The 72,089-nt window shown below is 34.5% G+C and overlaps 4 protein-coding genes, 1 long non-coding RNA gene and 4 other non-coding genes across 11 annotated transcripts; 8 read left to right on the forward strand and 1 right to left on the reverse strand.

The window, feature by feature from the left end:
* The first annotated feature begins 6,976 nt into the window (after positions 1 to 6,976).
* Positions 6,977 to 7,387, forward strand: LOC147390653 (glutaredoxin-C1-like). The gene has a single exon (XM_086457962.1). It carries the CDS (start codon positions 6,977 to 6,979, stop codon positions 7,385 to 7,387), a length of 411 nt encoding a protein of 136 aa, XP_086314088.1.
* An 8,952-nt stretch (positions 7,388 to 16,339) lies between these two features.
* Positions 16,340 to 29,644, reverse strand: LOC147390654 (uncharacterized). Its single transcript, XM_086458682.1, has 4 exons — positions 29,367 to 29,644; positions 23,108 to 23,220; positions 17,532 to 17,626; positions 16,340 to 16,656 (listed from the first exon to the last, which is right to left on the reverse strand). Exons 1-3 carry the CDS (start codon positions 29,473 to 29,475, stop codon positions 17,546 to 17,548), a joined length of 303 nt encoding a protein of 100 aa, XP_086314808.1. The 5' UTR covers positions 29,476 to 29,644; the 3' UTR covers positions 16,340 to 16,656; positions 17,532 to 17,545.
* Positions 29,645 to 32,037: 2,393 nt separating this feature from the next.
* Positions 32,038 to 38,694, forward strand: LOC147390655 (uncharacterized). Of its 3 annotated transcripts, none has more exons than XR_015182842.1 (3): positions 32,038 to 35,061; positions 36,134 to 36,277; positions 38,376 to 38,694. It is a non-coding gene; the product is annotated as an uncharacterized LOC147390655 (long non-coding RNA). The 3 variants fall into 3 exon arrangements; XR_015182843.1 differs by having other exon boundaries at positions 36,141 to 36,277; XR_015182844.1 differs by lacking the exon at positions 36,134 to 36,277.
* Positions 35,482 to 35,584, forward strand: LOC147390656 (small nucleolar RNA Z152/R70/R12). The gene has a single exon (XR_015170366.1). It is a non-coding gene; the product is annotated as a small nucleolar RNA Z152/R70/R12 (small nucleolar RNA).
* LOC147390657 (small nucleolar RNA R11/Z151) lies at positions 36,994 to 37,076 on the forward strand. The gene has a single exon (XR_015170371.1). It is a non-coding gene; the product is annotated as a small nucleolar RNA R11/Z151 (small nucleolar RNA).
* Positions 37,313 to 37,413, forward strand: LOC147390658 (small nucleolar RNA Z152/R70/R12). Its single transcript, XR_015170365.1, has one exon. It is a non-coding gene; the product is annotated as a small nucleolar RNA Z152/R70/R12 (small nucleolar RNA).
* On the forward strand, positions 38,077 to 38,180 carry LOC147390659 (small nucleolar RNA Z152/R70/R12). Its single transcript, XR_015170367.1, has one exon. It is a non-coding gene; the product is annotated as a small nucleolar RNA Z152/R70/R12 (small nucleolar RNA).
* Positions 38,695 to 43,257: 4,563 nt separating the features above from the next.
* Positions 43,258 to 46,306, forward strand: LOC147390660 (large ribosomal subunit protein uL14). Its single transcript, XM_086460300.1, has 4 exons — positions 43,258 to 43,407; positions 44,485 to 44,769; positions 45,052 to 45,093; positions 46,034 to 46,306. The coding sequence occupies exons 1-4, from the start codon at positions 43,395 to 43,397 to the stop codon at positions 46,114 to 46,116; spliced, it is 423 nt and encodes a 140-aa protein (XP_086316426.1). The 5' UTR covers positions 43,258 to 43,394; the 3' UTR covers positions 46,117 to 46,306.
* A 2,172-nt stretch (positions 46,307 to 48,478) lies between these two features.
* LOC147390661 (Tetratricopeptide repeat (TPR)-like superfamily protein) lies at positions 48,479 to 59,467 on the forward strand. The gene is made up of 7 exons (XM_086458238.1): positions 48,479 to 48,647; positions 50,373 to 50,685; positions 51,502 to 51,792; positions 53,847 to 54,095; positions 56,204 to 56,328; positions 56,867 to 56,965; positions 58,733 to 59,467. The coding sequence occupies exons 1-7, from the start codon at positions 48,598 to 48,600 to the stop codon at positions 59,367 to 59,369; spliced, it is 1,764 nt and encodes a 587-aa protein (XP_086314364.1). The 5' UTR covers positions 48,479 to 48,597; the 3' UTR covers positions 59,370 to 59,467.
* Positions 59,468 to 72,089: the final 12,622 nt, after the last annotated feature.

The following is a 72,089-nucleotide window of genomic DNA, read 5'->3' on the forward strand; positions in this document are numbered from 1 at the left end:
AATGGGGATTTAAGTGGAGACTAATAGCTCCAATAGAAAAGACTTTAAAAAACACCTTTTTTTCTCCTTCTCTCTCTTTTGTTGAAGTTCAGTAATGTGACCTTCCAACCATGACAAGAGAGACTCGGGTGGCTTCTTTCTTTCTTTTTTTTTTTTATCTTTAATACTTGTAAAAGAGGGAGAAAAAAAAACATGTTTTGGTAAAAAAAAATTGTCATTAGAGCTTCAAAGAACATAATAATGAGAAATATAGAAACCAACCTAAGAATACATCTTCATGTGGCATACATGACCCACCATTAGGTTAGGATAAGAGTTATCGTGTCTAGTTCTCATTGGATGAAATTAACAGAGGAAACCACAAAAAACGAGAGGCTAGAAAGTTTAACTTTTATTGTCACATCAGAGAATTACCAAGTGACCAATTAATTTGGGGAGCTGTTATTCTCTCACAAATTTTTCCTACCGCCACACCAATTTCTATGTAAATCATTAAAATATTGCACACAATTGGTGTGGTGTTAGTAAAAGTTAGTGTGGCAATAATAACCCTCTTAATTTAATGACTTGTAATATTTATTGTTGATAGTTGATTGATCTCTCTTTTACTCTTTCGTGGACATAAGTAATTTTTTGAACCACATAAATCACGAGTTCTTTATGTGATTGTACTTTTAATTATTTTTTTGAGACGTCTAATCTGACAAATCCCGTATGACATACTCTATCGATTACCTGACATGACAAGTTTGAGAATCGTAGATCTGTGCTCCTCAAGATACACAATTATTTCGAGATACATTTTTTATGAGAAAGTACAGTCATGTATCCCGAAGAGTACAGATATACAACTCCTAAACTTGTCACATCAAGGTGATCGATTGAATTACGACTTGGGGTAGTCAGAATATCACGATTCTATTTTTCTTACTCTTGTGCATCATCATGAAGAGAAATAAAACCATCATTTCACAGTCTTCTCGCTAATTAAAAATAATATTTAAAACCTTCCTATGAAAGTCAATTTTTCCTACTCACACAAAGTAGATGCAATGTTCCACTTTTCTACCATAAAGAGTTTATCTTGAAATTTGCTAACTCAAGTAACTGATCTTTATCTTCTCTTTTCTCCCAAAAAATAAATTTCTTCTCTTAATCCCAACTACTAGCACTACTTTGAAGTCTTTTGATCTTTCTTCTTTGACTCTTCTTTCTTCTTTTATAAAGGAGATTTAGAACTTAGAACTTTCAAGTTATAGGAGTTTCATATTGAAATGATCTCTACAGTATCTTTTTTATTTTTATTATTATAAATGGTCATTTAATATGTCTGTGTCGATCTCATTACTTTGCCCTTTCATACTTTTACACTAGTGGCTCTTTTTAAAAAGATAAAGATAAAAATCTCTGTCCATCATTTCTGACAAAATGGTCATTGCCATGGGACCTACCTCTCTCACTCTTCTCCATATAATAAGTCGAAAGGTCAAAGTTCAGGATAATACATGTAAGTCAAAGTTAATAATGCTAATGGATGTCAAGGATTGACATTGACCATTGGATTTTATATTTTAACAGTTGGGATTGTGAGTGTTTTTATAAGTCATTGTCTTATGATTCTAAGGAATCACATCGACATATATTATATATAGGGTTGGGGGATAATTTTTTTTTTTTTTTACAACAGCTGGATGTCGTCCATTTTTTTTAGATCCAAGACATCTGACACCATTGTAAAAATGGACGGTATCAGGGTAGTGTTATAAAAGATGGTGTTGTAAATTTTTTTTTAACAAATATCTATATAATAAAATATAATGGAAGATCATGCTCTCTTTCTCTCAAGATTTATATTCTATAAACAATATATCTCGAAGATGGTTTTCCTTCCTCTTTTTTCTTCTCTTTTCTTTCCCTTCTCAAGAGTGCTTCTTATTTTAGTGTCTTTTCTCTTATATTCTTTTTCAAAAATACCTCTATACTTTTTATATTATTTTTTTCTTTTTTCCAATGATATCTTTCTAAATTTATTATTACTATACCCAAGAGAGAATGCCATAGAGCTTAAAAGTTTTGGATTCTGATGATTTTTTGTGGGATGATCTCTGTGATGATGATGAGGAAATCATCATCACAAAAAATCAGCTCAATCTGAAACTTCTAACCCTCATCCAAAGTGGTTTGCAAATTGATAGTAAAAAATCGACGATCCACAATTCTAAACTACTTTTAATGGGATTAGACGTTTCAAATTAGATTGATTTTTTGTGAGGATGATCTCCTCACCGTGGAGATCATTCTCACAAAAATCAGCCTAATCCAAGAACTTTAAGCTATATAGGACAAAGGTGTTTGCTCGGTGTTGAAAAGCACTTTGTTGTTGATGTGAAGGTACGCACAGAACCATAAATGCTTTTTACTCGTATCTTAATGAAAATCATCTATAGTTCATATACCTTTGTCCTATTTGGTAAGAGGAACTTGACTTTTATTCATACCAAGGAAGGGAAACGTGTTAGTACATTATGTCACTTCTCAAGAGAAATTTAAAAAATAAAATACTAATTGATTTTATATTGTTCTACATAAGTCGCATTATGTAAATGAGTTTTATTGATTTGATAATAATGGTAATATAAATCTCAGTATTATCATTTGATTAACAATCAAGTACAACAAAAATAGTGTATGTAGCTTTATTCTCTCTGGACTTCAGGCTTGAACGACTGAGAATATTGTTTTGATGGTGGTTTTGTTGTACTTGATTTTATTTACAGTCTATGTGTGGATGTCTTCTCTACGAACTTTGCGTTTAATCAACCGAGAAAGATATTTTGACTTATGAATAAGGATTTTAGACTTGATCTTCTTTTTAATCGAAGCCCAAGACTCTTTTAAAGAACCTTATTCCATCTCTAGTGGAGGGCTTGAGAACTTCTTCTTTTCTAAAAGGAGAGCTTTTATTTTATGAGAGAAAGAAATTTAATTCTTCTTAGGGTAATTTAATTTTTCAATTATACCCCAACTTAAATAATTTTGATTGGTTCGTCCAAATTCAATTTTAAGGATTCTATGAATTATAGGTGAGTCAAACTTATTTATTTGGATGTAAGGCACAATATTAAATATGTGAAACACTTGACTTCATTTAGATTGTGGGTTTTATTTGCGAAAATTCAAACCCAAACCATACTAGGCCTGCCCCAATCAATTGTCCAAATTTATGTAAGCCTAACTTTGATTTTTATGGATTTTTTTTATAATTTAAAAAGTTATAGGCCCCTTTAAAATTTTGATGTCTACAGAAACTTCAAATAAATACTTTTAATTTTATTATTTTAAAAATAATTATTGTGAAGATACGATAGATGATTTAGTTTCTAATCCCAAATAGATTAGTGATAAACTATAAACAAATTGGGAAGGCCCTTATATAATTAAGAGATTGGATGTGAAACATAATTTTTGAAAGAACACAAAACCCTAGATTGAATGCTTCAAAATTTTCTCCCCTTGTAGATTTTTAGGAGAAAAATTAAGGGTTTTTGGCTGGAGTTAAAGATAAGGGCATTTAGGCTATTTTCTATTAATCTTCCAATGTAGAACAGTGGTCAAGGGGTGTATGTTATCAGTTTTGATTATATGGGTATCTAAATTATTCACCAAAACATGGAGGAGTACTGTATTTAATTAAATCACCCTAAATATTGATAATTATCTAATAAACATCCCTTCTCTAATAACATGAAATTGAGAGCTTCTATTAATACATCAACTTTTACATATACACACCAATCTCTATGTGCATAACAGTTTAATTTCTTAAGGAATGGTGTGTTTGTAAGGAAAAGTTTATGTGCCAATAGAATCTCTCAGCATGATAATAGCTCCCAAACCATAGTGATTGAAGTTAATTTATAACAGCCCTAACTTGGTCTAGGCTTACATTGATTTTGTTAGGATTTAAAACTTCAAATCAACTGGAACACAATCTAATCAACTTGACTCAATTGGATCGACTTGGCTCGGTGTCGTAAATGGATCCTTAATAACCGGGCCTCAAAATCCAAGTCCAGATCTAGCCCACTAAACAAAAATTACCCTGGTACACAAGAAATTGATTCTATTTAGGCCCATCAATGGATAGTCGATCTGCATTCAATAATCGAACGTTATTTTTATTCGAAATTTCCAAACATCAGATTCGAATTCGGATAAAATTTTATATTCGAAATTTCTGAAATTGCATGAGATATTTGTGAACAATGGATTTTATCATGGGGATGATTGTAAATAATGCATTTTTTCGAGCTATGTTTCAGACATTTATTTGGAACATATATATTATTTGTTATTAAAAGCAACATGTGTAAAAAATATGTACCTAGATGCATATGTTGAACACGTATTATATTCATATTTAATCACATTATGATTATAGAGCATAAAATTTTAAGAACTTTGGAAAAAATTATTATTGTTATTATTATTATTATTATTTTAAAGAGGATTTGTTTTCACCATCCATTCTCGAAGTCTTAGATCTTACTGAACAAAAAAGTTTTTTTTTTTCTAAACCAGATCTAAACTATTAATTGTAGAGGGCTGAGATATCATTAGGACAAACCAGGCAGTCCACGTGGGCCAAATATGGATGTCGGTCCAGGCTCTATACCATAAAATAACCTTCAAAGTTTCAAATTCTACTTGATTAATTAGTCAACCTAAAATCATCATAATCAAGTTTCATTTTAGTTTAAAGCAAATATGGATTAATTAAACCCTGAGGGGTTGGTTCAATGGAAATTTTGGACCAATAAATGGTTAATGCCTTTAGGTTATGAGTTCGATACCCAGTATGAGCATTAATTCCTCAAGGGCCACCCACAAGGGTGAACCCTCACCTGCCTGGTGAGTGTGATGTGAAGGCATTGCCTATTCCTTGGGACTAGTCCTTGGACAAGACCATGGTCTATGGACTGGGAAAAGCCCAGATATGGGTCCAGTCCGTTGTCTATGGGGATACCTGGTTATCAAAAAATGTATATATATTAATAAAAATATTTAATTTAACTGTTTAAAGCATCAAAAGAAAACTATTTTATAAGTTATTGAGATGACTTTTCAAATTAAATAAGTCCCATCCAATACAAATAGGCCCACATTTTGAGCAGGAAGGCTAATGGGCTGGGCTTCAATGAGTCCCAATCCAGCACTAAAGAGGTGGATCGTAGCTTCTAAGAACGTAACTCAGTATAATTTTGTTCGATGCTTGCTTACCCAGCTTTGTTTCCTAATTTTTTGTAATATTGCAACCACCACAAATCCCCTTAGTAAATGTAAATGAAATTTTACAATCCAAAAACATAAATTTAAAAAATAAAAATAAAAAACAAGTAAAACTATTGGGGGATAACTTGTTGACTAGGGGTATCAATTGGGCCTATGACCCATTAATTTGAACCCACAAAAGTAAATAAATTCTCAAAATTTCCAACTAGTTAAACTTCGACTGGGCTACTGCTTCATAGTAAGAGTCCAAATAATCGTCATTAAATAATAAATTTACTCTATCTGAAGCTGACCCGGACGGGTATGGTCTTACACAGCATGGGCCCAATAGGGATAGAGGGCTGGTCTAAGGTGCAGCCCAAATCTTTCAAACCTGCAAAAACTTTACAAATATTTGCAATACAAAGCACAAAACTCTAGGATTTTGAAAAAAGTAAACAAAATAAAAGGGCAGGTTTGTAAAAAAAAAGAGTTTTCAGGGTTAATCCCTGTTGTAAAATGACGGACGTAACTCTCTCAAGGAGTGGGGTACTTTCGTAAATGAAACAAAACTATTATGGCAACGGTCCACATCCCAGGTAATGTTAACAGAGATTTGACGGCGTTACTGTCACTCTGACCATCAAACGACGGCTCTAGAACGTTACCTGTCGGTCTGTCGGTTTTGCCCTCCCCTTCTATGTTGAAATCTTTGACGAAAATATTCCATTTCTGTTAAAAAAACGTTACGTTGCGCCGTTAAAGTCCGTACAAAAGCCCATATAGGACCCCCTCACATGCAGAAAAATCTCTCTAAAACCCTCTCAACCAGAGAGAGAGAGAGAGAGAGAAGGCACGCGTTAAAGATAGGATGATGAAGGGGCAGCAGTCCTAGGGGTGGTAGGAGAGCTGAAGGAGTCAGACATTGCCGGGTCCAGAAACCCTAAAGGTCTGAAATCTCTTCCTCGATCTTTGTCTCTTCTCTTCTCTCTTTCTACAGGGTTTTTCTTTTTGAACTGTTAAACCCTGAAATTTTTTGTCTCTTCTCTTCTCTCTCTCTCTTTTTCTTTTTGAAACTTTTAAACCCTGGAAATCTCTGTCTCTTCTCTTCTCTCTCTCTCTCTCTCTATAGGGTTTTTCCTTTTGAAACTTTTAAACTCTGGAAAGTAGAAAACGATTCATCCATGTTTCTCCCAAACATTTGGGGTTCTCTCTTCATGAAGAAAAAGTACCAAAAAAACTCTCAGTTTTCTAGTTTTGTTTCTTCTCTTTTAATTAAAACCCAATCTCATATTATATATCTCACCACAACTATTAGTTCATCTCTGCATTTTGACGAACCTCTGATCCAGAAAACAAAACCCTAATTAACTTTAAACCATAAGTTCTCTTCTTCTTCTTCTTCTTCTTCTTTAACTGATCCAATTTCTCCATAACAACCACTAGTTCATCTAAACCTCATAAAACCCTAGATACTATAAGTTCTTTTACTATTCCCTTCTACTACTACTACTACTACTACTACTACTCTCTCTCTCTCTCTCTCTCTCTCTCTCTCTCTCTCTCTCTCTCTCTCTCTCTCTCTCTCAGTTTTTATTTGAATAATTGCATCAAAGTTGCTGCACTTGTCTTCTGTTTTTGCAGTCCAGATATATTGGATAACATTCTTCTAGAAGTTTAAGAAAGTGAAAAAGAGACAAACAGCATGGAAATCATGAAGGAAACAGGAAACTGGGTGGTTAATGAGACTGGTGACCGGGAACTACCGGTGGAGTTAATGAGGACATACGAGAGAGTGAGAAGTCTGGCATCAGGTAACGCTGTAGTAGTGTTCAGCTTAAGTGAGTGCTGCATGTGCCACGTGGTGAAACGTTTGTTGTTTAGTCTTGGAGTGGGACCCGCCATCATAGAACTTGATCAAGAAAAAGGTGGAAGAGAAATGCAAGCTGTTCTCTACCGTCTGATTGGTGATCATGATGATGGAGGTCATCAACAGTTGGTCCCAGCAGTGTTCGTTGGAGGCAAGTTTTTAGGTGGAGTTCAGACACTTATGTCTTGCCATATCAATGGTACATTGGTCCCACTACTTAAGGACGCTGGTGCTCTTTGGCTCTGAAGTCTGACCCACATTTTCCAAATACTCTGACCCACATTTTCCAAATACTCTTCGTTGATATCTTATTTTTCTTTAATGTTAGTGGTGATTGTACAGAGAGATCACAGAAAACCGGCAGATAAGAATGTTTTTGTTGTTTTCCGGCATTTTCGTGCAACTTTCTTCTTCTTCTATATCTGTATTTTCTTTACTATATGAAATGTTATTACGAAATTACTAAAATACCCCATGTTTCACTTTCATGTATACGAAAGAGTCAGGGAGAAATTTAGAAATTCTGTAGGGATGACTATGGAGTGTCAAGTTTTCTCTACACTTGAGAGATGACGTGGCCTACTGTTTTGCCATGTGGCATATTTCGGACCAATACTGCTATAATAGCACTCTATCGCCTCTTATTGTTTTTAATTGATGAATTTTAATAGCTGTAAATCTCTAATACTCCACGTGGAAAATTCAATATTGTATCATCTAGTCTGTCTAAATTGGCAAGAAATGCCACGTGGAATCGTTATACTTCAAGTCTTAAACTATACCAAGTTTACAGGTTATCTATCTTCTCTACGAGGTAAAATTGCTATAAGAAATTTGCAGAAACTTATTTCACATGAAGAGATGCTGAGGTGGCGAAATGCACGAGTCCAGCACTGCTGAGAAGAAGTCTATACGGTTCTGCAGAAAAACTGGGTCCTTTATTGTTGTCTGCACATACGTATACGTATACGTACTGAAAATGAAACACTCCATATTATTGGGTTGATCATGTACTCCCCGGAGTTGAGTAGCTACCCTACTACGAATTATCTTTACTATTTGTTTTGGTACACAAATTTCAATTGCTGCCAAAGTAAGCCCAGATGAAGATAAAAAAAGATCCAACAAACTTTATCAGAATATGGTGTGCCACATGTCGCATAAAAATAAGACAGGGAGTAGGGTAGATAGCCAACTCATGGTAGTACAAAAAAAATAGTAGTTCTTTTTAAAGAGTCGTGCTGGAGTAACATGGCTGACGTGGATGCATGTTAGAATTACAGATACTTTTCATCGAGATACGAGTGATATTTCAATGAAAGCATCTATGGTTACGTGCACACAATGCCCCCTCACAAATCACAATGTTACTTCAGCATTATTCCTTTTAAAATTGAAGTGTATCGTCTTAAAGCTTGGACCAATACAAAAAATAAACACGTGGAAGATGAGACAAAAGTGCATTAATGTTGTGTCGTGCCATCTGCCGTACTAGTGTCGAGTGCTGCGAGTTGTTTAACGGTCTCTATGAGAGGACTGTTCATAACCGCAGTAGATAAGACGAAAGTGGGAGAGTATAATGTCGAGTCGGAATAATCTTACTAACTTAGTAAAGATTTTACCTTTACTAAGGGTTGTACGGATAAAATTCCATGAAATTTATTTTTTACGTTAAATTTTGATTTTAAGTTCGTTCGTTCGTTCGTCGACTATTTTCTCAAAAAGAATTGTTTTTAAAAATAATTTTATTTGAGTTTTTCAATTAAATTTAGAGGACGGTGGAGTTGTATTTTTTATGGGATAATCTAATTGAGCAAATCGACTTTTAACAAGGCTTAAAATCTTATTACTTAGTAAGGAAAGTTATTTTTGTAGAAAAAAAAAAAGGTTTGTAGGTGTATTTAATGCACCTTAATGTGTACCTTTGGGACATTGCTAACACCTGCCTTAAGGGCACATGTTAAAGTGCAATGATTGAAAATTGGATTTTGTGCTTAAAATGCCCTTAAAAATTATTTATTCCTTAAGATGTATTTAGTGCACTTTTGCCCCTCTGGTACATGTTAATGATACCCTATTAATAAAACTCATAAGAAAAAAAAAAATGATGAATGCAAATGGTTTTAATACATGGCTGATGTCGCAAGGGTACAAAATCGTCCATTTTTTTGTGTGTATCCCGATGAAAAAGATCCATGGTTCCAGGGGCGGATTTAGTGTGGGGGCAATGGGGCCACTTGCCCCCATAAGAATTTTCAAACCTTCCCTCATAATTTGTTTTAAACTCTTAGTTGCCCCTACAAAAAAATTCCATTGTTATATTGCCCCCACACAAAACAATTACAATTTTTGTTGCCCTCCAAAAAAATTTCTACTTCTACGTTGCCCCCACATGAGTAAAGTCCTGGCTCCGCCCCTGTATGGTTCTATGTCAAAATTGTGTGCATTCATCATGACTCTTAAAAAAATGAAAAATGTTGAAATGACAAAAAACATTTACTACAATTCTCACAAGTTTGACGTGGGATATGCACATAACCATAGATGTGTTTCCTTGCGATACGAGTAAAAATCATCTATGATTATGTATGCATACCCACGTCAAAATTGTGAGAATCATAGTAAATATTGTCACTCCAGCACGACTCTAAAAAAATACATTTTTGACACATGATGTAGGGAACTTGTTAAGTGCATTAAATACACATCAGAAATAAGCATTTGTGGGTATTTTTGGTTGGAAAGTTTTCTTTGAAGGGTATTTTAGATTGTAAAATATATTTTTTGGAGATTTATTTAATATTAGCTTCTTAACATGTTAAGAGAACCCAAAAATAAATAGTGTTTAAGCTGCTAAACTAAAATCTAACATTCCACATGAGCAACCATTTTTATTCTCATGTCCTTCCCTTTCTACTTAACAAACAGATATGCGTTTTAGTAAATACGTGGCAATTTGATGTTCATTTAAAAGCTGAAACCGATGTTTTAAAAATTAAATCGATGGTTGACCCTTATTGATCGGGTAGGCCTAATCGGACAGACCCAAAAGTGAAATATTTAAATAATTATTTTTTACTTTTTTCAAAAATAAAATATCTTCAACTTCAAAATAGGATCGAAAGCCACACAAATGTTGAACCAAAAATTTTAAGAAATTATAAAGAATGAAAAGATAATTTTTCACCATTGCATTTGAATTTGATATTTAAGAGTTTAGTGGTCATCAATTTTCAAACCCATGGATCAAGTCAAAAATATTATTTTATTTTATTTTAAATCTCGCCTAGGCAACATCAGAACTTGTCCGAGATCGAGATGTATCATCTGAGTCGTCTCAATATCAGGCATGAATGAGACGGATGAACAAGTCAATTTTTTGAACCAAATTTAATACCCCACATTCATTTTTCAATTTTTTGGACGAGACGTCTTAAACGTATCGAAAAATTCATCCAAGACAATTCGATATCTGACATGAACGATACGAGACGCGAAACCAAATTTTAAAACCATGTTAGGCAATGAACCCAGATAGTCAAGTGTTATTTTGCCAATTTGGCAATCCATGTGGGCCCAACAAGTAAGTCAATTGAAATTTTCAATTTTCACGTAGTGATGTACTTGATTGGTTATACCATTGAATCCTCGACTTTCCTATAAGGTTCTTTGGTGTAATGTACTAGGGCTTGACATATACCTTGAAAGATTGTTTGCTCAAGGTTACTCCTCACTCAAAATTTATTTTTTATTTAATAATAAAATTACCATATGAGATTATAGGATAACCTAATTTATTGAATCCCCTAAATGGAGAACTTTGTTGCAACCAAGACTCTTTGAAAATTTTAAGTAAAATGAACAAAAAAAATGCTACATATCTACTAAAATGAAAAAAATCCAAGACACTAAGGGAGCGTTGGATCAGATTGTAGAACCTGATTTTTGCTCATAAACGAATTTTAAAATCCAACATGTCGTTTCGTTCAAATTATTTAGATGATTATTTCATAATCAAACAAAAAAACAACCATAATTAGAAATGTTATTCAACTCGTTTCTTGTGCTTCTCACTGATAAGCTGCTCTCATAAGTTTTTTCTCGTCTTAGCAAATAAATCTTTGTAATATCTCCAACACACACACACACACACGTGTGTGTGTGAGAGAGAGAGAGTTTCTATTAAAACACCAAGTTTTACTTATAGCACACCAAGTGACCAATCAATACATGAGTTCAGAACAGTGGTGTGTTGTAAGTAAAGGATGGGGTGTCAATAGAATCTTAAAAAAAAAAAATTCTCCTTCTAATATAGAGATGGCAGGCTTTCATTAATATCATTTTTAAAAAAAATTAGGTGATTTAGACATACCCTTACATTTTGTTGAATATTAGAGATGCGTCCTATGTTTTGAAATTAATTATATACATCCCTCGACCTTAGTCCTCTGAATAGACTGAGGGAAAAAGACTCAAATGCCCTTATCTTCAACCTCTGGCCAAAAACTTAGATTTTTCTTCTTAAAACCAATCATCTTCAATTCCTCCAACCTCCATTATATATCTACTCAAACTTAATCTTCAATTCATCATTTTCGACCTAGAACTAATCATATACATAAAACTCTAGATTTTTCTATACAAAATCTCATCATTTTTAATTTTTTTCAAAAATATTATTTACTTTTTCTTTCCAAATCATGTCATCTTCAAGTTCTTCAACTTCTATGATAACTTTAATCTATTTAACCTTATTTTAATCCATTATTTTCTTCTTTGCATTCTTTATAGAAAATCTTAGATTTTTCAATCGAAAGTTTCATCATTTTATATTTCTTAAAAAGTTATATCTTGTCTTAAGATTTGAAGGTTGAAGACTTGAAATAGATAAAATCTCAAGATGATTTATGAGAGTTAAAAAATTTATTCAATGAGATTTAAAATGATTAGTTTTTAGAAGAAAAATCCAAATTTTTTATTAGAGGTTTAATATCAGAATGTTCAAGTCTTTTCCCCTTAGTCTATGTAGAAAAACTGAAGTCAAGGAATGCATGTCATCATTTTTTAAACATAAGGGGTATCTCTAATATTTAGCAAAACATAGGGGGGGGGGGGCATGCCTAAAGCATCATAATTTTATTTCGTAACATCAAATCGCACTCTTAAGAGTGGCGTGTGATTCTTACGGCGCAAATTAGTGGAGCGAGCGCTCGTTAAGACGCTGGTCCAATTGTACAATTGTGATTTTGTAGAGAGAGAGAGAGAGGGTGTTGGGTTATTTTTAAATTTATTTAATTATTTTTATGAAGTCATAAATAAGATACGGTTTGATAACTTTGACCATAACTTCACGTTCCCAAAATGAGAAAGACGCGACCATTAATTTTGTCGCCCTATTATTTACTGTTGTATGACTAAAATACCCTTTGTAATCATATTTTCTGCTATGGGTGACAATTGAGGCCCTCGGCCCACTAGCCCGGCCAGGCCAGGCCGACAAAATAAGGGTTAGGGCCTTCGTATCTAGCTCACCAAGGTAGGGCCAGGCTTAATAATTCTCAACCCTTTAAATCCGGGTTGGACTAGGGCCTTATAGAACCTAGTCCATTCCTTAATCTTATAGAAATATTTATAATATATTTAATAAGAAAATATTTTTCTAATAAAAGTAAAATATGTTCTTTGATTACTATTTAACTCTCAGATATAACCTTTATAGGTTAATAAAACATTAATTTCAACTTCGATTGGATAGTCTTCAAACATGCACAACAATAAATTATTTTCGTTAAAAATAATTAATTTTAGTCATTTTATTTGTCCCGAGCCTGTTAGGGATGGGCTAGGGATTAATCTATGAAGAACACACCTCTTTAAGGCCTGATTAGGGCTCAACCAAGTCCGGCCCAAACCCGACTGTTGACACCACTATTTCTACGAGAAACGAATGCACGACAATGGAATCAAGATAGTACCCTTACTCCCAAATGCCCTATCATAGTCACAAAATTCTCCGAGTTAATTCAAAACTTTGTAAAAATACCAAAATTTTGCTCAAATGGTCAGACCAGGTTCAACCAAGGTCCAATCTTGTTAAAATGATTTGCATTTATTAAATAAATTTTAAATATATAAAAAAAAAAATCAAATAAGAAAATTATAAGTATAGACTCTTTCACGAATCATTGGATAAAACACAAGATGATCATTGTTTTTCTCAAGTCTACAAGTTACTTTATTTGGGGGGGGGGGGGGGGGGGGGGGGGGGGGAGGCATAATAAAACTTAATTTTAATAGGATTTTTTTTATTTCAAGAACCGATTCATGATAATCGATGGTTGGTACAATTGAACCATCGGTTTTGAAAAATCGGATTTTTTTGTTGTTGTAAAGTAATAGTTCAAAGTGATTCGGATCAACTTCTTTTTTTAAAATCCAATCTCTTCGCCTGAACTTTTTAAAACACTGAAAGTCTCCGAATAAAGGATGATCTTAGATGGACAAATAAATGAATTAATAGCATATTTCTACTTGTCACCCTTAAATATCCTTGTGGTAAGGTAGACATAACTTCAACAAGGAGCTTCGCAATCGCAACAAGTACGTCGTGTTACAATTAACTATGTTAAGTATTTAGAGTTTTTCTTACTTTTCATAATGAGTCTCTATTGTGAAAGAAGCTTATTTTCATTAAAATGTTACTCACAATTAATTTTAGGTTGAAAAAGTTCTTATGCTTTCTCTTGCTTATAAATAAATTAAGAGTCGTATTGGAGTGACCTCAGGCTAGAATCTCATATCGCACTTCTTGATGTGAAAATGGATAGGAGTTATAGATGCTTTTTCACTCGTGTAAGAAACTTACACGAGTGAAAAAGTATCTATGGTTCCTATCAATTTTCACGTGTCCTTATTTCCTTTCCTCTTTTAGCTATCATTTCACTCATTTGGCTTAGCTTACTATCTCGTAAAGCATTATCTTTGTCTATTATGACTACATACCTACATATAATATCGAGCTAGTACGATATCACATTAGATCAATTACTCTGAATACTCATAATGATTATTTAAGTTTGACAACATTTTTTATTAGATTCGATTGTAGCCTTAATTCCCCAAATCCATTGAAACCTTTGATTGGACAAGTATAATCCATCAAAAGATTCGTTGGAAAGTCGGAATTTGTTGTTTATAAAACAAACGATGCTAGGTCGTTAAATCAACAGAGAGTGAGACATGTTTGCTAATAAAATAATACTCAGGGCTGTAGTTTTAAAACTCGAATACTAGACTTGAATGTCCCTCGAATCAACTCAAATGTCCATTGAGTCAAGTCAAACACCTGCTAGTCGACTCGAATATGATTCGAGTAAAAAAAAAAACTCATGAGTCAAATAAAATATTAATTTACTTGAGTTTCTCTTATCATCAATCTTTTGCCTTATAGCCTAAAAATGACACTTCAACCCACCCCTTCTTTTATTTCTCTCATCAACTGTCATATTTCAAGAATAAGAAAGGGTTTTTGGGTAAGTAGAAGACGATGAATTTCCATATGCAAAAGGATTTTTTTCAAGAGCTGAAATCAATGGAAGACAAACAATGTTCAATTGGCTTATAAGCTTAAAGATGATAAAATTTTCAATAGAAAAATCAAGAAATATTTTTTAAATTTGAAGTCCATGGGACTCGAGAGTAAGTTGAAGAAACCTTTTCTTCAAGATGTTGAAGTATTGGATTGAGTAGGTTAAAGAACTTTGAAGATGATGGATCTCCTGGAGGTAAGTTTGGAAGAAAAATCAAGATTTTGGGAATATGTTTTCAAATCTTACTTGTTTCATTTTTTACTCAGCCAAATTCTTGAATTTATTCATCCAAGTTTTTGAGTTGATTCGACAAAGTTTCATGAGTTGAATCAAATTGTCTCGACTGAGTTTCGAGTTGACCCGATGAGTTTTAATACTATTTCTTTGTGTTTGACCCACCAACTTCACTTTCACTGGACACGTGGTAGTTTTTTCATTAATTTAACAGCTTAACGACTTTATTTGTTAAGACAGTAAGCGGTACGTTGGGATTCCGAGTGAGAGAGAGAGAGAGAGAGAGAAGAGGCAGTTAGGCTGTTGGTACGGTACTGTGATTCTTCTCTTCTTCCACACCTCTGTATTTCTCATCATTTCTTTCTTGCCCAAGATTCCCAATTATATTTTCTATTTGTTTTCATTTAATTATTTTAAGAAATCATTAATAAGATATGGTTTGACCATAATTGTCACCTTTCCATGCCATTTTGTATTGACTGTTATATGACTAAAATACCCTTTCCATACCCTTCATCATTTGGAGTCTCTAGTCTGAGTTTTCAAGTTTTAAAACTATGATTAAAATCAATTGTTAATATGTTAAAGGGTATTTTACCTGAAAATTGAAAAATTATCAAAATGATGTATTATTCATTTTATTTTCGAAAACAATAACTTATCAGTTTTGAAAATAACTTATTTTACAAAAACAATAAAATTTAACATAAACAGTATTTTAATATCAAAAATGGTATAAAAACATTTTAACATTAAATATTGTTCATTTCAAATTTTATATATATGATAAAATAATTTATTTTTGTAAAAACTTACGAGACTCTCTCTTACACTCCCCCTCATGTGTAACGTGTCTCCTACATCCTTATGATTACGCGCTATGATACCATGAGAAATTTGGGACTCCAGCTCAAAACCAATTAGAAATAAGTGGAGAGACTTGGGATCTTATAAGGAGTGAGACAAGAACGGGTCTTTCTTTCCTCCATATCACCCAATTCATATCTTCACGTGCTTTGGCCCAATCCAGCCCACATGTGCAAGGACATGTTGAGTTTAATCCCGCATCGGAGACAAATTTCCTTATCTCACTCATAAGATCTCGGGCCTCTCCACTCATTGCCAATTGGTTTTGAGATAATATTTTTCCTTTTTACTATGAAAATCAATCCATAGAATTCAAGTCAAATTATGTTATCTGAAACACTTACTTAATTAAGCACTGTAAATCGACATAAACAAATTAATTTATATTGTTCAAAAACATTATTGCAGAAGCTATTATCCCCAAAGTAATTTTGCAAAACTTACTCAAAAAAAAAAAATGTATACAAACAGAACCTAAGAATCTCTGGAACTTTCAACTGTTATGGTATTTCAAGGTAAGAATCAAGAGAGATTAAATTGATAGTTGTGCCCACCATAAAGAGCTTTAAAGGCCAAAGCATGAATCCACAGCAATAATAATATGAAAATAACAATTAAACCTATACAGATACATCCCTCCGGTCTCCATTGTTGATGATGGCACAGAACAGAGAGGATACTCATGCTTGCAAATGTAGCTCAGATCACACCTGCACTGGTATATATACCTCAAGTTGCAATACGCCTAAATGACCACACAGCCATGATCAAAGCAACTGTATGCGTACACAAAGAAAGACCTTGACGAGGGCTTGGACAACATAACTGTAACAAAACCAGATGAAGGGTGGGTCTCAAATAATGTGTAAGAAAATTGCCACAAAAAAATGGATTGGTCACTAAACCAGAAAACCAAAATCTCAGAAGTAGATGAAATGAATTAATATCTATTTAAAGATTAAATTCTTGAATAAATATTAATATATAACACTAGCTACCATTATATCACTTCTACATAAAAGGTTCGATCATAATTAACTGGGTGGGAATTTCATTTATTTTTTCTTTTCTTTTTTAAACAGCAATTATGGACCGTAGTAATCAAGTTCGGATTCGGTGGGTGGGTGAGGGGTTATAAAAAAGAAATTTATGAGCAATAAAATAGATTTAGAAGAAACATAAATATATTTTTCCCCAATTCAACGATCTACCAATTAATTGAGAGAATTGCCAAGAAATTCCATGAATCACCAATTCATTTGGTGAACTAATTGGGTAACCCCTTGTTCGCCAAAATTTACCTAATTTTCAGTGGGGAGAAACGGAGAATTTTGTGGATCAGCCCAAACCCCAAGGGGATCAGCCCCCTATTTTGCACCGCGTGGAGGACTTGATGACCATTCTGGCAGGAGTCATTGGGAGTACCCAGGGTTTCCTTATCATGTAACTCCACCCATCACGTTGATTCATCTATTTAGCTTTATATATATAGTATTATGGTTTCCCTTGAAAAAACAAACAAAAATCAATGTTTTCATTAACTAAATGGGCCTCCAGTTTCATGTCAAACCAGACACCTCACCTGCACATACATTCCAGCCCAACCAGGGCGACCTTCTGGTCTGGACCACTTTCCAAAACAAGGTTTTAACACATTAAAATACTCAATTATGCAGAGAATACAAAGTAGAAAGTCTTACATTAAGTGCAGTCATTAGCGGGTCTTCTTCATGCGTTTTGGTTGCCTTATCGTTTTTTTTCTTATATCCTCGGGAGTTTTGCTGTCCATGCATGGCTGCCAAACATTTGAGGGCTGATTAGAACCAGTTAAAACAAATAATCACTTCGTGATTTTACGAAGGCCAAAACAGCCTTGAAGTTAAAACAAATTATTATCACCTACAATGCGCAATGGGATACGAAAATTAGATGGCAATGCATTACCTAGCCCAACATTCCCCCAACCATCTTTTTTCCCTTATTGAATAAAAATATGAAATCAAGTGATAAAAGTTTGAGATGGTGATGAAAAAGATGATATGGTCAGGGCATGTTCAAGAAAAGTGATAACAGTATCAATGTGAAGGACCTTGCAATTCAAAGAATCTTAAAGGGCGATAGGAAGACTAAAATTGCAGTGGATGAATCTATCCAAAAAAAAAAAAAAACCACAGACGGTGGTTAAAAGAACAAAAAAAAGAAAAAAATGCAAGACGCATCATATGGCAAAAGATATGGCCCAAGACGAAGTGGAATGGCGGAAAAGGATTTCGCCTTCCCAAAATTAAAGAGAATAATTTAAATAAAATTGGGATTAGCGTTTTAGTTACTGGCAAAAAGGCCAGTATTTTTTTTTTTTGATAGAGAAAAAAGGGTTGGTAATAATATATGATAGAATATTATTGAATAGGGTCTTATGTTCTCTTTTCCCACTTGTTTTCCTAATTACCTGGACCTAGCTCTGGAAGAGAGATAATAATCATCGATGGTGTTGGATTACTGAATTGTTCCTCCATTCAATTTTGCCCAAAGCCATGCCTTCCATCATTGAAAGTGTCTTAGTATCCACTTCCACTACCTCAATCCACATTCTTTTCGGCCTGCCTCTTGCTCTTTTAGAATTTTCAACTTGCATATTTCTTATAATTGAGGTTGTAATTAACCTTATTTGAATGACCCAAATCATCTCAATCTATTCTCTTGGTTTATTGCCTATTGGAGCTACTGCTAAATTTTCTTGAACACATTCATTTATAATTTTATCTTTTTAGTCTTTCCACCCATCCATCTCTGCTATGCTCAATCATGGTTGGTCTTATTGTTATATTATAAAATTTTCTTTTTAATTTAATTGGTATACATTGGTTACATAGCACCTGCTTTTACTTTAACCATCTAACTCTGATTCTACAGGCAATAACTTCCTTAATCTCTCCATCTTTATCCATAGTTATAGATTTACAATAGAAATGATTGCTTCAAGGTATTTCCAGAACATGAATTTTATTGTAGCATTCATCTTCATGGGTGTGTTAGTACTAAAGTTACACTCCACATATTCGGTATTGGTTCTACGTATTCTAAATCCCTTAAATACTAACAGATCTCTCCATAATTCTAACTTTGGAAGAGTGAACGTAAATAACTGTGCACCCCAAATATTGGTTCCTGGATATAAGGATGGATGTTTCTACCTTCAAGATATCATTGAGTAAAACATTTGCCACAATTGGGAGTAATTATACTCTCCTAGGGAGCAGACCTCAAAGATCTCATAACTAAGCACAATAGGTGGGGATGTAAGGGAACAATATACTTTCTTCTTCTCTCTATATGATGATATTGTTGCCACTCAATGCATTTTATCTTCATTGTGCATGGGGTACGAAGTACAACCCATATCAACTTAGGCAAATTGACTTGGTATTAGTGGACATCAAGCTGAGATACTCAAGTGACTCAAGTCCCGGTTTGAGTGAGACTCTATGTGTGTGTGTGTGTAATGAAACACAATGGTTGACACCATTCTCTTTATATCCCACAAAACTGTAGCTTGAGATTGAGCTATAATTTTGTGGGGTATAAAGATTAAGACAAATGAGTGGATCCACACAACTTTACTTTATTGTCTTTCCTCTTCTACTCCGTTCAACTTTATTGTCTTTCCTCTCCTCTTTTTTTTAATAATACCCCTCTAACTTTATTATCTTTCCTCTTTTACCCCTTGAACCCCAAAGAGGATGTCTATGTCGTAGGCACATGCAAACTCAAGTGTGTATATATATATATATGAGAGAGAGAGGACGATTCCTAGAACGGAAGTAAAAACAAGCTCAAAACCGATGAGATGCAACCATTGGATCTAAAGCATTCAGATGGTAGAGATCTATTTTGAGCATATAAAAGACGCTTTACAGCTGGAACACACGTTTGAAACTTAATATTTGAGGAAATTACACAGTATACCCTTCTAACTTTTGATTTTATTAAAATCAGAAAACAAAAATAAATCAAAACTACGAACCCTTTGTGACTTCTCTCTGTTCTCTCCCTACTCCATCACCCATTGTCTTCTACAGAAGGAACGAAGAACTCTCTCTCTCTCTCTCTCTCAGTATTTACCCAAAGAGCTCACGTGATCGGGTGTGATTCTGTGAAAGTTGGCTCAAGTTGAAGAGAGGCAGCAATGGAGTCCAAGACCCAAGAGTGACTGGTTTTGTAAATCTGCTTACGTTTGTGCTTTTGATGCACTTTCCATCACTCCAAATCAGCCTACTATTTCTGTATCCATTGCTTGAATCATCTAGACCGATAGAAGATTGAACCTTCTTGATTGATTGACTTGAGATGAGTACAATGCTTGTTTCTTTCATTGGTCTTCATTGATCATATCTAGTTATTTAACACTATCTAAAGCTATATCTTTTGTTAAGGCATGCCTTTTGAGTTTTAAGGTATATTTGGCTTTCTTCTCCTTCCACTTGTGGCAAAAGATTAGGTTAATGATGATGTTTCTCTATTTCTTGTTTTGTATTTTTTCTAAACAAAATTTCTAGATGTTTGTTCAAAATTTTATGGCCTACAAGATGAAACAAAATTACTCTGAATTAGTGCCTTTACCTAGCAAAATGAGTGCAATATTGAGCAGTGAATAAAAAGGGTAGTAATTATTTTCCCAAATCAAACATTATATTAAGCATGCAATGACAATGTTTCACACCATACTCCAATGCAGATGATTCACAGTGGATCATTTCCCTTACAACAACACTAGACCATCTTCTTCAACTATTCTGGCACCTTAACAAACCTTTTTCCTCCATTCAAAGATGACCCAAAATAGTCAATCTTGAAGTTCTCTAAAACAATGGGTCCACAACAAGCCAAAAAAAAAAAAAAAGGAAAAAATATATATCAACCAATTGCTGAGAGAGCAAACCACAAGAAGGTGGATAACTGATTTTATCCAAAGGTTCAAGGAAAGCCAATATAATGGATGATGTGATCCTGCAAAGAAACCACCTTGTTAGTTGTGGACATTAACCTAATATTTCCTAAATTTAGTCATTAACTTATTGAATTTAAAGATGGAATGACCAAGCCATCTTGAGGAGGTTAGTGTATCAGTAGAATGTTGGACACTTGAAATATCTTAAATCTCGTTTTCGTACAATGAGAAAGAAAGGGATAAAAGGAATGACTATGGTGCAAAATCTTTGTTGCTCACCACTGAAAGATCAAACGACAACATGAACTAGCTGAGAAGTCCCAATCTTACCATTCACCCTTCATTTTCTTTCCCTCGGTAACCACAAGACAACCAAACATAAGACTGACTTTGTGGTGCCCAAGCAAGGTTAAAATTTTCGTTTTGAAACAATGGTCAAAACAAAAAAATTCAATTGTCCAGGTTACCTGTTTCCTTATATAAAAAAGTAAAAGGTCCTCTTTTTGTCAAATTTGAGTTATTTTAATTTTCTGATTTTAATAAAATCAAAAGTTAAAAGGGACTGTTGTGTAATTTTATGAAATATTAAGTCTCAGACATGCATTCCAGCTGTAAAGCGTCTTTTACATGCTCAAAAGTTAAAACGGATTGTTGTGTAATTTTCTGAAATATTAAGTCTCAAACGTGTGTTTCAACTGTAAAGCGTCTTTTACATACTCAAAATAGATCTCCACCGTTTGAATGCTTTAAATCCAACGGTTGAATCTCATCAGTTTTGAGCATGTTTTTATTTCCGTCCGAGGAACCGCTCTCATATATCTATGTATATATATTGAATTTTTCAATCTGTAATTGTTTAACCATAATTACCATACATTCACAGAGTTTTTGGTATATATGACATTTCGTTAATTGGACCCAATTACAAAGCCCAACTTCCCAAGTAGGGAAAGAATCATTTAAGTAGAAGATAAAAGCAACAAGAACCTTGCGAAATATTTTTTTATTATTTACCTTATAAAATGGAGTTATCAAGGAATCTTCAACTCCACAGAACCTTAAATCAAATTGGTCTTATGTAGGGCTGTCAACGGATGCTTATCGATTTGGATACAGTAATATCCGAATTCGAATCCGATTATCCTATCAAATATCGGATAATATCCGATTAGAATTCGAATAATTTGCATATTAAAAAAAATACAATTTTTCCTTATTCAATTGATTTTTCATTATTAAAAAAACTTATTATATATTATATGATGTATATAATAAATAAATCAAATAAAATAATACATATTATATTATTTATATAAAATAAATCAAATAAAATAATATATATTATATATTATTTCGAATCGGATATTATCGGATTCGAAATGTTAATATCCGAATCCGTATCCGATAAGGATTCGAATATATAAAACTATCCGAATTCGAATCCAATATTCGAAATTTTCGGATACTATCCAATTTTTCAAATTCGAATTTTCGACTATCCATTAACACCCCTAGTCTTATGTTTCACATAGAGGGCTCCTTTTAGATGTGATTCCTACTCATCTAGAGATCTTAATTGATGAGTCATAATATCAATCAAGTCTTTATGGGAGCGAGGTTCAAAAACCAAGTACACTAGATTACTCTACCAACCTACTCCTCTAAAGATAGTCTGAGAGGGCTACTTAATTCCCGATCAAAAGCATCTAAGTAGCTACTTCTAAAAAAAAGGTATTTTTTTTTTCTAACTTCAGGCAGGTCACAGCTAATCAAAATTTGTTTGCTTATTTGAGGTGAGTATCACATGTGTGTCATGGCCAAATGGATCTTAAAATTTGGTTAGTGGGAATTATAACCAAGAATAGAAATGTTTAGGTATTTCAGATTGGATGTAACAATAATCTATAAACCAAAAACTGGTATGCATGGAGCCTTCTGGAAGATAAAAACAAAATATGGTAACAATAACTCACACAGAATAAATGATACTAATCTTCTTTCTATGACTTTCCATTAGAAAGAATATGCTATAACTTATTTCCCTCTTAAAGTCAAGATTATATAATCTTCCATACGGAATCAATTATCAATTGTCTATACACCTCTCTCCCCCTCCTTCCAATAGTGCCTGCCACACATACCACTTTGCAGTTGGTAGGTCAAAAGAAGTTTGGTTTCGATTGAAGGGTTCATGCCATGCATGATATACAGGTAAAAAGTACTTCCACGAAATATATTATGAGACAAAAGTAAATTGATAAAGCATAATTGTCAGAAATATCCAAATATGAAGTGCGCAAATTTATGAAAAGCATGTTAGTTCCTAACCTCCTCCCATTTTCTTTGGAGTTCTAGAAGTTCTTGACAACAAGCGAGACATTCGGCATGGTATGCAGCAGCTAGATCCTTTATCAGAGCCTTCCTTTTGATAATTCCAATCACTTCACAAGAAGATAAAAGGGGTGTAAGTATCTTTAAAAAAAAAGGACCATTGGGTCAAACACAAAAGATTCATGTGTTGCATCCATGCATGAATGGGACCACCAAACAATCAGTCAGATATTTATCAAAAAAAAACAATTGGTCAGATATCTCATACCCCGCTCCACCTCTTGGGCGTATACAATAACTGAATGGCCCAACATATAGAAATCTGTCTTAAAATGTACTGATGATTTAATAACCCAGTTTAAAATCCATTAGTATCTTTAGTGTTTCAGGTATACACTGAATGGTATTGACCATCGAACCACCATGTTTTTGAGCTAAAAGTTGATGCAAAGATGGGTTTAATAGAGAACATGTAAGTTCTGTCTCCATCAGGGGCACCAAAATCTTTACCCAAATGAAAACATATGCATGGTAATCAAATGTCCACAAACTTGGCTCGATCACAAGAGTCGCTCATTCCTAGCTTTACTTGTTTTTCTCTTTTTTTCGAGGGGAAACATTCCCATGGGGATCAAACCCAAAATCTCTCACAAGGGAAGGTTCAACGCTCAAGTACACATATGAGAATCACCGCATGGATTCATAAAGACACATAGAAATCAAATTGATGGTCCCATGATTTTAGATAGTTCTAGATTTAGTTATTTGCTTAATTATAAACTCAAGTTTCTTGTTTTGGTTTGGATACCTATTAGCAAGTAGGCTTGATTAGTTGGTTTAGGGTTTATTCTGGAAGTGTTCATTGTGGTCCCAACCCCCTCGAAGAGATCCATTTTCTCGCTATTTCTTTCACTTATTTTTATCTAAACCAGAAAAAACAGGGATATATCAATTTGTTTTCAAAGCCCATGATTCCTGATTCCTTTGAGGCAAAAGGGATTTACAGAATCTATTACAACAATTCAATCACCGCTGCTGGATTTTGGACCATTAATCAAGCAAAAGAAATAGGCCGAAAACAGATGAAAATGATGGCCATGGCAGTGAAATTCTTAGGGAAAATGTTAAACCTACAATTGAAGCTTGGGCCAATGAAATAAATTAAAAATGACTGGAGCAATTATTCAATCTTCTACAAACAAAATTATCAAAAATTCCAATGAGGTGATCCAATTGTTGAAACTTTTATCCAAAACCGGGGGGAAAATGTAAAGCATCAAAGCCAAATACAATGACCACTAGGTAGATGGGGTACATGTTCAATTATCCAATTATCATGAATATGCGTAATAAAGATAAAGTATTTCCAGTCATATACAAGTGTTGTGGATTTTTTTCCCAATGAAGTCATGCGCTTCCTCTCTACAAGGTTGATGAATGTGGAGGGCAATAAAGAGTTTTTTTTTATCAATTTAGCTAATGATTTAACAGAGGGGGGCATTCTGAGTATTGAACTCGGGTCCTCTCGCGCCCTAAGCGAGAATCAAATTTTTAATAACAAGTTGATAATTCAAAGATAAAAATTGGTTGTGCAACTCATTATGATGAGAGATTTTACAATGTTGCAAAGAGGATTAGCTTTGTAGATTTTCACAAGAACAAAATATACATTCCCATTATGTTACGTACCCACTTAAATCGGATCACAAAAATAATAAAAAAGAAAAAAAAGATTGAGATCGATCTCGTTCGAGGGAGATCGGACCTCCTAGGCCACCAATTCGAAATGGTGTGTAATGACCTGAAAAACCTAAAATGTATCTCGAGGAAAAAAATTTAGATCCGTGCATTGATTTAAAAGTTATCAAATCCTCGAGTTTCGCGTTAGATATTTTACAATAGGTAAATGACACCTTAGAGACGTAATTATGAGGAAACCGATCATATCATTAGATTCGTGTCGAAAAATCACCCGAAATAGAGTATAAATTTGTCCAATTCGGCATTTGGGAAAAATAATTCCCAAAATGACAAGTATGTCCCAACTTAAGTGATATAAATATCTAAATTCTATTAGAAAAATCAGATTTTTCTTATTCTCCTCTCCAAACAAATCTCAACCATTTTCCTTCAATATTTAAAACTCAGATCTACGCCAAACGAGAACAATCCGAGCTTAGGCGCAAGAAGGAAAGTTGTTCCTCTCGCCGAGGGTTACGCGTGGATGCAAAGAAATCCGATTTTCGCCGGAAGAAAATTTTAGAGATTGGCCGGAGGCGATTTTAAAGTTCGTTCAACCGTTGAAAATAGCTTGAAGTAGGTTGCCTTCCCTTCTACCTTCTAGTTATGCTATAATTTCATAGAAAATCCATATGATTGTTGATAAATCGATTATTTCATTAAGTTTATACATATTTGAACAATTTAAATCATGTTTGCATGTTTATTTATGATTGGTTTTAGTTCATTTGATGTAACATAAGTATTTTATAGTTAGTATAATATTTAAATCGATTTTGGTTGAGTTTCAACGAAAAATGACGAAAAATCAGCAATTCGGAAAAGTATCCGAATGTTGAGTTTGGTTCTAATTTGTTTTGTGTTGCTTCCATATAGTATGTATATCCATTTCGTACATTTATTTCATTAAAAACAATTAAGTATTAATTTAAGTTCTTTAATAAATAAATAAATAGTTCGTTTTCAATTTCGACTTTGAAAAATCATTTTTTCAACACTTAGTTAAATTTTTATAGATTTTCAGCTTTTATGTCTAATAGTTTTATCTTTGTTTTCGAGTCTCTCGACTCAACCAAAACCATCGAATGGAATTGGTTGATGCTTTATGGATTCGAATTACTTTAAAAGTAAAATTACTTTAATAGATATGTAAGAAATTAGATGATAGATTGATCGATTTAATTGATGGATGGATAGAGAGAACGTATGTTCTCGACTGATTGATGGGACAGTGCCTCCAACTCTACGTAGTGGCCATGCCAAGTAAAACGTGATAGATAGATAGAGAGATGAGATAGTTGATGGATGGAAATGACAGATAACTGTCACTGGAAGGCACTACCAGACTTTGTTTGTATTTTCGATAAAAAAAAAATGATATATTATATACAAAATAAATTATTTTGTTTACCAGTAAAGGTTTGTAGAAAACCCATAAAGAGTGACGCGTTGCTGTGTGTCCGGAAGCGGCGAGTCAATCTAGGATAACACTAGATGTCATATGCTCTTCGGTAGTATGGGATACCTTAGAGCATATTACAGCTTATGAAATCCGGGAATTTCTCCTACTTATTTTCTGGGGAACGTTGTGTGTAAAGGCGGTCTCTGTATAGTGTAGAGATAAGCGGGGTTCACATGCATTGCCTCTTGATAGGCTTCGACGCGAGGGGTCTCCTGGGCTAGTTAGTGATCACTATTAGTCTGTAGTCGTCAAACGGTCGACCTCACCGTTAGTTGAACTCAGTATTGGGTTCTTGGTCAACGGCCAGTCTGAGCCGGATAAATGGTCATCCAACCGTGGTATGCTAGACCGGCCACAAAATCAGATTATAACGATGGGATTCCACATCGGAGGTTAAGTTTGGAATATCGTATTGCCATAGCCGAGGCGGTTATATCGGCGTGTTCCTCTGCTCTCTTATCGATTACACCGCCGTGTTTTTATTATGTATCTTTTTCTTATTTTGTAATGATTGATAGATGTTTTCATTTAAAAGATGCATATGTTACTTTAAATGATAGAAATGATACGTTGAAATTATTTAACTGTTTATTGAATATGCTTAGACATTTATCGTATGTTACATTATGAAAAACTTACATTATTTAACTGTTCAACTGATTACTCGTGCATGTATGACTCGTTGTTAGAACGGCGTTCATCCTGCTGAGTAACATTCCCCTGTTACTCACCCTATCCTTCCCCTTTCAGATTATTCAACTTTTGAATAACCGTTCTTTGAGGAGTCTTTTGAGGAGGTCCTTGAGGAGGATCAGATTGATGTCTTGCCGCCGCCATGTCTTTGAGGACTAGTAGAGGATCCTAGCGGTTGTTGGTTGTAGATAAGAAACATGTTAGTTTAGAAATTTTTGTAACCTGATAAATTATGAGATTAAAGATCTTGACTTATATCAGTGTTTGTCGATTTCTTCTGCTTACTCTAGACTCTCGTATAGATGTTAGTTAAATGTTTATTCCGCTGCGTATATTTTCTTTTCATAAGTATTATTATTTATGAATGTTCTGTCAGATTGTGTGATTGATTACCTCACACCTCGAGATTCTAACCGATGAATCATAGGGATTCGTGTTGGAATTTCGGGGCGTGACATGGTGAATCTCCAAAATCCAATAGGATCTTAATAATTATTTCTCTGCATATCTTTTCATTAATCTCATAATAAATTTAAATACAAGAGAAACACTACCCTAACTACCCACTTCTCCAAACTACCCACTATCCCATAACCCACAACTCAATTTCTCCCACAATATAGATTATGATCCCATGCACCTAACCTATTTTAACTATTATACTACTTATTAAGAATATATTTTATACATCATACGTACTTAAAACTACTCTACTCCCATCCCTACAATTAGGCACATAACACATTATGGCCCTGCTTGTTTGCAACATAAACTGTCACAAACACAAAATTTTGTGTTTGCAGAATTTTGTGTTTACTAAAATTTACATAGTTTTGTAATTAGAGTGCTTGGTTGTGTCCAATGGAAAATCTTGCTTGATTATAACGTAAATGTAAAAAAAATATTATTTTTCTTTTTAAAACCTTGTTTGAAGTTAAATAAAAAAGGATAAATAGTTACATATTACTTTAAAACAAATCAAAAAATTATAGATAAAGTATTTTCATATAGGTCATACAATACTATTCTCTTTAAATCAGGATTATAATAGAAATCCAAAATTTCTTTAATCACCTACAATTTACCTTAAACATCTACTACAAGATACAAACTTCCACTTGTTAATTTTCAATTTTGGAAAGAAACTCCATTGCCCCAAACATGTCAATATTAGCATTGATAGTGCCTAAACGTAACTTGCCCCAAAATCATTTTAATGCCCTACATCTAATGAAAAACATTTATTTTTAATTCATAAAAAATAAATATAAATTAACGCAAGTAAGACTATTATCCCACAATTATTTTTTTAATTTAAAAAATAAATATAAATTAATGAAGTAGGATTCTATCCCTCGTTTTTCTTATATTTTTAAAAAAACATCAATATTTAAAAAATCATTTTTTTTTTTGGGTGCAATTTTACTAGCTCCAAGTAGGATTCTATCTCACGATTTTTTGTTTAAATAATAATTATATTAACGTTGGGTAATGTTTAAGAAGTTGGGGAAAGTCAGAGAGAGAGGTTTAAAAAGTTAGAGAGAGAGAGGAAAGTTAACATAATGTAAATTTTTGTGGAGGTATTTTCTCCGCAATACTTTGTGGAGATTTCGTTGTAATTTTAATTAAGTTTTGTGTTGCCTTACAGTGGGGCCCACCAGAATTTTAGCATCCAAGCACCGACATCCCACAAATAAACGTAAACGTTTCTGTTTACGTTTATTTACGGTGCAAACAAGCAAGGCCTATTATATTAATAATTTAGATGTAGTAAGATGGTTCTAGGTTAAGTTGTTTGTTCATCTCTTAAATCTAGTTTCCTAAATTGGGTTGAAGTTATTTAGCAAGCATTGTTGGTTAGTTTACGGTTTATTTAGAACTCAATAAGGATTGCAAAGAACGATTTTGATTTTGTATCTTAGGAATTCGAAATTCACGAATTGTTCTTGGAAGTCCGAGGATCCGATACAGAAATCAAATTTTCAACTCATCTTAAAAGTGATCGAATTGGCGAAAATTTTTAACACATGTGCAAACATCTAGTATTGATCTCTAACAAGAAATCCATTATGAGCAATCCTAGGTTATGCAAACAATTGTGCAGAGTGAAACCCTAATAGAACGCATGAACATAAAACCTAATCGAAATCTAAATAACAGAAAAGAAATAAAATTGGGGCATCGTAGAAAAACTAATCTTAGGGAAATTGAATGAGAGGGAAAATCATGCTAGGGCTTCAAATTTAAAGAAAAAAAAAATCGGAAAGAAAGAAATCATAGCTCTAAGGGTGAAAGGAGATTGATTCAAGTAAAATCGATCAACTAATCAACAAATACAGAGAGAACGAGAGAGAAACTTACTGCGACTTGGATCGAATCGAAGAGGAGGAGGAGAAGGAGAAGCGTCTGCAATTGCTGTAGTTGGCGGAAGAGAGCGAGGGAGAGCGGCAATTGTTTCTTTCTCACCCATCGATGTAACTAAGTGCGTCCACAATCTTTCTCTCTCTCTCTTGAAACCCTAATTTCAACGTGAAGAGGAACGAGGATTCTCAGTCTTATGTAACTGGTCTTGGACTGGTCCGTTGATTGTTCTTCGCTGCGAGCTGGATTCTCTCTATTTTCTTTTTTCTTTTTTCTTTTCTTAGTGCTGAATAACTCGGTCTGACGAAATAATTCAAAAACGACGTGGCATATGCAAAGTGCAAAGAACCGTAGATTTTTGCCTCAAGATACACAACTTCATATGTTTATGGAGATATATAGTTGTGTATCCCCAAAGAAAAGTCTACGGTTCTTACACATGCCACGTAGGTAAGTTTTTTGAGTTGTTGTTAGAGTTCGAAAATCATTACGCTTCTTCTAAATTACCTCTACGGAAAAAATATATATATATAAATACTCGAATACATTCAACTGACGTGGAATGTACACGCAATGACGTAATCGATGTCAAAAAAAATAAATGAAATTAGAACCCTAATCTCACTATTAAAAAAAAGTTAAAAATAAACATAGATTTCACAATCGAACTCTAACCTCAATAAAAAAAATATATATCTTTGATGAAGGCCATATCCATCTTTCTTCCTTCTTGAAGGATCGAGGGAGATTGAGAGAGAGTTGAGAACGAGACGTGAGATAAAAATACATCTTTCTTAGAGTTCAAAGGACTATGAGAGGGTTGAGGACAATAGATGCTCGAGATTAAGTAAGAGAAAGATATATGAATTTTAAAGAGATTGCGTGAGCCTAGGGTTGAGGATTGAGGACAACGATGGGAGTGAATTCTAATTAAAATTTACAGTTTCGAGATTGCAAACATTTGTTATTTTACAATTTTAGACATCAATTTATGTTAAGGCCCAAATCAATGTTCAAAAAATACCTAGGCACCAATGGAGCAGAAAGTTTAAGTCTTAACCTAAGGACATAACATACCCTCACGCTTTAGGGCAGATACCCTTGCCCCACTTTATAGTGAATCCATTGACCTTATTTCCAAGTATTAGGTGCCCCTTTCGCTTTTTCCTTAGGTCTCCCCTTCCCAGATTAATTACAAATTCACAATACCCTATTATGACAGACCTTTCCATATCCTATATTGTAGAAGAGCCCATTTTTTCCTTCTTCTTTTCTTTCCTTCTTAGAACCCTTCCCATATCCCATACTACAAATGAATCTTTTTTTTCTCCTCTATAATCTCCTCCCCATGACTCAAACCCTGGATTTGGGGTTAGCTCTGGTACCAAATGTTATGACCCAAACCAATACTTAAAAGATACCTAGGCATCGATGGAGCGAAAAGTTTAAGTCTTAACTTAAGGATCATGACAATTTACTATTTTGTTATTAATTTATGTAAATGATATTCTTCTCATTGGCAACAAGGAGACACATCTTTTACAATTGATAACAAACGTAGGAAAGATTTTTTTTCCATGAAGGATCTCAATTATTTGCATTACTTTTGAAACCAAGCATGTGGGTTTGGGTTTCCAAAGGAAACACCCATGCTTGGGCCTGGAAAATAGCGACCGAATCGGGTGATGGATTCATTATCAAATTGGATCCCTATTCTTGTCCCAAATACACTAGTTCCAGATTCAAACCCTAACCAAAATCGACAATGACATAAAAATAAATAAAGATTTACTTGGTAGACCTAACTATTGCATTTTTATGACAAAAACTCCCTTGGAGTTCTAACAACTCTAAGGTACTCTTACTTTATGAAGTTTGCTATCCACCAAACCTTATTTTATCAAGTTTGTTACCCATCAAACCTTGGAGTAGGGATCCACATCATAAATTTCAAATTGATGTGGTTAATTTGTTATTTAACATATCTCGGAGTGGATCATAATTGCATCAATTTTTGGCATTCAAAAACATGATCTAAAGAATTTTGAAAAAAAAAAAAAAGAGTTAATTTTCACTACTGAACTTTAATTTTAAAATTGGGAGTTCGATAGCCACTCATTTTCAACACCTTTGATCAAATTCAAAAAGGACTTTGTTAATCTGATTTTTTCAATTAAATTTTAGAAGGCTGTGGTGTTGAATTTTCAATTTGATAATTAACGTGGGCCCAACGACAATTAGTAAGATTTGAAGATTTCAAATCTTACTAAGTTAGTCATGCTAGTCGGATTCATAAAGTAAAGTCTGTTTCAATAATCAACTTGATTAAGTAAGGGAGTTTTTGTAATAAAATTGCAACATATAGGTGTGCTCGGTAAATCTCTCATAAATAGTTACTATTCACATTTCACAACGATCGAAACCTAAAACACCCTGACTTCCGTCTTCCAAACCCCATCGTCCTCGTCGAAGAAGGGAGTATTCACATTCCACAATGATCGAAACCTAAAAAACCCTAACTTCCATCTGCCAAACCCCTTCGTCCTCGTCGAAGAAGGGATTATTCACATTCCACAATGATCGAAACCTAAAAAACCCAACTTCCATCTGCCAAAACCCTAAAAGGGAGTTTCTGTCAAAATCTCGAATCCAGATTCCATTGTGGGTAAGCTCTTTCTCTCTCATCTGGGTTCCAAGGTAGTTTCTCTAAGGTTGCCCTCATGGTTTCAAAGATTGGTAGATCATGATTTTAATGGGGTCCCTTTTCTTTATCAAATGCTCATAATTATTGGTGTATTAGTTTGTTTTGTGAGTTTGGGTGTTTTTTTTTTTGGATTGGTGTCTAGAAAATAATTTTGAAATAAATTTTGTAAGTAGTCCTATTCAGCCACTCTAGGACTAAACACAGATCAAAGCTCCTTACTTTGTATTGTATATATTGGTGATACCCGCATTTTCAATTTGGTATCAGAGCAATATCTTTAAGGGTCTAATAACCATATCCAGTACCCAAGGGGAATCCACCTCTCGACCTCCATACTTCGATGGCACCGGCGACTATAATTATTGGAAGGTTAGAATGGAGTTTTTTTTTTTTTTTAAGATCCCTTGTTGAATCAGTATGGGACATTGTAGAGGATGGTTGGTATGCCCCTAAGGAACAACAAGAGAAAGGACATTACCACAATCGTTTCTAAAGAGAGATCTAGATGGAGCGACGAGGATTAAGCAAGAGGTACCAAAAATGCCAAGGCACTTAATGTCATCTACCGTGCAATCTCCCTAGATGTAGTTGAGAGGATTTGTACTTGTGAGTTAGTCAATCAGGTATGACCAATTTGGAGTGTATCCATGGGGATAATAGCCCAATTTAGAGATCCAAAGTCAAGTTCTTGACCACCCAATTTGAAAATATTAAAATGGAAAATTATGAAGCTTTTATGGAGTTTTATACAAAACTCAAGGACATTTGTAACTCCATGTCGGGTTTGGGAGAAGATTCCAGAGGTCCAAATTTGTAGGAAAATCCTTAGGTTTCTACCTGAGAGGTTCACTTGTAAAGTAATATCAATTGAAGTGTTTAGGGGTATAGACACAATGAAGGTAAAAGAACTCGTAAGTTCTTTACATAAATATGAACTACACTCCAAGGAACCCTCAGAGAACAAATGTATTATTTTGGAATCTTCTCAATCCCATGAGAAGAATCATAGTGAATCAGAAGATGATTGGGAATTTAGGAAATTCTTTGAGAAGAAAGGAGGGAAGAATCATGGAAAGAAAGGTAAATCTTTAGACAAGAAGCAGAACATTGGTAAATCCACTAGAAAATCTAAAGAAACCCAATGTTATCACTGTAAAGGCTTTGGTCCCTTTGCTTCAAAGTGCACTTCCAAAACTAGGATAAACGGAAAAAAATTTGCCCCTACATCCACTTGGGATGATTCAGAGTCAGAGTCTCGTGACTCTTCCGTTTCTGATATTGAAGAAGAAGATATTGTATTAATGTTTAAATACTTAAATAAATTAATACTTATCTAAAAACAATTGTTTTAAAAAGAAATTCTTCAAATGAAGCTTCTCAGCCCCACCATCCTCTTTAGTACTTTGGCAGGCATTGGGAGTGAGCTAAGGATCATCGTTCGACCTTAAGACTCTCTTTACTACCATGGAAGAGCAACATATTCAGGTGGAGGAATCTCAGAAATGCACGGTGATGACACTTTCAAAGGTGCATTGCTACGTAAATAGCTTGGTTTGAAGTTGTTATCGTCACAACGACATGGTCGAGCCACCATTGTACAGCTGTGCTAATCGCTCCTAGGTTTATGTATTTTGGTGCTTTGTGTCTCACTTGGTCTCATTTGGTATATTGATCAAAGCATTTGGCTGTATTTTCTCTTTGTCATCTAACCTGGCACCATCTTTTTTGTAATGACATTGAGATTTTCTATGCTTCTATTGGTATATTTTGCTTATGGTTCATGTTCTTCATGTCTTTATTGGTATATTTCCCTATTTCATTATCTGATATGTTGAGTGTTCTCGTTTATTAGTATATTTATGTCATAGCATTTTCATATGCTAGTATTCGTTAATTTCTGTCAAAAAGGGGGTGAACAAGCTATCCCATGCATGTGTCCTATGTTTTCTGCAAGAAAATATTTTGCAGGTATGTATTTGGAGGGAAATAAGCAGTAAAAAGGGGGAATTAGCCATCCTATCGTAGTCCTTTATTTGTAATTTGTATATTCTGGCATGTAAGGTTTTTCATCGGTTCAAATACCCTCACATGGTCTAGATTAGGTTTTATTGCGTCATCCTTTCAAAAGGTAAATTTGGCTGTTGGGTTTTTGGTGCCATCGACAGATTTATGTTGGAGAAGTGTTCATAAATATCCCAAAGGCTCTTGCTCATTTGGTTGGACCAATCTTGGAGTGCTCTTGGTCATACTTAAGTCTTATATTGCTCTAGGCCTCTCCTACCATAGAAAATACCTTTCAAACCCATTGTGAAATAAATCCTAAGTATTTCCTCCATTGATCACCTCCTTCATCCACCTTCATCTTGGTATTGGTGCCCCATCAAGTTAAGAAATGAAAACATCATCTAGCCATCAAATGAGGAAAGCTTGGAATGAGGACTGATAAATTTGGGGGTCCAACTCAGAACCAATTGGCAATGAGTGGAGAGGCCCAAGAGCTTATAAGGAGAGAGACAGGCAATTTGTGTTCGATGTGGGACTAAACTCAACACATCCCCGTACGTGTGGGCCGGACTGGACCAAAGCACGTGGGGATATGAACTGGGTGATGTGGAGGAAAGAAAGGCCTGCTTTGATACTATGATAAATTTGGGGGTCCAACTCAAAACCAATTGGCAATGAGTGGAGAGGCCCAGGAGCTTATAAGGAGAGAGACAAGGCAATTTGTGTTCGATGTGGAACTAAACTCAACAAGGACATGAAGATTTAACCTTCCACAAGCTTATAGGAAGATCATGTTCAAAGAGGCAAGAGTCATTTGTTTGTTTTCTATTTTAGAACACTTTGCTCATGCTTGTGTGGGCAACATGGTGATGGCAACTGGAAAGAAGGTAAGCTTGATCTCTGAAAGCAGATGATTCCTGCAGTGATTGTTCGATTGCCAAAGGAAGCCCTGGAGGCAAAAGGATGGTGTCTATATGTATTTCGAAGGTAAATTTTCCTTTTATTGTATGTATGTCAACTCACTCAAAATTACTCATGAAAAAAACTCATGGAATATAACTTGTTTATTAACTATTAGAGTAGACAAGAATTCTAAGGATGTTAATTTGGTTAGTCTCCCTATGATAATTTCCATTATTTTAGCGGATTTCAGTCGGGTACTCGTTAATGATCTTGTTGCTACACACTTTGAAGCCTAATTACCCATTAAATTACATTTTAGTTTTTGTGATCTCTCCAGGTTTTTTTTTCTTATTTTTCTTATTTCCCATATTAGATAATTTCTTTATTTAATTTTTTGTGTTGGATTTGTTTCTATATTCAATTGCCCTTTTGCTCATTTAAATTTTACTATTTTAATTAATTTATATGTTGTGGTTGATTTTAAGATTGTGAGAGGGATGATTTGATGCTATGATTAGTTTAACACACGTGTTGGGCAGTTACAAAGAGAGAAATCTTTGTTGTGAGCCTTATCACTAATAAACAACTTCTCCTTCCACTGAGCATCACATTCCATTCTAATAATATTAAATAATAAAATAAGGTAAGAACATAGTACTAGTCTAATTGCTAGCAATCATGACACCCTTAAACAAATTTCTCCTTAATTTTCGTCATAATCATCACCTTATGCCTTATCCCAAAATATTGGTTTGGAAATGTGAATTCTTGTTTTTTTTTAGGTATAGGGTTAGTGATAGCCAATGAAGTTGGGTTCAAGGGGGTTTGAAATCTTGTTTCACCATTCGACTTCATCTAATGGCTATATCTTCAGTTGGGGATGAGTCTTACATTTTTTTCTTCATTTTTGCCTTTGACCATGTCAAATTTTTTGATAGATCCATATACTTCAATTTGAGTCTCCCTTCGTGCTGATAATGTTATCAGTTTTCTGGTTTTTTTTTTTTTTTTTAATAATTATAAGAGATTTATTAACAAGAAGGAAAAAACAGGATGCCAAGGTTGCCCCCAATAAAGTACAAAAAATTACCATCATGCTTATCATCATCTTAAACTTTTATTTCTTGATTCTCATTTATTGAACAAGGGAAAAAAGATTGTAGGGAAATGTTGAAAAGGCCTTGGGTGTTGATGGTGAGAAATGGTTTGAAGGCAAACAGTAGAGAAGATTATGACATTGGATAGAGTGGAATGTAGATTGAGGAAGTGGAAGCAGATATGAAAACTGAATTGGATTGAGGTAGTGGAATGATCTCTCTATTTCTTTTTCTTATTTCTCTCTTTTGGAAAATTTTCTTACACCACCATATCTTGGGCCATATCTTCGGCATGGTGATGTATCTTACGTATTTCTTCATTTTGTGAGGTTTTTGATAGATCCATCCACTTCAATTTTGACTATCTATTGCCCTTTTAGATTCTTTGAATTGCACGTAAGTTCTTTCACATTAGTATTGCTATTGGTCTTCTTGAAAATGCCCCAAATTATTGCCATCATGATCATCATCATTTTAAACTTTCATTACTTGATTTCATATTTATTCAATAATGGAAAAAAAAAAAAGATATAGGGGAAATGGGGAATGTTGAAAAAGACTTGGCTCGTGCTAGTAGGAAATGGTTTGAAGGTATACACATTAGAGAATATTACGACATTAGATAGAGTAGAATGTAGATTGAGGTGTTGTATAAGTGGGATATAAAAACACTTTCAATAACAAAATGCGTGCCTTGTAACATAATTGAGCTGAAGAACATGATTCATTTGGCTGATCTTGAATCTTTGGGATAAGGCTTTGATGATGATTACGACTTCGACATTTCTTTCTATTCTCCACTTTGTTTAGAGAAGGGAAATGAATTTTCCAAATTGCCCTTCTTTCGCATTCCCCCACCCCCATATTTATCCATTATAGCGAGTTTTTCACTTCTTCCCTTTGGGCAGAACTGGTTAAAGGGCTTATGATGATAATTTTAATTATCTTAGCGGATTTCAATCTGAGACACTCGTCAGTGATCTGACTGTTACGCTGAAGCCTAATCTGCCCGTCATTATTATTTTTTTAATGTGCATGATCTCTCTAGTTTTTTGTGATATTTTTCATATTTCTATCTTTAGATAATTTTTTATTTAGTTATTTAATTTTATTTTGTGTTGGATTTGTCCCTATATTTAATTGCCCTTCTCCTTTTTCCCCTTTTAAAATCTTTTTCTTCTTATTTTAATCAAGTTATATGTTATGATTGATTCTGGTATTGTTAAGAGGGATGATTTGATGCGATGATGAGTTTAGGCATAAGTGTGGGCAGTGGCGGAGAAATAATTCTGCCGTGAGCCTTATCACTAATAAACGACTTCTCCTTCCACTGAGCATCACATTCCTATGTAAAAGTATTAAAATTACGAAATGAGGGAAGAACATAGGATAATCTTCCATATGTTATTTGTCCTGTTGCTGGTAATTGTGACACCCTAAAACAAGTTAGTCAAAATTTTCTTATGTTTCATTATAATTGTCACCTTACACTTTTTCCCAAAATATTGGTTTGGCTTCACAGAATCCTATTTTGCCCTTTCACTTCATCTTGGGCCGTATCTTTGGTTTGTTGTTGAACCTTAACATTTTTTTTTCCTTTTTACTTTCATTTGCATGATAGATCTGTCCACTTCAATTTTAGCCTCCCTATTGTCTGTTAGATTCTTTTAATTGCACCAAAGTTCCTTCACATTAGTACTATTATCGGTCTTCTTGAATATGCCAAATCATTACCATCATGATCATCATTTCAAACTTTTTTTTTACTTGATTTCATACTTAAGCAATTAGAGATTGAAGATAGTGGGGGGAATGTTGAGGACTTGAGCTGTTTTTAATTTCTCTATTCTCTCTTGTATTTTTCCTTCCTTTATGTAATTTTTATTTATTTGTATTGGATTCCCTATGTTTAAGTGCCTTTTTCCCTATTATTAAAATTTTCTTCTATTAATCAAACTATAAGTTCTGTTGATTTGGGTTGTTAGAGAGGATGATGTGATGTGATGTGATGATGAGTTAACACACTAGTGTGTTGGGCAGTGAGAGAGAGAAATCTCCATCGTGAGCCTTGTCACTAATAAATGACTTATCCTTCCACTGAGTATTGGATTCCACTCTAACAATAAGATTTTTCAGGTTTTTTTTTTTTTTTTGGGTTTGGTAAAATGTTGATTTAAAGTTTCTCATATAATTCCAAATAGTAAATTTCTATTATCTTTAGGATGCACATGTGATTTTGACTCGTTGATCTTTCTACTTTTAATCAAATCTAACCCTTTTTTATTTCCATTTTTTTTGTAGGTGAGTGGGTCACATGTTCTATTGGTGCAAATTTCATCCCATGTTACCATGATGCTTCACTATCACGATTAGTGTTTCTACAGTTGTAGTGATTAGTTCTTCATACTCTTTACTTGAGTTCTTCGTCAGTTGTAGTGATTGTTATTAGAGTCATGTTGGAGTGACTTCAGCCTGGAACTTCATATCACACTTCTTGATGCGAAAGTGGATAGGAACCATTATGCTTTTTCACTTGTTGATCTCCAGCATTATTCAACCAATAATTTGTGGAATGGTTTGTCACTTGTTGAAGTTCCTTCCTAAATCTACGTCTTAGCAATGCTTGAGCATAGCTGTATATGGTCGAGAGAAGCCATGTCAAACTTGAAGCTTTTTCTATTATAGACATATGGATTACACAAACAATATATTCTCAAAATAATTGGGTAGCCAATAGGGGCAGAGCCAAGATTTTCTTGTATTAGGGGCAAACTATGGTTAATTGTATGGTTGAAGAACTTGAAGATTAATGGTTTTAAGGAGAGATTAGAGGTTTTTGGTTAGAAGTTGAAGAAAATGATATTTATGTCAAAAAAAAAAAGAGGTAAGGGAGTGGGGTCAAATGGGGCATGTAATTCGTTGAAAATATAGGGTTGTCTCAAAGTTCTGTTGGGGCAATTGCCCCCACCAGGTCCTTACTAACTCCGCCCCTAGTGGAGAATGGAGGGAGGTGAGGGTGTAGGGGAAAATGGGGAGAAAGGAAAGGGAATGAGGACAAACAGGGTATGTAATTAGTTAAAAAAATATACGAGTGTCTCAAAGTTTTGAGGGGGCAATTGCCCTCACCAATTCCTTATTGGCTCTGCCCCTGGTTGCCAATTTATCCTAGTAGATGACAGCCATGGTCGTGGTAAGGTTTTATGTAAAACACTTTATAGATCATATGGATATAACAATCATGGATTTCTTTTGTAGGAATAAAAAAATACACTCCTTAGGATTAGTAAAGTTATCAAATCAAGGCATTCGGATTCAATTTAACCCGATCCAAACCTAATTATCTAAATAGTTCAAATACCCAAAGGGTCCAACCCATTATAAATCTATGTCCCAATTGGTTCAGCCTCAAAGGGATCCAACCCATTATTTCATCATAAGGTGGTTCAGCCTCCAAAGGAGTCGACCACTTCAATAGTTACCACAAGGTGGTTCAACCTTTATAAGGGCCGACCCCCTCAACTCTATCAGCCACAAGGTTGTTCGGCCTTTAAATTGGTTGACCCCTTAACCTTTTCAATCCCAAGGTGATTTAGACCTCGATTACTTTTCCATCTTTGTAATGTGTAAGTTCCTTTCTATTTTAGTCCGATCATGGATCCAAGAATATTAAAAAAAAAATCTTCTAGGAAATAGATTTTATTTTCTTTTTTGTAGACTCCTTGTCCTCTTTTCAATAAATTTTGACTTACAAAAGAAAATAAAAATCAAAGACTCTTTGATACTAGAATCATATAGAAGGTTTTCAACCTCTTTTCAATTCCAAATGTGTGACACTCGGACTGAAACATTAGAACATTTGGTTGAGAGACTTACTTTTTTTTTTTTACGAGCGTGTTGGAGGAAGACGGGGAGAATAAAAGCAATGCAACTTTTCTTTTTCCTCTCAAAATATAATTATAAAAAATGGAGTGAAAGGGGATTCTTTTAAGTGATGGAGTGCAACTGGTAGTGGGTGTTCTTAAACCCAATCTAATGGATATTGGGTAGGGTTTGGGTTTGGGTTTTGACTATTGGTCCGACTTCAACTTGAACTTGGTTAATCAAGCCATGATTATTGGTTATTTCGAAGCTTGATTTTCTAGTTTTGGTATGATTTGGGTTACTTGGTTGAACATATCTATTGTAACTTTAAATGAACCCGGTTTGTAAGGGAGTTAGAGATAATTTGTTTCGTAGTTCACTTATATTCATTAGTTTGATTAGCTTGTTCATGTGTATAGGTTAACCATGCAACTAGGGCTTAAAATGGGTCAGGTTAGATATGAGTATATCCATATACATATCCGAATGACTGCGTAGTGACCTAGGGCTTCTCCCATTTATTAGTCATCACTCTTGCTCGGGCATTCCGAACCATCCCTTCACGTAGCTCCCTTTACCAACCAACCCTCCAGATTTAACCGGAGGAGGTTGTAGACACTCATATTTGAACGGACCTTCAATGCAAAGTGCCCCAAAAATTATGAAAATTGGAATAGGCCCCAAGCCCAAACCTTTAAAAAACTTGTCTAGTTTTCAAATAAATGGCCTAGGCCCCTTTTGCTTGGCCCATGGGGTAAGAACTCCTCCCCCTCTTGTGTCATCATCACATCACCTCTCAACTCAATCTAATTCTACATGTACTTTAACCTAACCAAATACAACCCAACCATTAAGCCCATTAGTCCTAAACCATCTCACCTCTCAACCCAACCTAAAACCTAAGCTCAAATCTCAACCAATCACCAATGATCATCATAATGAGACCCATGTCATCACCTCAACCTACCTCCCTAATTCATCTACCAACCCCATCACTTTTCTTTAAAAAATCAACCTACCTACATCTCAACCCACACCCATTTCATAACCTACCCCTATCATTCTCTCCAATCTCTCATCACAAGCCACTCCCATACCCATTTTCCATAACCAACTCACCTAATACACATCCCCACCTCTTTAACACATGTTACAATTTCCTCCACCCTCCTAAAAAAATAAACACTACCCTCCTACACCCTCATTTTTCTAACCAAAACAAACTCTATTCAATTCACTTAATACTCAACTCAAATGGGTTGCAAGATCCAACCCATTTATACCTCCTTCTACTACCTTTAATTTACACACATTTCATTCACAAACCTCATACCATTCTACCCATTTTCACCCTATTTTACCCTTAAAAGCCATCTCTAAAATCCTATAGACCTCTTCTCCATTTTCACCACAATTCCCCCCTCCCCTAAGACTTGAACCCTCTATCAAGCTTCACTCTCTTTCAACTCTCAATTCCAAACTTCCTCTCTCATAACTTCTACTCCTATATCTTTCTACTACTACCAATCCTACATATGTTATACATCAAGACTAAACTCAAAGAAGCTCACCACATGAAGATCAAGAAGAAAATCAAAGAGGAATAATAACAAGATAGGGTGTGGACAATAAAAAGAAAACCCTCATTTTCTCCTTTTCAAAATTGCCCCTCTTATTTCTTTCCCCTCAATTTTTTTTGTTTGTTTTAGATTAGCCTTAAAGATGTGATGCAAATCTTGCTCTACTTTCGATAGATTGGGCTTTGGTTCAGTTGAAAGGGTAGAAGTTGAAAAATCTTTTCAAATATTTTTTTTTATACAATCCCTACACTAGTACACACACCACAAAAGTTTGAGACTAAGGCCTTAGGCCTTTTCCTTATGAAAATGAGCCATTGACTAAAAGTCTATATTCTTCAAAATTGCTCAAAGGTATGAACCATAAAAGGGCCCCTTCCTCGATAAGGAAGCCTTCAATGGTTTAAATTGAAATCAAAGTCCTTTGCATCTTAGGGTACAAATCGGTTTTCCAACTTTTATTTTATTTTACAAATATTGATTGAATTCGAAGTTACCACAAATGATAGAGGGATTAGAGTACCTAACACCTTCCCTATTTCCCTAACATGAACCTCATTTCCTAGATCTTGGGTAGACTAATGATCGTTATCCGTACGAAAATCGTTATTAAAACAATTTTTACAAAATCACTTTTCTGAGTGTGCTTCACACCCTTTCCTAAAAAAAAAATGGTGGCGACTCCATATCCAAGTAGTAGAAAGCTTTAGATTTAGAAATCTCATGTCTACATAGGTATTACATGAATTCGATTGCAACAATGAAGAAATCACTGAGCTAGCTCTGAGTTCAAGTAGCATTTCACCCCTAACCACAACTCATCTGCTGATTCTTCAACATTAATCGGTTTAGACCTCCATTTAGTTTCACCCAATTTTCATCCTGGTCATGGATAGATCATAGAGGTTCGGGTCCATAAGGAATGACAATTGCCCTATGTAGATTTGCTTTCACTATAGCTCTGGTGTGTATCAAAGCCCGATGTTCTGACAATGCAAGGGTCAAGGGTAACATTGAGAAAGAAATTTGAGTGTTCTTACAGGAATTAAGACGCTAAGTATTTTTGTTCATATACACCCTAGGGTGGCGGAAAGAAAAATTGTCCCTTTTAATTCGGATGTTGATCTAGATCTAAATCCAATTCGAATCCTACTTACTAAAATCATATTCGAATCATTTTGCTTTTACTAAACCTTATCCAACCAAAATAATTGATTCGGGTTGGATAATTTTGAACAATTTAAAACTATTTCAAAGAAAATATTTAAAGGTAAGTTAACTTGAACTCAAAACATCTCCCTTTTTAGAGGAAGGCATTGGCCAATGTGCCCAATTCTTGTTGGTTGAAGAAAGTTATCTTAAATCATTTCGATCTAGACGGATATAAGGATGGATCTGTATCCACCCTGGACTTGACTTAGGTTAAGGGGCATCAACTTCTCAAATCCCATGAAAAAAATTCAACAAACTAAAGTTGGAGTCCAATTGAAGTGGGTATACGCTGTTTTGAATTTATATCATGCCCTTACATTTCTGTCAAATTTTAGAATATCTCCTTGGAAATACGTAGTGCAAATCCAATGGAGAGGGTTTCTTCAAACTTTTTTCCTTAGTACAGGTTCACTTAATTCCATGAGTCGAGTATGAATTTATGGCTCAATTTAGTCGGGATGAATTTGGTAACATAGGTTCACAGCAAAAGTGTTAGAATTCGAACTTTTTTGTACAATTGAGTTAGAAATATGGCTAACTGGGCTAGATATGTAAAATGGGTTTTGGTTCCAGATAAACTGTAACCTGACCCGAACCGACCCAGGACGAGGACGTATAAAGCCTTTCCATTTGCTTAAACCCTAATTCGTCCAAGTCGAAGACTGCCAAAATGTCGAAGCGAGGTTTGTTCTCTCTGTCACAATCGTTCTTAGTTTTCCTTTAGATCATCAAATACATGGATTTTCTTTTGTTTCAGTGTCTTTTTCAGAGATAATATTTCATTAATGGAGATATATTAGCAGAAGTAGCATTAGATCGCTATACCATAGCAGTTAGAGATATATTGTTACGATTTCAAGTATGTTTTTGCGTATTTTTTTTTTTCTGAATTAGGCTTAAACTCATGTTAATGAAGCAGAATATTGTGGATAGAATAATCTAAACTGGAAATTTTATTTTTTTGTTTGTGTTAGTCTTGTAGTATTTTGTGCATTTTGGTTGGTTCCAAGTTAGGTTTAAATTCATGTTAATTAAGCATAAATATTGTGGATATATAATCTAAACTGGGTTCAGATGCCTCACCATACATCATGGTTGAATTTGATATTGAGTTCGATTCCAAGTTAGTTTCTGTAAGTTATTTTGATGTCTCAGTGAGTCGGATGGGATCGGTATATTTGAACAATTTTTTCTCAGTGAATTGTGAACCCCTTTGACTTGGCCAAGAACCAGTTGAAATTGGCCAATATATATGATTTTTTTTAAAAAAGAATTTAATGCTTTTGGTCGATACAAAATCAAATTGGATTATGTCTTTTAATCTAATTATAACAAAAACTTTTTAAATCTAAATATCTTTATCAATTGATGTTGAATCGGATTGGAAAGGATTGACTTGGCTGCTTCAAATTGGACTTGTTTGATCCGATCCCAGTAATTAATTCGTGAAGCCATGGTTTCTCTTGTGCTATCATATCTTTGCATAATGACACGAACCCAAGTAATACACCAAAAGAGCCAAGGTTTTGGTGTTGTAAAATAAGCCAATTTTCAAGAATGATTCATGGGGATGGGTACTTTAAACTTGTAGGACACCTCGTGTGCCTACAAGTGATAGGACCCATACATTTTTCTACCATTTAGGAAATTTCATTAGAAGATCATGATCTATCGGCAATGACAGTTGCTTCAAATGTCTTGAAGTCTTGTAAATATTGTAATTATACTGAATTTCTTATAATGTCTGTGTTACCTTGTAGGGCGTGGTGGTTCTGCTGGAAACAAGTTCCGGATGTCTCTAGGTCTTCCAGTGGCAGCTACAGTTAACTGTGCTGACAACACCGGGGCCAAAAATTTGTACATCATATCCGTTAAGGGCATAAAGGGAAGGCTTAACAGGCTTCCTTCAGCTTGTGTAGGTGACATGGTGATGGCAACCGTGAAGAAAGGTAAGCCTGATCTCCGAAAGAAGGTGATGCCTGCGGTGATTGTTCGCCAGAGGAAGCCTTGGAGGCGAAAGGATGGTGTTTTCATGTATTTCGAAGGTAAATTTTTCTTTTGTTGTGTTTTCCAATTACATCTTGCTTGAAATTACTCTTATGTTAACCTGTCCCAAAAAAAAAAAAACAAAAAAAACAAAACAAAACTCTTATGTTGTGCAATTAGAACTTATTTCATTACTATTTATATATTTATGTTGAATTATTGATGAATTATTAATATGGTGAATACACCTTAAACTAATTACATTTATACATAAATAATCTGAAGGATGGGTGGGAGGTAGTTATACTTACTTTTTTCCAACTTTCCTTTACTGGGTGCAGATAATGCTGGAGTCATAGTCAATCCCAAAGGTGAAATGAAAGGTAAATTTTTGTTTTTGGTTGATTTCCATATTTTATTTTGTAGTATATGATTAAAAAATGAGTTATTGACGATGACACCTCTACTTGTGTTGCCCAATTAGTAGGTGCCCTGTTGGATTTGTGTGTGTGGGGGGTGGGGGGTCAGGGGTGGGGGTTACCCAAAATTTAGCCAAAACAATGTAGCAAGGCTCTTTTTGGTCAGTCAACAAGATATAGTTCAATAAAAATTTTGAAGACCAAAACTTTTTCAAAGAATACTACAGACTGCAAAGCCAAACATAGCTCAACCATTCTTCATGTAGTCCGTGGCTCAGTTTGTTTGTGGCATGTAGCATGTTAAAATATTATTCAGAAGGAAAATGCCCAACTGACTTCCTTGGACACTGCGCTGATGTGGCAGTAGGCAGAGAATCCTATATTTTTTTTTCCTTGTACCTCGAGGAAAAAAAAATATGGTTGTTTGGGCACTGTCACATCAGCAGTGTCGAAGGAAGTCAGTTTAGAATGACTATTCTGAAAAATGTGTTATAGACCGGCAAACATTAAAATGACTAATGAGAGAATATTTTTGTGGAGTTACACCCAAAAGCTTCACTTCGGTGCAGAATTTTCTTTAGATTTGGAGGGCTACGTGGACCAAAATCTAGAATCCAAGCCCATCCTCTGGCCTACCATGTACTGTACTCCATTTGAATGGCATAATTAGGCTTTTTCGTTCAAGGGACACCTATTTTTGCCATATAATGTGGTGCTATTGGGTTGAACCATGCCATGTGAGGTGATGTGGAAGACACCCTCCACCTGAGCTGCCCCATTTAAAGAAATCAGTCAGTCCAGACTTCTGGATTGTCGTTGTACACGTGTTGGTTCATTTTGTAAGATAATGGTGGCTGCTGTGCCGTTTATCTTCGAACTTACATAAAGCTTGATCTCTTTTCAGGATCTGCAATCACTGGCCCCATTGGGAAGGAGTGTGCTGATTTGTGGCCCAGAATTGCAAGTGCTGCCAACGCAATTGTTTAGGGAGTTTAATCCAATCTTATTTTCAAGCGTTAGAAATGTCGATGCAACTATGTAGCTTTGATTTGCTTTTGTTTTCAATATTTTTTTTGGGTAAATGTGGTCAAATGGGAGTTGCTTTTATTCTATGTTTTTTAATGGCTTGTTAAACATTTTGTTCCAAAAAATTTCTGAAGAAAACTGTATGGTTGAACTTGTGGGGTTTTCTATATACAACTAATAAAGGAATGGGGATGCGAAGAATGTGGAGACATTGAAAGGTAATTTTCTGATTAATTAAATATTTTGTTAAAGGATGCCAAAGGTCTCAAATAGAGTAATTTGTTTGAGAGTCATGTCAAAATCACCTTTGGAGTTTGATTTCAAATATTTTGTTAAAGGTTCTGAAGTCAAGGGGTCAGTCAATATAATTCATGATTGAGTTTTAACTTTGAACTCTTGCTTCAAGAGTGTTTTTTTTTTCTCTATTTCAAAAAAATAAAATAAAAAGGGGAAAGGGGCAATGCGGGTATTTAGATATTCTTACACATTGAGTTGATCTCATATTCCTTATTGGTTGAATTGTTGCATAGTAGAAAATGCCTTCATGGCCACCGACTGTGAAATCCATCATTAATAACCTTGAAGAAGGATCGAGAGGCTCAAATGATCTACATTCTTTAAGGTAATTGTAAGATGAGTTGTGACTATTGAAGAAGATTTATTGATTACTTGTCATTGATGAGATGAGTGAGATTTGACGGTCTTCTACATATGTGGGCACATCATCCATTATACGGGTTTTATGGACAAATAATTTGCAAATGCAAATAATTTGTTGAAATCAATATTATGAGTGTTTGGTTAGACAATGCAAATGAATTGTATTGCTTAAATTTTACATGCATGGCTTAAATTTTTAAGAAATTTCAGCAAATGATTTGCGGCACAAAATTTCTGCAATCATTTTTAAAATTATTCAACTCCAACCTATGTATATAAAAATTATTAAAATATCCCTTATAAAAATTAATAAAATTATTAAATTACCCTCAATCCTTGTTGCCATAATATCTACATAAATTTACGAAAATATAATTCCTCAAATTTAGATTTAATTACATAATAAAATTACAAAAATACCCTTTGCTAAAGACCTTTTTATCATACATCAATGAGATAAAGACAAGAATCAACTGTTATTTGTAGTGTCCCAAGCAGAGCCTTCATAAAAAATATTGAAAAATAACTTAAATAGTAGTTTTATCAAACAGTTGATGAGATAGAGACCTAAGAAAAATCCGGTCTATCTTTATTTCTAGTTGGTAGTTTTTTTTTTTATAACTTGTAGGCTTCACCTAGTGTGCTGGGTGATTGACAAACCCTAAATGTTATTTTATTATTTTTCCTTAAGTTTTAATCGCCACATTAATGTAACAAGTATTGAGGGGTTTTTTGTAATTTGAATATTTTTTTTGATAAGGTTGAACGAGTTAAAAATTTATTTTAATAAGTAAACACTACAAAACTTTGCATTATAAAATCAGTGAAGTAAAGGAAATGATTTTGCAATATATTTCAATGATGTTGAAAAGTCTCAAAACTCATCCTTTTAAGTTGAGGTTGAAAACAATGTATTTAAATATAACATTGAGTAGCTTAAAAATCTACTATTGAGATTAAAGACCTTGAGGCACCCGATGAATGGTTGACACGGGATAACATTAACATTGACTAGCGAGTCCTTGAAGCTGATCCTAGGAAATTTTTTGATCCTTCCGAAACTTGAATTGGTAACTAGAAAATATATATTTCTCATTTTTTTGAGAGATTTTATTACCACACTAACTTTTGCCAAGAGCACCTTAATTCATATGTAAATTACCATAGAATTAGGACACATCTTAGGGCCCTTTTGGTAAAAGTAAGTATGACAATAGAAGAGCCCTCTCTCTCTCTCTCACTTGTAATCGTTGACCCAATTGGTATTATTAGATTTTATTTTTGGATAAATTCTCAAATAATTATCGAAGTTTTTGGTATTTGAAAATGTTGATAAAATCTTATCAAACTGTCAACATTATGTGATGACTTTATTAATATTATCAATACTAAGAAAATATTGAAAACTTTTGTAATTATTTGAGAATTTATCCTTTAATAATTCCAGCTGAGTCAACGATACAGTGTCGTGTTGGTGTTTTGCTGTGATTTAGACATACTCTCCACGTTTGGGTGTATCTTTGAGATACTCTGTGTTCGTATAAAATCAGTCTGGCTAAGAGTAAAGCCCTTCTATAAAGAAAGCAAATAGTTACACTGAATAGAGTTGTCACCGCAGCCAAACATATCCTGTAGTACAGGCCCTTCTATGGTGTTTTTTTGGATTTTTAAGCTTGGGCCGTTGGGCGCGTCAGAAAGAAACTGATAAGGCTTAAAAAAAAAAAAGGGACAAGCGTTAGCCTTGAGACCGAAAAAATTTGCTGTGTATTTGCAGTCTCCGAAATGGAAACAATCCAGCCCCACTCTTTGCTCTCCTTCTCTTCCAATTTAAGGTAATTCTTATATATCTCTAACTAAATCTCTTCTTTTTTGTTGATGTTATGTTGTTTGAAATGGGTTTTCAATTTTCTTGATTATTTATATTTTTGAATTGTCTGTTTCTTTTCATTTGTGTTTGATTTTTAGTATAACCAACTGAAGTTATAGTGTTTCATGTCTGTTTCTTTTTTACATGATGTTCTATTTGATATTTATGAGATGGGTTTCAATTATTTTCCAAGATTTCTTAGTTATACATGTGAATTTTATAGAATTTGAAGGTGGGTTCTGATCATTTTTCACCAGTAATCTTTATTCATTTAGTTTAATTTTGAGCTAAGTTTGATTTTCATTTGGTTCCATTTCTGCCCATTTTTGAACCGTTTGTTTCTTTACATTGGGTTTGATCTTTAGTATAACCCACTGAAGTTATAGTGCTTCATGTCTGTTTTTTCTACATGCTTTTGTATTTGATATTATTTTTTATATTTAGGAGATGGGTTTTACTTATCTTCCAAGATTTCTTGGTTTTACATGAATTTTTATAGAATTTGAAGGTGGGTTCTGATCATTTTTCACCTCTAACCTTCATTCATTTAGTCTAATTTTGAGCTAATTTTGTTTTTTTTTTATTTGCTTCCATTTCTGCCCATTTTTTTCTTGTTTGATTAACTTTTGTATTTTGATTGTTTTCTGATTTGGTCTTTACTCATATGGATATCAATAACCTTTTAAATTAGCTCTTGTAATTTTACTGTTTTTCATTACACAATTATTTTTTTTTACAAGTTTGGGTTCACTTAATTTCCATCTAGGTAACAACTACTCAAGTCTTTCGGGTCCTTTTACAGTTTTGACATCATTTGTAGTGTGGCTACATAAACGACATACACGGTGTTGTTAAATGCGGTCGCATATTCACATATGCTACAGTTGCATACCCCAAATTATGCTATCTGCCAATATGCGATGACATGTTGTTGCATTTTTTTTTTTTCAAATTTTTTTCTTACAGCATATGCCACTGCATATGCGATGTGCAAAATCGCATATGCGAACAGCATGTGTTGGTCGCATATGCTATTTAACAACATTGGACATACATCCTGACAATATCACTCCATTTTAGGCCTTTTAAAAGAAAATGATTTCTAAATTGGGCAGGTGCTTTCACCCTCCATATACAACTATATAGTTGATTCATAGTCTTCTCTCTTGTAAATCTTCTCATAATAACAAATTATTTGATAGTTCTATAGTTTGGCAGGTGCCAACTAGCTTAGTTGGTAAAATCTATGGGTGATGATACCATAGACCTGGGTTCAATTCCCACCAGCATAGTTACTGATCTAATTAAAAATAGGCTTGAAGGAACAATGCCGAGCATCTTGTATCTGTTTCGGAGATTGACACATTGTTCATAGAAAGCTTCTTGCAAAATATGATTTCTAAGGTTATCTTTTTAATTTTTTTGTGTGTATTTTGGGTAGTTTGAATAGAATTTTTGGAGCTGTCAGAGGTGATGTATCACATTGTTGTTTTTTCAGTGGCTTCTTCATCTCTAGGATGATAATAATGTTTCCTTTTTGTGGTTCTTCTCTCATTCAAACCAAAATACTTCTGATCTCCATATGCTTTTTATTTCGTTGATGGATTTCTAAATCTCTTTGGGTTGATGTTTTGGGGTTCTCTATGGTTATTGGGTGATTCTACTCTGAACATCTTGTGTTAATCTTCAGTAAATCAAAGGTATTTGCAAATCAATCTGTTCCCAAGATTAAAATTCATGGAAGAGTAGAGGTAGTTTCTCTTGGTATGTTGGCACCAAGGAAGTTCATGCAGAGGAAGAAAAAACTAGAAGTTTTCAAAGATGCAAACGATGAAGCTGATCAGAAGAACTGGAGGAAATTGATGAGAGAAATTGATGAGGCGGGTTCTGCAGTCTCTATACTTAGAAGTCAAAGGACCAAAAACGAGGCTCTTCCTAGAGACCTTGTACTGGGTACCTTGGTAAGATTCAAGCAGCTAAAGAAATGGAACCTTGTCGGTGAGGTATAAATTCGTCTTTTCCTTCAAATTTAGTGAAAAATAAAGCTAAAAAAGACAGGGAACTGCTATTGCCACACCAACTTTTGCTAACGCCATGCCAAGATGTGTGCTAATTCTTTAGTGATTTACATATGAATTGGGGTGGCATTAGCAAAAGTTGGTGTGACAATAGAATCTCTCAAAAAACATGTCTATATGTATAAAACATGCATTTTCATTGGAAGACGAACCAAAATATAAAACTGTAAGATCTATCTAAAATGGATCACAGTAGCTTGTTGAAGTAACCAAGATATACGACCATAATGTCATTCGATTCTGGTCTTGTAAATCTGGCAATCATATATTATCAAGCAAAACAGTATTAAGTTCTCAACAAATGCAAGAAATTATCCATTGTATTATTTTGTAATGAACTCAGCCTGAATTTTTTTTGTCTATACTGTCAATTCGGATTATTTCATAGGTGAGCCACTTCTTGCATGAACTATTGCCCAAGAGTCATATTATTTTGTTTTTATAACCATTTAAGTCTAAAGATGTGCCAAAGATTTGATGCATTTACTGATTGATTTTAATTTTGTAAAAATAAAGTAATAAATTCCTAACAAGATCGGATGTTTTAATATCATAGGGTTTTTCCTGTTTTTATGTTTAACTTAAGGTATTCCCCTACCAAGAGGGGACCATTGAAGGGTCTGGATTGATTTAGATGGCTCATGTGTGTGCTTGCTTGGGCACAAAAAGCCTTCCAGTAGGTGTTTGTTATATTATAGATATTTTTGGTTCTCATTGTGTGCTACCTTCTTGTTATTTTAGATTCTCGAATGGCTCAGGACACAACACTGGTGGGACTTCAATGAGATGGATTTCATGATGCTTATTACAGCTTATGGCAAACAAGGTGATTTCAACAGGGCAGAGAGGGTTTTTAGCTACATGAACAAGAAGGGTTATCCACATAATGTGATATCTCACACAGCCTTGATGGAAGCATATGGAAGAGGAGGGCAATACAATAAGGCCGAGGCGGTATTTCGAAGGATGCAGTCTTCAGGTCCTGAACCATCAGCTTTAACATATCAAATAATTCTTAAGATTTTTGTTGAGGTAAACCTTCTTCAGTATACCCTTTTGTTAGAGAATGTTTCTTTAATACCTACGTCACAAGGCCACGTATCCAAATATGATCATGTAAGAGGGTTTCAATAGCATTTTTTATTCAATTGGTATTTTTTCATTGCTCAAGCTAAATCACACTCTGGAATGAAAAAGGTCATTGTCTGGAATAAGATCTTTGTACCCAATATATTGACATTGATCATGACCATGGTTCAAAGTTTCATTCCATTTCAAAATGTTCGGCGTAACATTGTGATTTTGGCTAGACTAGAATGAATCATTGACCCCAAAACATTGAATGTTTCGGATTGTCCTGGAATGTTTTGGTTGAGGCCATTTTGATTTTTGTCCTGACAGAAACCTCGAAAAAAGATTTTAAACCTTGATTTTGACTTCCTTGCACATTTGGACATCTCACATAAAGACTGTTTTAGTAGGAGATACGAAAATATTTCCCTCCTTGGTTTCCATGTGAGTCCTTCATGATACATATGGGCGGCTCATTACTTCAATTAGTCCCCGTGGCCTATTTCCTTACTGATGCTTTACTTTTTCCATTGAAAGATCCATCTCTTATCAAAACTAGAAAAAATGTTCATGTTTTTTATTTCATTGTACATATTTTTAGAACAAAAATCAAAGGTTTGATCTCTGTAACATACATCTGGTTGGGGATCAATTATTGTAGTGATAGCTTGGAAGTTAGTTGAATGTACTTTCTTTAGCTGGGGTGCACTTTCGAGCTGATATGTGGCAGATTCATACCAATCAAATTAGAAGGAATTTCTATAAGATGGAAATAAGACTAGCTCTGTTTTATCTTTTATGGAACTGAATGTTTGGCGCTCAAGAAACATCATCTTAATAAATTGAGCATAACAGAAATGAGGATGCTGAGATGGAGGGGAAAGACCAGAAAAGATAAAATTAGAAATAAACACATTGGAGAAAATGTATTAGTATCTCCAATAGGCAATAAACTAAGAGAGTTGGCTGAGATGGTTTGTGCATCTTCAGCAAAGTTTAATTACAACCCTAGTTAGTAGAAATATTCAAGTTGAAGGTCCTAATAGAATGAGAGGAAGAACCAAACGAATGTGGATGGAGATGGTGAGAGTAGACATGAACACACTTTCAATAATGTAAGATATGGCTCTAAATATAGAGTGGACTGGAGGAACATGTTAGTTTTTCCTTCCCCTAATCTTTGGGATAAGGTTTTGACGATGATGATTTATTTACTTAGTCAGGTTTAGAGTTCTATGACTAGTCTCATCTTTCATTAATAATTCGTCTTAGTAAATGATCGACGTGGTCAATTTGTTCAGAAAATTGACAAGTTTCATATTGTTTTGACATCTCACTTAGAAATTGAAAGACCATTTGTTCAGAAAATTGACAAGTTTGATATTTGTCTTACTAAAGCTACTTATGATGAATTTCAGCACATGTAACTTCAACCCACGTGAGATCATCTATGCAATAACTCATATTGAAGTTCGGTAGTTGAATGTGGCTATGAAGTTGGTTTTTCCGACAAATTCTACTAAATTTTTTGATAATTTCCTAATGAATGTGGCTATGAAGTTGTTAGGCGAAGGCAGGTCTTGAACTCAGGCTGTGGTCTCGACACTAACACGCTGTAACCAACATAGCAATCTGGCACCTTCAAATGGCATTATTATTTTAACTTGTTCTTCCCATTCCATTTTCTTTATTGCTTATTTTAGTTCTATGTTAGGGAATGGTGATTACTGTGATCAAACAGTAACCTTATGATTGTAGAGTATATAGAACCGTTCAATTGACCTAATGGGCTTATGGTTTAAATAATCTGGAAATTTTGCTATCGACTCTTACCGAAAACTGAGATGAAATTTGAAAAACATATTGCTAAGACATTATAGTAGAGTCTGGACTTTGATTATCATCATATGCCTTGTCCCAACTAATTGGGTTTGGCGTTTCTACCACTTCGATACTAGCAATCTTTATTTTAGTGGTTTATGTAAAACTCATGATATTAACTGGGGCTACTGCAGGGAGACAAGTTTGAAGAAGCCGAATCAATTTTTGAAACCCTTTTAAATGATGAGATTTCACCTTTGAAGCCAGACCAGAAAATGTTCCACATGATGATTTACATGTATAGGAAAGCTGGAAGTTATGACAAAGCTCGTAATGTATTTGCAAAGATGGCTGATAGAGGGGTCCTGCGATCTACAGTCACTTATAACAGCCTTATGTCATTCGAAACCAATTACAAGGAGGTTTCAAATATCTATGATCAGGTACAGTTTAAGAGATTGACTATTGTTGTTGAAAATAAAAGGGTTTACACATTAATATTTACATTCCAAGTATTTTCCTCAGCTATATGGATGATCTGACTAAGTAAATTACGACACAATGAACTATTTCTGTAGTATACATTATGGTATTTAGACAAAGAATTCTTGGCAAGTCTACTGGTGTAATCTCAAATCATTACTTTAAGCTTGTAGTATATTGCTCCCAAGATATGGAGATTTTTAATAGTTTTGTGTCCTTGTAAATGGTGAGGTTTTAGCTATTTACAACCAAACAACTTAAAATATTGATTCTTAATCTAACTATTTTTTCTCGGGGAAAGTAGAATGTGACTGATCGTAGAAACATTGTATGAAGGTGATTCTTGTTACAAGCTTGTCCACTGATGGGCATAGGTCCATAACAAAACAAAAAGGAAGATACTTGACTTGAGAATGTATCAATGTTTTAAGTCCTAGCTGGTTGTGTAGATATCTGAAACGTCCTTGTAATTGGTTTAAATGACACAAATCTATAAAAATAACCATCTATATTGGTAGTCTGGTGTGTTGATGTCTAGAATATGCTAACCATATATATTGGTAGTCTGGAGTGTTGATGTCTAGAATGGCGTACATTTATAGGGTTCACACGGAATTAGGGGCTAATTTTTGGTGAGATTGATCTCTATGTTCGTCGAAAAAAAGGAAGAAAGAGAATTAAGAGCTATCCTCACCAAAAATCAGCCTGTTTCGTTTTTTGTAGCCTTATGAAAAGTGGATTGCAATTGAAGAATTATGGACTCTGTATTTTCCATTAACCTCCTTATTTCATAGGGTTATACATTTCAACAGGGGCTGTCCCCACCGAAAATCAGCCCATTCCTATATTTCTAGCCTTATGAAGAAGTTTTCTTCATAAGTTGAACAGCATTGGATTATCCATTTCTCTGTTAACTTTTACGCTATATTTGATAGGGTTATATGTTTCAAAAGGGGCTAATTTTTTGTAGGATGATCTCCATTTGACCAACAAACATACTTTGACTCATTTCCATGTGAGTCCTATGATTATGTGCCATTTTAGACGTCAATCAATCTTGACTTATCTATAAAAGCCAATTTGACTTGTCAAAGTGAACCACATTTTACAGCAAATTGAGTAAAAGACCAAAAGAAGGAATACAACTTAGTAATGTGCTAAAAGAAATTGCTGCTGTATTTAGCTTTGTGTGGAAAAACGAAATTACCCCAGTTGAAGAGACGCTTGAATGGGGTTCTGATTTCTGAAGAACCTTGTATGGTATGCTTAATATGTTGCCTGGAATGAATCTTGGATAACAAAGTCCAAGCCTTTTTTGTTAAACTATAGGTAATAATTGGCTATTTCAAGATGTTACGGCCATAGTTTCTAAGAGTTCAGGGGTTTCTTTTTTGAAGTGCAACTCCTTTTGCTATATATTGGGGGGGAGGGGAAGGAGTGGAGACAGAAGGATTTTTGAAGGGAAGAGTGAGTCGGTGCAAGCTTAAAAATTTTAATCCTTAGTATGTTGTTCTTTTGATGTAAGATCTTCAATGAGTTCAAGGGATCTTTTCTGAAGATTTTCTGGTTAGACGGGATCGTGTGAACTAGTTTCTGTGTAATTGCTAGTTCTTGGTTGGCTTTTGCTTTCTTCTTATATCTTTTGTCGGTCATCTCGACCAACCATTAATAAAATCTTTTATTTATCAAAAAAAAAAAACTGCCATAGTTTCTCACTTGTTTGTGCTATGTATATATCGTATAATTTTATTTTTTAATTTAAACTGTTTATGTTCATTTACTTATGAAATAGTTGAATCAGTCGAGACATATATCATAAGTCATCGATTTAACTTGTCCGAGTCTAGTTTCCATAGTTGGGTGAGTAGATTCAAGTGCAAATCTCCATGTGTGTGATTGGAAACAATTTTTGTACACACAAACCTGAAAACTGAAATAGTTAGTACCTGAATTGCTCTCGTATTATTCAAACGGGATTTTTTGTGAAACAATTTCGTAGACTCGTTTCAGATACTTGTAATTTGTTAAGGATATATTAATGATTTCTGAAGCAAATACTTTTCCCTAGATGCAAAGAGCTGGTCTTCAACCAGATGTTGTGAGCTATGCCTTACTCATTAGTGCTTATGGGAAGGCCAGACGGGAAGAAGAAGCACTAGCAGTTTTCGAGGAGATGTTGGACGCCGGTGTGAGGTGCATTGCTACTCATGAGATCATAATATGCCATGTTTTTCTTACTTTTGTGAAACTTGGATTGTTATTTAGAAATTGGTCTTTAATTTCTTTTTTACCTGACCAAATCATTGGAAAATCATTTTTTTCTTGAATAAAATAAAATAAAATGGAGTATGTTAAGCATTTATAGTTGACTTATGAATTCCAGTGTCATGGCTCTGATCTAGTTCTTAGGTAATTTTTCTCTTTCTATATCCATATTAAACTCATTCAGAGCTTGAAATACACCAGTATTCAGATACTCAAGTAATCAGGCTTGAGTGCGAGTGTATTAATTTTGGGCATTGGTTACCATTGTCTACACCAGCAGTGGCAAAGTAACTCAATATAGTTGGTACAATATCCACTCTTCAAAGGAGTTCTAAATAGGCAATTTTCTGATTATAGATTTTTGTTTCATTAATGATATCTGTTAGGGGCCTTACCCAACTCTTATATTTCCCATAAATAAAAAAAAAGAAAACCTTATTGTCCTATTATTATTTTCTTTTTGTAGGCCTACTCGCAAAGCTTATAACATTCTGCTTGATGCATTTGCAATATCGGGAATGGTGGACGAAGCTCGGACTGTGTTCAAAAGCATGAGAAGAGACAAGTAAGAATTCTCCTCTCTTTATTAGTTTATATAATATCAATACCATCTATTTTAATATTTTTTTACCATAGCTGAACACATCTCAGTTACTCGTTGACGTGGTTACCAGGATAAAAACAAGCTTCTTCTTTTGATTATTTTATTTTATTTTGTTACTTTTATGCTGTGAAGTGTATGGTTTATCAAGATCACCTTTGACATCATGTTGGTCTAAAGCTCAATTCTTGGGTACAGATGTATCATATTGCTGGTCTATTCGATTTGGTGCATTAGGTGGGGGGTGGAGGATTATAATATTCATCTACGAGAAGAAAGACGAGAGTCAAATAACAAGGAGCATGCAAGATTTTGGAGAATTTGTGAATCATAGTTTCCTTTCAAATCTTCCACTCGTGGGAGTACCCACTTTTGATCTAACATCCAAGAAGATAGTATAGATTTAAAGCCAATTAGCTCTGTTGCCACATATAAAATCATTGCTAAAATGCTTACCTTGAGAATCAAGGTGGTTCTATCTTCCATTATTATCCCTAAACATGAAGCTTTTGAGAGATTTAGACGAATTCAGAGTGGAGTTTTTGATCGATAATGAATGTATAGACTCAAGGCTCTATTTTGGGTAGCCCAGATGTTCTGTGTAACATCAATATGGAGATATCTGATGGAATGATAATGAAGAAACATCTAAATATCATTAAGTAGATTGGAAGTTTTTCTGTTCCCCCATCAAAGGTCATGGTTTGGGATTTAAAATTTCGAGCTTGAATATACCCTTGCGTGGAAATTTACATTGGAGATTCGGAGTGGAGCCTCTTTTGGGGGAGAATGATTTGCACCCAAATACAGGAGTATTTGGGTGGGTTACTTGGGTGGAGTATGGTATCTTTTGGTGGAGAGTGATCTGGACCAACTACGAGTTTATTGAGGCGGGTGAGTGACGAGGTTAGACCATTGTACTGGTGTGGGTGTACTGAGTGATTCATAATAAGGGGTCAAAACTTCTTGGGTGTAGGTTTGAAAGTAGGCCAAGGTAACAATATGCAGTTTTGGGAGGATTGTTGGTGCGGAGACTCTCCACTGGTGTCTAGACTACCTGATATGTATTCTCTCTCTCTGACTAAAAAAGATAGAGAGCTGCTATTGGCATCCCAACTTTTACTTATTTCACCGCAATTAAAAAATAAATAAATGAATGGTTGAGAATAAGTAAAAGTTGGGGTGCCATTAGAAGCCCTCTCAATTTTTGTTTGTTTGTTAGATTTCTATTTTTAGGTTTTGGATTTTATATGAGCCTAATCCTAATTGTAAACAACTATTGACATTGTTTGAATGAGTGTTATAACGTTTTGTAATGTTGAGATAATAACATGAGCCAAACCTTTGGTAGTGTTTGAATAGTGTGTTTTAATATTTAATTGGGGTGTGATAAATAGTTTAAGAAATTGGGGTGTAAGTAATAAGTAAAAGTTGGAGTGCCAATAGCAGCTCTCAAAAGATACCAGATCAAAATTTTGTGGTGTGATCAAGTGACTTGGGTTCTTGGGAGTTGGGACCTTAGTCAGATCCTTATATTACATACTTGTTTCTCCTTGATATTCTAGCTTCCCTAATTTGATCTAAGGGGATCAAATTCCCTCTAATGTGGGTTTCTTTGTTTGGACCCCCATTTCGGTTTATATCTTGGCAATTGGTCATCCCATTATGTTATTTTGTATATTAATGTATAATTGAATATGTCCATGTCTCCACTTTTGTGTGTCACTGCAGATTTACTCCTGATCTGTGCTCTTATACGACAATGCTATCCACTTATGTGAACGCATCTGACATGGATGGTGCCGAGAGGTTCTTCCGAAGACTGAAACAAGATGGTTTTGAACCTAATATCGTGTCTTACGGAACACTGATCAAAGGATATGCAAAGGAGAATAATCTGGATAAGATGATGGAGAAATATGAAGAAATGAGGATCCAAGGCATTAAAGCCAATCAGACAATATTCACCACGATCATGGATGCCCACGGTAAGAACATGGACTTCGGGAGTGCTGTAATTTGGTTCAAGGAAATGGGTTCCTCTGGGTTCCCTCCTGATCAAAAAGCGAAGAACATTCTGCTTTCGTTGGCGAAAACAAATGAAGAACAAAAGGAAGCTCATGAACTTGTGGGCATTTCCGATCATAATCTTGATGGAGGAATGGTTAGTGGGTTCTCGAACTACGGTGATGATGATGATGATGATGACGATGACGATGACGACGATGATGTTGACGACGATGACAAGGAGGGTGATGTAGAACAGACCTTTGCATCTTTTGATGAAAAAGATGATTCCATGCCTCTCGACGTCGATCATCCACAGAATCCACAAGGTGTAGAAACTGTGAACTTATACGTTACATGATTTTGCAGTTTTATATTATAAACATAAAAAAGAAAAAAAAAATATTTGTATTTTTCATATCAAAGAGAATGACTTGGAGAAAGTCATTTTCTGAGGAAGTTTTTTGGTTTAACCCATGAATTTTTACCTTAGAAGTTGAGGTGTACACTTCATTTTTTTTCTGATTCGACTCGCATGAGTTGGAATGAATTTGGGAGGTGATTGAGCGAGTTTGTCAATGTGAATAGATCCTCTCATTGACTTGTACGGATACCAACTTGGCTGAGTCTAATTTGGATCAATGTATTTTTATTTTATTTTTATGTATATAAATGATTTTTGAGATTTTAATTGCTGTAATTAACATAAAAAAATGAGGTATTCTGATTGTAGCATTTATTAATCTTGATTATAACAAACATATAGTCATTATTTTTGAAATACCTATAGGAATGCCAACATCCAAGATCTCATGGGGACGTAAATAAGCTCGTCAACCTTGAAAAATGTAAAGATGTCAGTATTACCTTGCAATGATATTTTGGTAAATAATTTACATTGCATGATATGCTTATCTTTTTTTTTTTTTTTTACTAAAAGACAAAACAATATAATGTTTTTTTTTCCAAAATAAAAAAGAAGAAAAATCCAAGATTTTTAAATTTGCTAAGCATAACGTCTAAAATGTACTAATATTATGTTGAATATTATTATAGTTTTGAAAGGTGGAATAATTAGAATTTACTATCTAAGATCCTTGTAGTTACTTTATGTTTGTCTTTTTTTCATCGAATTTGGGTCGGTGTTTAGTGTATCATACTACATCGAATTTTAGAGAGCCTACATGTCACCAGTGGGGCTAGCTATCTCTAGACAAGAATACGAGATTGAGCACAAGAATTATGATACTCACAATCTCATCGATTTCTAAAAACACATTGTAGGAGAGGCAACGCAAATACTAAGAAGTTTATGTGTGTCAAGTGAACAAGCAACGATGCTCTAAGATCAGCTAGTGCTCTCAATACTTGTTCCTCTAAGCAATGTCAAGTTGTTTCCTTTTCTCCTCTCTTTTTAGTCGCGCTCAATTTCATTGACCCTTATTGTCCTGAGTCCTTGTGAACCCGTCATCTTCTCTTTCAGACCCTTTAACTTGGTTTAGCTGATGATTTTCAATTGTTGTCAAGGGCCGTAGTTTGTGTAGTCTCTCAAGTAGTGCTCTACTTCTTCACAATGTAGTTTCATTGTGCCTTACTCCATTTCAGTCAAGCTAGCATCTTGCTTTCCTCTACGGCAAGTGTACTTCATGTAGTGTAATCAGTGTAGGTCCTTCCCAAGGCTCTCTATAGTTTTTCCCTTTCATTTTCTCCTCTTGTTGGCCCACTTATTGATAGTTCTATTCCGAACCGCTTGTAACTTCTAAGGCACCATTCTGTACTCCAGATGAAATTTCGTATCGTTGGAGCAATGATCACAATCTTTCATGATATGATCCATGATTGCATGGAGGTGTATGTTGACAACATCCTTGTGAAATCAAAGGCACGGGAAGTTGAGGGTGATGCCTTAAAAATGGTTATAGAAAGATCCAAGACAGCTTAAGATGAACACAAAGAAGTGTGTGTTCAGTGTTTCGTCAGGAGAGCGACTAAGTTTCATGGTTAGTAAGAGAGGAATCAAGATTGATCCCCTTAACATTAGAGTAATCATCGCCTCTGAATAACTTGTAAGAATTAAAAGGATGATTATAATTCAGGAGTTTTAGCAAGTCGCTGCTGGAGAAGACTTGGTTAGTATTGGTATGGACAACTTAAAAAAGAAAAGCCTAAGACATGATTTTATCGCTCGTCCCATCAGGTTTGACATAAAAAATGGAATTTAGCGAACTAAATTCAAGATTTAGTGAACTGAAATTCTTAATAAACTTTGAATTATTATTAATAATTGAAGGTGTAAGTTTCTCTCTTTTTTTGAGTACTGGTTTTATTACTGAACTTTCAGTTGTTGTTTTTCTTTTGCTACCCCTTTTGATTCCTCTTTCTTCTTCCACCATTTCTTCTCTAGCATTCGCCTCTTCTTCAATGTTTTTTTTTTTTATAAATTCGTCAATCTGGTCAATGTGTATTGTAGTTTCTCTTGTTCTCCCAACAATTGCTACATCAAAACCCCTCCCTTGTAGATGTTCTAGTGATGTATATTTCCCTTCTTCAAACCAACTTGACCATACTCCATGATTCCTCTTAGTCCCTTGTAATTTTTGGGACAGTTGTGTAATAGTTGGGCATCTTTCATCTATGCACGATCTTTGTCATGTTTTGATCTAAAACTGTAAAATTATGAAAAATTGTTAGAAAATGTGAGAATCCTAAAATAAAAGTCAACGTTTGGAACTGTTTTCAGTTTGACCAATGTTGGACTTTTGAAGTTTTAAAGGTTGATAGCTATTTCTTTTAAGTTAAATAAATGATGATTTTTAAAGTTGAAAATTTTGGCAAAAATTGGTTGCTTGGGAAAACCTTTGAACCATTGCCTTTTGTTCTAAAGGTTTAGGCTCCATTTTTTGTTTTTTGTTTTTGGAAAGGTGCCTTAGCACCAATTCACATCTATTTAAGTAGGTCCATTTCTCAAAATTCATTTGGCAACCATTTTCTTTGTCTCCCCACAATTATATTGTGAATCAAAGTTATTTATTGATATTCACCGAGGGTTAGTTGAGATGGTAAGGAGTGACTGGGTTTGCTCCCCAAGTTGTGACTTCGAGTCTCTACATGCCCTTCCATAGAAATGTGGCTACTTAAATGTCGTAACACATGACATGGTGCAGGGGGAGCCGGGATTTTCTTGTAATGGGGGCAAACTATAGTTAGTGGTACACTTGAAGAGCTTGAAGCGTTTTATAGAGAAGTTCAAAGGTTTTCTGTTAGAAGTTGAAGAAAATGATATTTAGGGCATTTCCAATTAGAAGTTGAACATGTTGGAAATCCAATACAAAAGCATCTCCAAAGTAACATTTTCATCCTCTACTACATATCGAACATGACAATGGTTAAATTACATATTAGACTTGAAATTTTGTAGAAATCGATCGTGAGTGTGCTTCTTCTCTTAAATAAGATACAACTCAACTAATAAGAACATTTCGGAAGTACTCCAATAGTGTCTTTATTCGGCTAGAACAACTCGACACATTATGGAGGGGTCTTGCTATTTTTGCATGAGGACTTATGTTTGCAACTAGTGCACGTAGTCTTGACTTGACTAAGCCTCCTTTCTATTACATTCCCTACATACAAAAAATTGTATCCCAAACCTGTCTACATAAAACAAGACATGATAGAAATTATTTGCATGGATGTCATATCGATCTTTTCAGTAGTGCATCCTAAGAACATTTGCATTTGTGATTACATAGATCGAAGAAACACATAGACGAAGACGATGATCAGAACAACCATGACGTAGATGTACACAAAGATGATGCAAGAGATGTTTTGGTAGTCTCCAAGGGTCCATCCTCAACATCTTCTTCAACTATTGTTTCCAAGGTTGCGTAGACACGGGGCCTAGCGATGCAAACAATAGGAGGCGGCACCACCGCCGAGAATGGGGCCTTGGGTAGGACATCGGAGAACTGGGCTTTACGTCTCAGGACAAACGGCGAGATGGCCGCCTGAAATGCCATCGGAGATAACTGCATTCCGGCCATATTTTCAAGTGGGTTGGACTTGTACTTAGGACTCAACTAATTCTTTTGTCAATGAAAGAAAGGAATTGCATTAGACCTTGTACTCACTTTGATTTATATAGAAGTGGCATCATGAGAAATAACCTCATAATTTTAGGTAATTACAATGTTGCCATTTCTTCCACCCATTTAATTAAATTTAACAATAATTTATAAAGGAATATAGAGGGTCACTAACTAATCTTATTTTTTATCTGCAATCCTACTTGTGGGGATGGTCAATTAAAAAACCCCATTTATATACAATATAAATATTTAAAATTAGTTATATTTATTTGAAAAAAAAATAACCATAATAAATCGGCTTTGCAAAATTTTCAAAACTTCGATGAGATTTTAAAATTCATGTTGGAGATGATTTATATCTCAATTATGATTCATATTAGACACTTTTGTTATGATACCTTTGAGATTTAGACAGAAAATTTTTTAAATCATAATAAATTTAATTATTATTATTATTATTATTTTTAAATACAAATGAAATGATTAATGAATCAAGAACCAATTAACAAATGGGTCCCGTTCGCCACCCTTAGTTTTACCACACACTTTAACAAACGCGTTTTGTCTTACATGGGTTAGAAGTTTCGGAATGAGCTGATTTTTGGTGAGGATGATCTCTATGGTGAGGAGATCATCCTCACCAAAAATCAGCTCATTCCAAAACTTCTAACCCCATCAAAATTGATTTACAAAAAATGGACGGTCCACGATTTTTCAACGTGTAAACATGGGGCTAAACATTTCGGAATGGGCTGATTTTTGGGGAGGATGATCTTCTAATCATAGAGATCATCCTCACCAAAAATCAGCTCATTCCAAAACTTCTAACCCATGTAGGACAAAAAACGTTTGTTAAAGTATGTGGTAAAACTTAGGGTGCTGAACATTTCCCTTAACAAATATCCCACAAACACAAAAAGTCACTAGTTAAAAGGGGAGGTTGGTTTGGTAATTCATGTCCCATTGAAAGGGTATTTTCGACAATGTGATGGAAAACAGGTGTACGATGCAGATTGCCTGCTGTACTGCTTTATGAATTAAATGCGTTGTTTGGAGTTATTGGTTGGTTGGGTCGTCTTCAGTTGGGACTTAAGACGGTCCTCAAGAGTAAAGTCAGATTAGTTAAATGGACTCTTCTTCAAACTTTCAACCATGGATCACAATGTCCCCGTTGTACCTTTTAACCAATCTGTAATGTGGGCCACCCATGGCCCATCATGAAAGACCCAAAACTTATCACATTATACTCTACAAATGTTATTTTTAAATTTTATTTTATTTCATGAACAAGCTAAAGTTGAACCCATGACCTTAAAATTTCCTTTGCAATGTGTCAAATCAACTGAGCTATGCGTCTAAGCCCTAATATTTGTGTATTTTTGATAAGCAATGTAACTAATTGGATAGCTTGGTAGGGTTGTCAATGAATAGGTTTAGTTCAGTTCGGTTCGGCTCAGATCGAGTTTGGATGAGTCCTAACGTAGTCCTAAAGATGCGGACTGTATCTTAGACCAGTCTTAACCCTTATCATGCTTAAATCGGCTAAGCCTAAGTCTGATCCAAAAGGATTGAAGTTAATTTTTGGATTTTATAAAAATATAAATTCCTGCACCTTTTAAAGTCATTAATTCATAACCATTCCATATACTTTTTTTATCTTATAAAAATAGGGATCTAATCTCCATCTTAATTGAACAACGATTAGAGATGAAATTAACTTTTTATTTTATGATAAATTTTTGTTTATATTTTTATTATAAAATTATACATCTAAATATATATATATAATATACTCCAATTGAATGGATTAGAAAATTTTGAACTCGATCCTACCTTTGTGGGTTCCGGATTAAAGTTGAGTCAGCTTAGCAAGCCAACAAGCCAAATGGAAGGTAATATTTGAGAATTTTTGGCATACAAATTTTTCGGATTATTCTCTAGACTTAATATTTCTATTTAAAACTTTAGAGGCTTTGTGGTAGGTTCCATACTCGTGTCTTATGACACCAAAAATAATAGAGTCGTGTTGGAGTGACATTGAAATTGACATCGTTTCACACATTGGTGTGCACAGAAGAACCATAGATGCTTTTCACTTGCATCTAGATGAAAAGCATATATGGTTATGTACACATCCACGTCAGCAATGTGTGAAATGATGTCAATAGTCAGAGAGACATGTATTATTAGTGATCTCGAGGTGTTTGTGATTGATGGAATTCACTCTACGTCACGAATGATTAGTGGTGCAACTTGTGAGAAAAAGAACCATAGAAACAAAAAAATCAAATTACGACAAAATGAATCTTTTTAAGTGCCATGGATAAGAGGCAAAAGATGAAGAAGACAAGGTGATGGGGCCTTTTATGTACAAGTCGTGTGGTAGCCATAAGAGTCTTAATTAAGTCATGTTCATGCTTTTGGATAACTGCATCACTATTGTGTGATGATGGAACCATGATCTCATCCTTACCTCTTGAGTTTATGGTTCCTATGGTTTGATGAAACATTTTTTTGGATCCAACTATTTCCTCAGTTCCAAAATAATTATTTTAGAGGCAACTAATCTCATTTTTTATACTGATTATAGTCATAACCAATTCATTTTCCTGATTTTTTATGGGGAGAGTTTCAGTTTTTTGTTGAGGGGAAGTGAGATCGAGGGATTGTAACCCTAATCTTCTTTGTTTTTTATTTGCACTCTTTTGATTGTTATTGTTGTTTCTCGTGGTACATTTTTTCTACATGTCACATTTAAATTTGCGTATCTCATCTTGTCTAGGAATCAGAGGCGGATTTATAGTAGGGGCAATGGGGGTACTTGCCCCCACCCCGCGAGATTTATTAGAACTCAGTCTTCTTCTTGTTCTTTTTTTTTTTTTTTTTTAAATAATATTTAAGATACAACCTGTGTTTTCTAACCAATGGCTTGCCCATTTTGAGCTTATTAGCCCTCTCACTTTTTTAATGAAAATTTGAGACACTACTTGAAATGGATGACATGTCCCCTCAATTTTTAATGGATATTTGAGAACCCAAATGTTTTCAAAATGATGACATGCCCCTCCTCTCCCCCCCCCCCCCCCCCACAATATATTTTTTTATTTAGACACCCCTTTGCATTTGGGTGAATATTTAATATGCCCCTATATTTTCAAAGTATAGACAAGCCTCATTGACTTTGTTCTTCTTTTCTAACTAACAAAAAATAACCTAAATACCCTCATCTTAAATTTGTAAATAAAAATTCTTCATTTTTCATCGTAAAATCAGTTATCTTCAAGCTTTTCAACTTTTATATATATAAATTTTTTTTAAACATTAATCTATTTAACCTCATCTTAATCCATCGTTTTGAACCTCGTCATAATCTCTTTAAAGAAATCCTAGAATTTTCTTTCAAAAAATCTCATTTTTTACTTTAAAACTTCTATATTGTTCTTTAGGTTTGAAGGTTAAAGTAGATTACTCATCTCATTCAAAGTTAGGGTAAAAAAAAAAAAAAATACTAGCCTTGATCCTTTTATAGAAAATCCTATAATTTTTGTTTTTTGAAAAATCCTAAAATTTTCTTTCAAAAAATCTCATCTTCTACTTCAAAATATCATACATTGTTCTTTAGGTTTGAATGAGAAGGCAAGGTTATTGAGGTCACTTTGCGTTAATAAATTAGAAAAGACCAAGGTCACGGAGACATATAGGCGTTCTGGTTAATATTTGAGATCCCTCCTATGTATGATTTTAAATGGATGACATTGCCTCATGACTTAGGTCTTCTCTTATAGACTAATGAGCAATGAATTACATGCCCTTTCTTTCAACAACCAAAAAACCTCTTTTCTCCTCAAAACCACTCATCTTCAAGTTCTTCAATCCTATCGGTCAACTATATTTTACCCCCTACAAGAAAATCATGGCTCCGCCCCTACAAGGAACCCATATAAATCAAGTTAACTCATCTAAGTCATCTCATCTCAGACAAATCAAATCCCTTAAATTTTCTTTCAAATTTTATAAATATATATTCATATTTAATAATTATTAATTTATTATTATAAAGCGGATTAATATTTTTTATCACAAAATCTTACTTTTGATAAATCATGAAATCTTCTATGATCATCCAATTAATAATTAATATTGAAATTCTTACTCAAATGAACATATATATATGTAACTAACAAGTGTTGGGCATAGTGGCTAAAGTCTCCTTTCAAAAGAGGGAGAACTTGAGTTCAAGCATTCTCGTTGGCCACCTGCATAGATTTGTCCCGACTTACATGGTATGTGTGGTTTGTGGGGTATTGCATGGACATGATGGATTTGAGTAAGATATTGTGCTCTAAAAGGCTTACGGCCGTGCCCATACTAGTCAGTCCTACAAGTTTAGACACAAGGGTGGAGCCAAGAGGCCGGGGTGAGAAAGGTAGTTGCCCCCTCCCCCTCCCCCCAAACTTTTTAAATTACTTATATTACTCCTTATGTTTTAGTGAACATTTGATATATGCCTTCAATGTATTAGATGATTTAGACACTCTTTAATTTTTTGTCCCCCTCAGTTTTTTGGGTAATTCTGATAGCCCACGTTTTGGTGAATATTTGAGTTATTCTATGTTTTCAAATTTAGGATACGCCCCCTTTCACATTACCCCCATTCCTCTTCAATTTTTTGATTATATAGGCACCCCTCTACATTTTGGTGAATATTGGAGATACTCTATGTTTTCAAACCATTGGTACACCCCCTTTGACCTTATTCTTCTTTTCTAGTTTAACAAAAGATAACTTAAATGCATTCATTTTCAAACTATAACCAAAAGCTTTAATTTTGCTTCCAAAGACCAATAACTTCAAGCTCTCGGACATCTAGTAAATTAAATTTTAATCTATTTAGTCTCATTTTGACTCCATCATTTTGAAACTTGCCTTAGTCCCTTATGGAAAATCCAAGAATTTTTATCAAAAAACCTCATCATCTTCTACTTCAAAAATCTCATCATTTTTTTTTTTTAAAAGGTTCGAAGGTTAAAGTAGATTAATCTTAAGGTTGAAGACTTGTAAAAATTACACCCAAAAGATTGAAGATGGCTAGTTTTGAGAAGAAAAATCAAAGGGTATTTGATGGTTTCAAGTTGAGACAAGGGTTTTGAGGTTATTTTGCATTAATCTATTAGAGAAGACTGAGGTCAAGGGGGTATGTACGTGTTTTGGTGAAATACTTAAGGTACCCTAAGGTTTTTAAACCGATGCCATTGCCCCTCGAATTAGGTCTTCTCTGATAGACTAATGAAAATGACCTAAATGCCTTTTTCTTCATAGAATAACAAAAAACCCTAGAATTTTCTCTGAAAAATTTGTCATCTTCACACCTTGCTAATTAACTATAATTGCACCCCCCCCCCCCCCCACCCCCCTTCCCAAAAAAAAGAACCATAGATCCTTTGCTTTGAGATACACACGGATAGGTCTTTATGGTTTTGTATGGTCCTGTAAAGGGAGCGTACAAAAAAGTGAGTCAAATTATTAGGAATCATAATTTAAGCATATCAAATCTTTTTCCATTTTTATAATTAAAAGTTTAAATTTATAATTTCATAGCTAGGAGGAGATAGATATTTCCAATAGACGGTGAGTTTGGGCATAACATGAACAAGATCACGAGTCCATTGGAATGCATATTTGATGATTGGTCTATAAATTTAGTCCAGATCATTTAAATCCAATTTTGAATGAGTAGATTAGGATCCAAATACGGATCCATTTCGATTCTATATTGAATAATCTCAACCCAATCCTTTTGAGTGGATCATATATGACTATAAAAAATCACCTTTAAGAGTGTGTGGAGTTGGATAAGATAATCTTGGTCCATACATGAGAGTGTGTTGGTTGTTGATTGCATGTGAGAATACAAGCTTTAGTATTGGGGAATCAAGTAAGGTGACTTGCGATTTCGCCAAAACCAAATCTACAATTATTCAAACATATCATACCATTGAAGGATGAATGATAAGATCTATTTGAGAAAAGAGAAAGAAGGTCAGAAGAAGAAGAAAGTCGATCCTTGAAACATTATTGATAGAAGTTTGAGATGATGCAAATGATGATTATGTCCTTAGCTTATAAACGGATATTCTTGATACGGAATAAGTTCCAACCTAACCCCAAGGGTTGGCCTAGTGGCAAGCTGAGCCTTGATAAGCTTCTCAGGAAGGGTAGGTCAAGTGTTCGAAACCCAACGAAACTATGAATTCCTTGGGTCACCCTCTAACGTTTGGTTGACCCTCGACTCAACCAGTTGCACGTAGGACTTTCCAAGGGACAGTGCGTGTGACCATGGGATTAGTCAGTCTCACCCGAAGGGTGAGGATACCCACGATAAGCACACACACACACACACACACACGCACACACACACAGACACACACAAAAAATCCAACCTAGTTGTGAAGAATCATAGAATAACGGGATTAGTCAGTCTCACCCGAAGGGTGAGGATACCCACGATAAGCACACACACACACACACACACACACACAAAATCCAACCTAGTTGTGAAGAATCATAGAATAACTTTGTTGAAACGGATCTTACAACGCCAAAGGCATCTATCATAGGTCTCCTTCCCCACCAAATAGACCATACTCTCTATGTTGTCTCATACATCAACTAAATTTGGCTCGAGATATCAAAAGTGGTGTATGTGATAAACCTTATTAGGACCATAGTTGCAAAATTTGTAGATTTTTTCACGAAAATTAGATTTTTTTTGACATATCCCTCCACTCAAAATTTTCCTCTAAATTTCCCAAATTATATCTGAGTTAACCGGACTGACCCCTTTCCGAATGTTAGCTGTCGAATCTGAACTTGGTTTCCATGTTTACAATATTGCAACATTATATTACTCTTTATGTCTCGATCAGATTAGCTCATCTGATCGTTGGTGGGGATATGACAACCCTATCAGGCTTTTGTTAATTCGATCTGATCCAATTACCAAAACTGAATCATATGTGACATGGATACATCTTGATCAGAATCTCTGCATTTATATGTTTGTGACTCATTTTAATTTGGGTCCAGACCTACTTGATACAATTATGAATTTAGTCAGATCTTAGGTCTGATCCCTCACATTCCATGCCCCCTACCCATCATCTAGGCATGGGACCAGCAATGGAAGACTGCCCCATTCATTAAATTGAAGGATAGGACGTCTCAACATGTCTCCTTCTTACCCCTAATGTGAATTTTCTTCTTAAATGTTTGTGTTTGGATGATAGCTTATGCTTCTCTAATTGGGTCTCTCATGTCTTAAAGCACCTTATTTGCTTGTTTGGTTTTTAATGAACAAAAAATCATGAAACATAAATAAATAGGAAAAATAAATAAATAGAAACCTTATTTATGTTTATGGGCATCCAAGGAAACGTATGGATATATACATGCACCTTTGATCAAAGACAGGAAAGGCGCAAATGTCCAAAATGATTTGATGAATCTTTTATTATAAAATGGTATGGCTGTCTTTACTCTCCGAGGATGATCGTATTTAAAAAAGAGTCGTGATTTAGAGCGGTGTCCCATTCCTATAGCAACATAGGGTGTCTACATGAGGCTTTGGTTGGAGATTAAATACATTGGGCTGCGTGCCATGTAATATGACACACTTTTATAGGAGATTAAATACATTGGGTTGCGTGCCATGTAGAAAACGATTTGGTCATGAGTTCAATGTGTTTTAAACTCGTACCAAAACATACCACATAGGCACAGTTCCTATTCTATAGGAACATGACATCTTACTTATCCTAATTCTTTAAGGAAATGGTTGGGATCTATAGGCTCATGAACAAATTTCATGCAAAATCATGAAATTCTTAGGATATCCTACGAATGTTATATATTATCAGGGTATATGTTTTATATTTTTGATTACTGGTTTTAATGGTTGGGATTTTGTGTTTTTCCTTGATTCATCAGCTCATTGACTTGTTCGAAAATCTTGATCAATTTATTCCTTGCTCACATTGATGGTTTGTGGAGCTTGATGGTAAAGAGTTACTGTCAATTTTATTTTATTTATTTATTTTTTTTAATTTTGATGGTGATATGTAAAACCCTATTTACATTTCTTGGAGGATATATATTTCTCTTTATTCAGTGAAAGAGTTCACTTGTAACTTATAGTTTTATTTTCATAGTAGAATCAACGTGGATCCGTGATTAATGTATAGCCTCAATCTTGAGGGACCTACGTAAATCTCTTTGTTTTATGTGTACTTGCATCTTTATTTATTTTCTTATATTATTCTTGGATCGGTTTCATTACAGTCACCCTCCTCGGTATGTAGATGATGGATTGACTACAAATCAAAAATGAATTGAGGTGCATCTGAATGCTTTGTGAATTATTTGGTTAAAAAATATTGAATTATACGAATTTAGTCGATATAATTAAACATAATTAATACACCAAATTAAAGCATCACTAGATGATAGTGGTATTGAAAGTCAAACCCTTATTTGTTGGGGAAATAACGTACCACCATGCTTTGATGTTGATATCTACGGTGGCCTGTGATGTGGTGATTTTCATTTTGGTACCCTTATTTTTGAGCCCCAATTAGGAGTTCTTTATACTGAAATGGAGACGTGATGTTGGTGTTGGTGGGCATGCTCGAAGTTCAATAGAATCGTTAAAAATAAATAGAAACAATGTTGAGTTGATAATCACTTCTAAACACGAGCGGTAAACATATCATCCACAACACGAAAAAAAAAGCTCATATTCGACGGTCCAAGGCTGTCTAATTTCATAAAATTTGACAGGTCAAGGGGTTGAATATTTTGTTTTTGACAATTTTTTTTAATTGACAGGTCGAAACCATCAAATTAATGGAGGATGAGAGAAATTTTACGGTTCTAAACCATCGAATATGGGGAACATCAAGAATTTCAATGGCCATGGATCGTTGGAATTCGCT

The sequence above is a fragment of the Akebia trifoliata genome, chromosome 11 (genome assembly GCF_017979445.1).
Source record: "Akebia trifoliata isolate Shusen 1 chromosome 11, ASM1797944v1, whole genome shotgun sequence".
Taxonomy (NCBI): domain Eukaryota; kingdom Viridiplantae; phylum Streptophyta; class Magnoliopsida; order Ranunculales; family Lardizabalaceae; genus Akebia; species Akebia trifoliata.

Bases quoted from the DNA above. Each gene is read 5' to 3' on its own strand.
- LOC147390660 (XM_086460300.1), top strand. The intron at 44,770-45,051 runs GTAAATTTTTCT...TACTGGGTGCAG, and splicing joins TGTTTTCATGTATTTCGAAG to ATAATGCTGGAGTCATAGTC. The intron at 45,094-46,033 runs GTAAATTTTTGT...ATCTCTTTTCAG, and splicing joins TCCCAAAGGTGAAATGAAAG to GATCTGCAATCACTGGCCCC.
- LOC147390661 (XM_086458238.1), top strand. From the start codon at position 48,598: ATGGAAACAATCCAGCCCCACTCTTTGCTCTCCTTCTCTTCCAATTTA. The intron at 50,686-51,501 runs GTATAAATTCGT...TTGTTATTTTAG, and splicing joins AATGGAACCTTGTCGGTGAG to ATTCTCGAATGGCTCAGGAC. The intron at 51,793-53,846 runs GTAAACCTTCTT...GGGCTACTGCAG, and splicing joins TTCTTAAGATTTTTGTTGAG to GGAGACAAGTTTGAAGAAGC.
- LOC147390654 (XM_086458682.1), bottom strand. From the start codon at position 29,475: ATGGGTGAGAAAGAAACAATTGCCGCTCTCCCTCGCTCTCTTCCGCCA. The intron at 23,221-29,366 runs GTAAGTTTCTCT...CTTCTTGTGAAG, and splicing joins TCGATTCGATCCAAGTCGCA to TGATTGGAATTATCAAAAGG. The intron at 17,627-23,107 runs GTTAGGAACTAA...AATGTTTGGCAG, and splicing joins TCCAAAGAAAATGGGAGGAG to CCATGCATGGACAGCAAAAC.
- LOC147390653 (XM_086457962.1), top strand. From the start codon at position 6,977: ATGGAAATCATGAAGGAAACAGGAAACTGGGTGGTTAATGAGACTGGT.